The following is a 72089-nucleotide window of genomic DNA, read 5'->3' on the forward strand; positions in this document are numbered from 1 at the left end:
GCAGAAGATCAATAATTTCCGAACAACCTTTATGCGGGAGCACACAAAATATGAGAATGCCAAACGTTCGGGAGCTGGGGCAGATGAGGTGAAGAAACCAACATTATGTTATTACGACATCCTGTCCTTCGTCCTGATGAAAGAGGCGGAGACCCAGTCAGTTAGCTCACTGGAAGCGGCCGTGGAGGTGACTACTCCTATTGAAGTAGCGGAGACTGAGGATTCTGTAAGTTCAGGGACTATATAGTTTTTGAAAATATTGTAGAACCTGTTAAATATAGTTTTCCAATGCAATGTAGTGATGTTGGTGTTTTTTTTTTAATTATTTTACAAATTATCGTTTTTTTTTTTATTTTAATAATAATTTGACATTAATTCATATTTTCTTCCCTAGCTTCGTCCTACAGAGGAAGTGGATCCTGAGCCTACAACCAGTGAGCTAACGGAACTTGAGGCAAGCATTGTGGAAGCGCCAGCCACAACACCACAGCCACAGCCAGCGGCGAAGAGGCGGAGGTTGGCAGCCAAGGGGGCGCAAGCCTCAAGTTCCAGACCTGATCGGGCTGAAATATTTTTAACACGTGCTGAGGAGGTTCTTCAGACAAATTCGGATGACTTAACAGTTTTCAGTATCAACATGGGCAATGAGTTGAGGAACATGAAGCCCCGAACCCAATTTCTTTGCCGGTGCCTTATATATGGGCTTATTCAACGTGGTATGTTAGATGAGGTGGATGAAACCACGAGGATAAGCCCATACATACCCCAGCAAAGTATTCCCACGGAAATAAGTACCAGTCACCTCCTTACGCCGAATCCCCCAAATCCTCCTCCACAAATATCTCCCCGTTCTGCGTCGGGATCCCCTCCATCACCGTCAAACCTTCCTGGGCCATCCTCAATTGGCCTTCACTCTGCTGTTGGGAGTGCATTGGCCACTCTTGCCCATGACGATTTTGTTGATGCCTAATTTTTGTAGCCACGTTTTTTTATGGCATGGTTGTTAATTTTTTTTTCAGTCCGATTTCTCCTTCTCTTTCGTCTGGATGTTGGACACTTGCTCATAATACCATAATGTTGGACTCTCTTCACCTTATTGTTGCCCTTCCTTAGGAATGTTTGGCATTCCATATTTTGTGTTGACTTCCGCTGACATTGTTCGGAATATTTTTTGATCTTCTGCTTTACCCAGTTTGGGTTGCATTTGTTTTTTGGCCCATGCAATACTTCTGCAGCAGCTGATGAAGCCTTGTTGCCCCGATCTGAGTATTCTTTATTTTCAAGGCACTCATTGGCTTTGCACTACCCAGAATATCCTGTCCAGTATTCATGGGCGATATATTTTTTTTGTATATTAAAAATAAAAAAATATATTTTATTTAAACTTCAAAATTTGTCTGTCTTTATTTAAAAAGTTATTTGAATTAAATATTATTAAGCAAAACAATTTATGTCTTTAGTATTTGCAATGTATAACTATTGATTTAAATCATTGACTAGACAGTGTGCCCGTTTTAGACCCCCTTGCACGCGCAGCAGACCTACAAGTGGGTCGATGTTCCATCATCCTGGACGTTTGCAAATGCTGTGGGTGGTCACCCACAAGTTAACGAGCGGCCAGGAGTATGGTTTTAATAACCAAATTTCCCACCTAGTTTTCCTACCATTTGTAAATGATTAAAAACAATGTTTTGGGACATATTTTACAAAACACCCAAATTGTCCCTGGGGTGGTGGCTTGGTGGAAAAGGGCGGAAGATATTTTAATAATTGCGTATATTTGCAGTCGGGGGAAAATCCACACTTCTTTAAAATTTAATTTTGCAGTGAAATCACAGGTGCCACATAGCTGCTAGAATTTGTAGTTCCACAAGAGCATAATGACAGGCATGCTGGCACTTGTAGTTCAACTGTAAAAGATTGCAAAAAATAAGATCATTTCACCAACACATTACACAAGGGAAATGGATAGGGAGACGAGCACCAGGCTTCAGCGTAAGGCGGGGGTGCTGGTGAGGGGGGTAAACTTATTTGCGGGTTTCCCCACTCCCCCAAAATTCCTGGCTTACCCTAAGTGATTTAGGGTGTTAATGCTTTGGACCTAGAGGCCAGGAGTTTGGGTCTCTGAAGCTTTGGCGGTACTCATGTACAAGAACAAAGTAAGTAAAGAGACAACTTAAAAAAGACAACACAGGAAAACATAACAAAGAAGGGTTCCATTTATTTTTCCTTGTAAATAAAAATTGTCTGCCAGGTAATGTTTTAAAACATTTTATGCACGGTCTGTCTGCCAGGGAACGGCACCTTCACCATTAAAATAAGAGACGTATCGGTCCCTGATTTGCTTGGCCCCTCCTGTGACACCTTGGGGAAGCGAGGGAGGATTGACTGAGGACCAGTTTGCAAGAGCCGGTTCAGTGGAAACTCCTGTTGTCAAACTGGGTTGTCCTTGTGTTTTACGCAGCAAAAGGTTATGTAAGACACATGCTGACATAACCACCCAATTTATCTTATCCACACGCAGATTTATAGCCGTGTGGAAAACTCGAAAACGATTACTCAAAATGCCAAAGGCGTTCTCCACTGTTCTTCTTGCTCTGGATAGACAATAGTTGAAAATGCGCCTTACTGGTGTCAATGTTCTTTGGGCAAATGGCTTAAGGACATGCCTCATCACCCACAAATACAAATGATAACCCATGTGAACAATCATTAGCAGTAGGAAGTTGTAACATGTTCTTCTCCATCCTTTCATAAAATGTTGTGTTTTTAAATGATCCACCATCGGAGGCTCGACCATTCTTTCCTACATCAATGAACAAAAATTCATATTTGGCAGAAACTATTGCCATTAGGACGATACTGAAGTAGCCCTTGTAATTAAAGTACAAGGAGCCAGTATTGCTGGGTTGGGTAAACCGGATGTGCTTGCCATCAATGGCACCACCGCAATTTGGAAAATCCCATCTCCTTTCAAATTCCCCAGCAATGTTCTGCCAATCACCAACTGTAGCAGGGAACTGCAATTAAAAACATAAAATATGTTTCAGCAGATTGAATTAAATTGATGAACAAAAAATACCAGTATTTACAAGGGTCAATTTACTACCCATAGTTTTCAGAGACAGAGTGAAACAACAAAAAAAGGTGACAGGCAATTGGGGTGTTTGGGAAAAGACAATGTGAAAGTGTTGAAAAGGTATCCTTACATAACATCAAATTTGGAGGGGTATTCAATATGAAACGTTAACCTCGCCAGCGAGGTTTTCGAACCCGCACATCGGAGGTTTTGACAGTGAAAAAGTATCGCGGGTGCTCCTGCTTATCCCCATATTCAATTTGAAATAGTCAAAAACCTGACCCGCCAATACTTGCATCTTAGAAAAAAATTAAAAATTTTTAAGCAATTATTTGTAGGACCCCAGTAACGATGTCCAGACCTCGGGGATCACTATGGGTACCCCCATTTTTGCCTGCAGAAGAAAGTCTGGGTTTTTCAATAGCTTTGAAAGGTGTTTTTTCCTGCCGCGGCTATTATAAACACCGTCTTCATTCCTAAGTAAAAAATTGGGGTACCCATAGTGATCCCCCATGTGTACACATCATTAGGGGGGTCCCTAGAATATTTCCGGGAACTTTTTTATTTTGTTAACCTGTAAAAAAAATTCTTTAAAAAATGAAAAAAAAAAACATAAGGTCCCCCCCCAAAAGCCAAACCAGCCCCAGGCTTGCCAGCCAGTGGTGGTCTCTAAAAATACGGGGAACAAAATGTGTAGGGTTCCACCGTATTTTAGAATCCAACACCAGGCTGCAGGGACTAGAGCAGGTTTTAAATATAGGGGTCAAAAACGACGTGGGGTACCCCCTATATTTAAGACCAGCACCAGACCCAACCGACCGGGGTGCAATGCCACAGCCCGGAGACCCAATCACCGGGTCTCCAGGTCCAAAGCATTACACCCCAAGTCGGTCAGCGCAAGCCGGTGATCTCGGAGGAGTGGGGGACCCCCCCAAAAAAGGATCCCCCCTCTCCCGAGCACCACAGGCTTATGCTGAAGCCTGGGGCTCATCCCCATACCCCTGGAGCGGTGGGTATGGGGGTAATAGGGGGGCCAAATAATGTCAGACTATTGTACTTTACAGTGGAACTACAAGTGCCAGCAGACATGCGGAACCTGTAATTTCACTGTAAAATAAATATTTAAAAATGACAGGTTAACAAAAAACAAAAGTTACCGTAAATATTCTAGGGACCCCCCTAATGATGTGTACACATGGGGGATCACTATGAGTACCCCCATTTTTAACTACTGAAGTCAGGGTTTCTAATAGCCGCAGCAAGTGAATAAATGCCACTTTAAAGAAAGTGGTGCAGAAGAGCATTTAGATTTTTTTTAATGGAAAAATAACTATGCCCAGCAAATTTTTGGTACTTCAAAATGGGGTTCAGCATATGTTGCTAAAGAGACTTGAAAAAAACGTGAAAAACCCACTTGCGCAAGGAGCTGCAATGAAATAAACACCTGGGGCATACTTGGGGACCCCCCCAGAGTCTAGTTTGCTTGTTTTTAACTTTGTTCCCCAACATTTATTTTTTGGGCCCCAAAATCAAAGTGTTTTTTTTTGGGGTGTCCCGTTTATTTTTTTTATTTTTTTTACACACATCGTTTCAAGGGGTCATTCTGAAGGATGCAGGCTATTTTTTTAAAGCCTGCACCCCTAAACCCCAAATCTGCATTTTTTTAAACTGCTAAAGGAAGAAAAAGTTTCCACCCATTTTACATTGACTTTTCACTGGCCAAATAAAGTTTAATTAAATGTAATTCAATTATATTGAATACGGGGATAATGAAAAACGACATACATATAACGTCATCGCCCTTATTTTTGAGTCGAATCCGACCTTTTCCATACAAATTTGTTACCCCAGTCAGTTGGTTTTAAATTTAAATAAAAAACAATATGTCATTACATGCAAATAAAAATAATACATTTCAAATACCTTTAAGTACTGGGGCTGGAGGGCTTGGTATATGGCCTTGCACGTCTCCGGTATGATGACGCCCAACGCCTGAGGTGAAATGAGGGAACAAAATTTCAGGTCAGCGAAGGATCTTCCGGTAGCCAAATATCGTAACATAACCACCAGCCTCTCCTCAGCCGATATGGCCCTCCTCATATTCGTATCCTGTCTCTGAATATCAGGAGTTACAAGCTGCAGCAACTCCTGAAAGACGACGTCGTCCATCCGCAAGAAATTCCGGTAGTCATCCGGATTATTCTCACGGATTTCCATGAGCAAAGGCATATGGGACATGGTATCCCTCCGCAAAAGCCACTCCTTTGTCCAGCAAGAGCGAGGCCTCCTCCTCCTCACGCCCCTCTTCCTCTCAGACAAAATTGCGACTCCTGCGTAGGCCACCATCATTCGCTGACGAATGGGATCCATATCACTATAGCACAATAAACACACTTTGTAAAAGGCAAGCCAAAAACAAAGTGGAGCAAATTAGCAATGTAACGACGTTTAGCTGGTATAAACCGAACCAAACTAGCCACAGAGCAAGAAATGCAAAGCTTTAAAATGGCCCCCAGCTTTTTATTCCCTCATGCTAGTCACACCCAGCATTTCCCTGTCAATCATTAATTTGGACCAATCTTTCTCATTTGAATTTCCACCCTTTTTTTTCTGTCAGATTTGTCCAATATCGTTTAAATCGTCCATCGTTAATAAAAATCGTTCAAATCGTTGAGTAAATCGTTAAAAAAATCGTTCAAATCTTTGAAATCGTTTATAAAAAAAAATCGTTAAAATCGTTTGAACGATATCGTTCAAAAAAAAATCTGACCGTGTGTATGCTCCATTATACCTAGCCAGGCTGAGATTGTTTGATGGTGTTTGATGTTCTATACTCACAGATGGGTAGTGGTTGGCTAGTAGCTCCTAGCGTAAATGTTCTTTTTGTTGTTTCTGATGTTATTATATTACTCCCAGAAGAGGCATTGGATCTATTCCAGAATTTCCACTCACTTACTTTTCAACCTACGCACCCCGCCCACCCTCACCCTCCTCACTCACCTGCCCTCGAGTTCACTTACCTCCTGGTCGGCTCTGCCTCCAGCTTTTCTGTCTTCACATTGGGGCAGATGTATGAAGCTCTGGAAAGTGATAAAGTGCAGAGTGATAAACGACCAACCAATAAGCTCACAACTGTCATGTTACAGGCTGTGTTTGAAAAATGACAGGTGGGAGCGGATTGGTTGGTCATTTATCACTCTGCACTTTATCACTTTCCACAGCTTCATACATCTGCCCCATTGACTGATACTGGGAGGAGGCGTGGTTGCCTCCTCCCAGCATCAATCAGTGAGGACTGAGGAGATGGAGACGACCGGGAGAGGAAGTGTTCCTGCCCTGTGCAGCGCAACTACGGAGCAGGTAAATCTACTGTCAAGGAGAGGGGAGTGAGGAGGGTGCAGGGGGAGGGGTCGCGGACCTAGGGGGGCCCATAAAAATTTTGCTATGGGGCCCTCATAGGTCCAGTTACACTCCTGATGTTAATAGTTAAGTTTTTGTTATTTCTCAGCTTGACATATCGAGATGAAACAAAGTGTAGGTTATTTCTAAGAGTTTTCACTACAAATTGATGTATCCACATTAAGGTGTCTCAGATGTTTCAGATTTTACTCTTCCCTGAAACATTGGATGCACTTTTGTGTAGATACTTTTTTTTTCATTAGCCCAACATAAATAAGTAAAAAAATAACAAATAAAAAAATAAAATGGATAAAAAATAAAATAGATAAATAATATACAGTATGCCAACGCTAGGAACCCTGGTAGTCACAATCCCGATGCTGGCATCCCAACAGGGTTAGGATACTGAGACCTGTCGGTCAGTATCCCAACCCTGCCCCTCTCCATACCCTGACTCTATCCTTCCGTCCACGGTGCCTGAACCTAACCCCCCTTCCCCGCACCCTAAACCTAACCCTCCCCCTTAGTGCCTAACCCTAACCCCCCCTCCCTAGTGCCTAACCCTAACCCCTAATGCTAACCCTCCACCTAACCCCACTACTTACCTTGTGGTTTCGGCGGTCGGGATGCTGGTGCTGGTACTCTGACAGGTGTCCAGACTCCGGCGCCGGCAGTATGAGCTTCGGAATCCCCACAGTCGGGATTATGGCCACATCCATATATATATATATATATATATATATATATATATACTTTTGGATCTGCCGGCACTCCCCTGCTAAAACTCCAATACAACCACATCAGGTGCCTTCCTGCATGCAACACTATGCAACAAACATATAAAAATCTTTAGAGAAGGCGGCACTCAGATGACTTTTGAAATAAAACAATCACACAGCCCAGTGATATCAACGTTTCAGAACATATAATGTAGTTACTTCGTCAGGATATGATGTGCACCGGCCACTTTTCGTGTTTTGGTTTTGGATCTGGATCTTTCTTCGTGTTTTGGATCTGGATTGGTTTTGCCAAAACCACCCTTTCGTGTTTTGGGTTCTGGGTTTTGTGTTTTGGATCTGTATTTTTTTCAAAAAAAGAATAAAAATAGCTAAAATCACAGAATGTGTTGGTTTTTCTGCTCCTATGCTATTATTAACCTCAATAACCTTAATTTCCATTCATTTTCAGTCTATTCTGAACACCTCACACCTCACAATAGTGTTTTATGTCCAAAAGGCTATGCTAAGCAACACGAGTGGGCGGCACAAACACGTGGCCCATCTAGGAGTGGCACTGCAGTGGCAGACAGGATTGCAGTTTGAAAAACTAGGCCCCAAACAGTACATAATGCAAAGAAAAAAAAGAGGTGCAAGATGGAATTGTCCTTGGGCCCTCCCACCCACCCTTATGTTGTATAAACAGGACATGCACACTTTAACAAACCAATCATTTCAGCGCCAGGGTCTGCCACACGACTGTGGCTGAAATGATTGGTTCGTTTGGGCCCCCACAAAACAAGCTGGCAATTAATCTGTCCCTGCACAAACTGGCTCTACGGAGGCAAGATGTCGTCCTCATCCTCCTCATCCACCGATTCCTCACCCTCTTCAGTGTTGTGTACATCCTCATCCTCACAGACTATTAACTTGTCCCCGCTGGAATCCACCACCACAGGTCCCTCTGTACGTTCTGGAGGCTGGTCTCCCTGGAAGAGTTGGTAATTAATTTTTATGAACATCATCTTCTCCACATTTTGTGGAAGCAACCTCCTACGCCTTTCGCTGACAAGGTTCCTGGCTGCACTAAACACTCTTTCGGAGTACACACTAGAGGGGGGGCAACTCAGGTAAAATAGAGCCAGTTTCTACAGGGGCCTCCAAATTGCTTCTTTTTCCTGCCAGTACAGGTACGGACTGTCTGACATGCCTACTTGGATGCTGTCACCGATGTAATCCTCCACCATTCTGTCAATGGTGACAGTATCATATGCAGTGACAGTAGACATGTCAGAAATTGTTGCCAGGTCCTTCAGTCCAGACCAGATGTCCAAACTTGGTCCTGCCTGCCCTGCATCACCGCCAGCGGGTGGCTTGGGATACCTAGGTTTTTTCCTGGCAGCCCCAGTTGCTGGAGAAAATGAAGAAGGAGCTGTTGACGTGTCACGTTCCGCTTCAGCTGACAGTGTTTTCACCAGCAGGTCTTTGCACCTATGCAGGCTTGTGTCGGCCGGAAAGAGAGACACCACATAGGCTTTAAACCTAGGATCAAGCACGGTGGCCAAAATGTAGTGGTCTGATTTTAACAGATTGACCACCCTGGAATCATGGAAAAGCGAACGAAGGGCTTCATCCACATGTCCCACATGCCGAGCGGAATTGTTCCGTCTTAGCTCCTCCTTCACTTTCTCCAGCTGCTGCTGCAAAAGCCTGATGAGGGGAATGACCTGACTCAAGCTGGCAGTGTCCGAACTGACTTCACGTGTGGCAAGTTCGAAGGGCTGGAGAACCTTGCACAATGCGGAAATCATTCTCCACTGCGCTTGAGTCAGGTGCATAACTGCATTCCCCCTCCTTTGCCTATGTCATAGGTGGTTGTATAGGCTTGAATGGCCTTTTGCTGCTCCTCCATCCTCTGAAGCATATAGAGGGTTGAGTTCCACTGCATCACAACCTCTTGCTTCTTGTGATGGCGGGGCAGGTTCAAGAGTGCTTGCTGGCACTCCAGTCTTTGGCACGCAGTCGCTGAATGGCGAAAGTGGCCAGAAATTTTTCGGGCCACCCAAAGCGTCTCCTGCACGCCCCTGTCACTTTTCAGAAAATTCTGCACCACCAAGTTTATTGTGTCAGCAAAACATGGGACGTGCTGGAATTTGCCCAGATGTAATGCCTGCACAATATTGGTGGCGTTGTCAGATATCACAAATCCCCAGGAGAGTCTAAGTGGGGTAAGCCACTGGGCGATGATTTCCCTCAGTTTCTCTAAGAGGTTGTCGGCGGTGTGCCTCTTACTGAAACCAGTGATACACAGCGTAGCCTGCCTTGGAACAAGCTGGCATTTCTGAGATGCTGCTACTGGTGACGCTGCTGTTGTTGCTGCGTAAGGTGATTCATCTACCCAGTGGGCTGTCACAGTCATATAGTCCTTAGTCTGCCCTGTTCCACTTGTCCACATGTCCGTATTTAAGTGGACATTGGGTACAACCGCATTTTTCAGGAGACTGAGGACACTTTTTCTGACGTTTCTGTACAGTCTCGTTATCGCCTGCCTAGTGAAGTGGAATCTAGATGGGATTTGGAACCGGGGACACACTACCTCCATCAATTGTCTAAATCCCACTGCACTAATGGCGGATACCGGATGTACGTCTAACACCAACATAGCAGTCATGGCCTCAGTTATACGTTTTGCTTCAGGATGACTGCTGTCGTACTTCATCCTCCTCGCTAAGGACTGTTGGAGGGTCAATTGTTTAGTAAAAGTAGTGGTGTTCCTACTTCCTCTCTGGGATGATGAACAACTCCCAGCAGCAGCAACAGCAGCAGCGGCAGCAGTAGGCAAAGCAATGCAGGATCCTCCGGAGGAATCCCGGATAGGAGAGTCAGTCATGCCAGAGACATGGCCTGCAGGACTACTTCTGATCCTGACTGAGGAGGAATTTGACGAGGAGGGAGTTGACGGTGTGGTTTGCAGGCGCTTGGATACAACAGGACAACGGGATTTAGGTGTCCATGGACTGCTTACAGTCTTAGCCAAAGTTTCTGAACTTGACAGTAACGTTTTATGAACGCGCTGCAGGTGCCATATAAAGGAGGATGTTCACAGGTGGTTAACGTCCCTACCCCTACTTATTTCACCTTTACATATGGTACATATGGCAAGACAGTTGTTGTCCGGATTTGGATAGAAATATTTCCAGACCAAAGGGGTGGAATGTTTGGTCTTCTGCCCAGGCATGACCGTGATGGGTTTTTTCATCCCACGGACAACAACTGTCTCCCCCAGAGCCTGATTTAAACAAACCACATCACCATCAGAATCCTCCTCGCCAACTTCCTCCTCAGCGCCAGCTACACCAGTATCCTCATCCTGTTGTACTTCAACAGTGACATCTTCAATTTGCATATCAGCAAGTGGACTGTGGGTGCTCCTTTCAGCACTTGCAGGGGGCGTGCAAATGGTGGAAAGAGCCACCTCTTCCCGTCCAGTGCAGGGAAGGTCATGCTTCGCAACCGCCACCACACTTGGACTCTCCTTGGGGATTTGTGATATCTTCTTAGAACGCACAGTTCTTCGCTGTGCTTTTGCCAGCTTAACTCGTTTGATATTTTTAGCAGGAGGAGGGCTTCCATCGTCATGTGAAACTGAACCACTAGTCATGAACATAGGGAAAGACCTTAGCCGTTCCTTGCCACTCCGTGTCATAAATGGCATATTGGCAAGTTTACGTTTCTCTTCAGATGATTTAAATGTTTTTTTTAAGGTCATTTTCCTGAACTTTGTCATTTGGGATTGTATGTGCCCTCTACTATGACATTGGGCATCGACCTTGGCAGACGACGTTGATGGCATGTTATCATCTATGTCATGACTAGTGGCAGCAGTTTCAGCAGTAGGAGGAAGTGGTTCTTGATCTTTCCCTATTTTATTTTTATCGGAGAAAGTTTGGTCCTCCATTTATGTTATTTTGATTTGATATATACGTGCGGCTAAGGCGCACACAGACACAGAAAATATTTTTTTATTTTTGCTGGAGACTAGTGCACTTTGTGGGTTATACCACCCTTTAAGAAATGAGCCAGGCATTTCTTTACTTATGGGACACAGGCGCACACTTGGCGCTGCTCCTTTGTTGATGCACATGCAGCCACAGTGCACACAATTCACAAACACAGAAAATATTTTTTTATTTTGTTTTTGAGTGTACTTTGGGGGTTACAGCACCCTTTAATGGACAAGCACGCCTTCCCTTTACTAATGGGACACAGGCGCACGCTTGGCGCTGCTCCTTTGTTGATGCACGTGCAGCCACAGTGCAAACAATTCACAAACACAGAAAATATTTTTATTTTGTTTGGAGTGCACTTTGGGGGTTACAGCACCCTTTAACGGTCAAGCCAGCCGGCCCTTTACTTATGACACAGGCGCACGCTTGGCACTACTTTGTTGATGCACATGCGGCTACTGTGCACACAATACCCAAACACAGAAAAAAAAAAATTTTTTGTACTTGGGGGGAGTACCCCTGATGGACAGAGCACCCCCTGGACAACACTACAGCACCCCTTTAGGACTGGGACACTGCACAGGACTTTGGAGTTGACACAGCCCCTATGGACAACTGACTGCACAACACAGTCCAGCCAGCCCCTATGGACTTTGGAGGAGTGGACACAGCCCCTATGGACAACAGCAGCACAGCGCAGCACAGCACAACACTACACTGCACTACACTACACTACACAGCCCAGCCAGCCCTAACTCCCACCCTCCCTCTTCACTGTCCACAGCCGAGTGAGAAAATGGCGCCGACGCAGGTACCTTATATAGGATCCAAAACCCGTGAGACCCGGAAGGCGGGATGATGATGTTTTGCCTCGATTTCAGATCCGAGTCAGGCGGGAAAAGTCGAGCCTGACTCGGATCGGCCTCGGATCGGGGGGGCTCGGGGGGGTTCGGATTTCAGAAATCCGAACCCGCTCACCCCTAATATATATATATATATATATATATATATATATATATATATACTGTGTACATATGAATAAATATATATATATATGGTTGGTCAGTTTGACAAATTATTGCAATATTTTGCAACCAATATTCCCTGATTTTAAATATATTACAGTTTGGAATATAAGCAGGTGAGTGCTGAGTTTGAAGGATTTTTTTATGTAAATAGTGTGGTCACAAACCAAAGGCACCGCAGATACTTGAGTGCCGTAGATTGAAGCCAGTTGTTTATATATATTTATATACGCTATTACAATACTGACATTTTCTGTATTTTATTAACATCACTGAGACCCCAGGTGCCATTCGTACAGGGACGTGTAATAAGGGTAGGCAGAGGATGCATAGCCAGTTTTGACTATAAAAATGATTAGAATAATCCAAAAAAGATATTTATAACTTATAAATATCTTCTTTATATTAATCTGATTGATTTTATTTGCAAAACTCACCAAAATTGCAGCAGTCTATGGAAATACAGGGAGAGACAAGATATGAGGCAGTAAGAGCTCAGCCTCACCTGAATGCTCAAACCAGAGCCATAACTAGACTTTTCGGTGCCCTCTACCAGAGTGAGCATTGGCGCCCGTCCATTTTTTAAATTGGGACAAAAGATAGTGCACCTGAAAAGGGCCATGGCCTCAAGGGGAAGGGACAGGGAAGAGATAGGGGAGGCCAGGAGATGCTGGGGATAAAAGGAGAGGAAGCTACAAGTGAGAATGATAATAAACAGGAAAATTGACAGGCCAAACAGCACCCCCTGCCCTGCGGTGCCCTGTGCCATGGCACTGGTCACACCACCCTAGTTAAGGCCCTGGCTCAGACACTGCCTGAAGCTTGGGGCTGGGCCATGAAGCAGCGAATAAAACAGAGAAAAAGTGCTCAGGTTTTCCCGTCTGACTCAGATCCCAAAACAAGGCAAAACGTCATCTTCCCATTGTCGGATCTCGCATGTTTTTGGCTTGCATATAAAAGTCCCTTACAGAGTTCAGGTGCCATTTCATGAGTGAGATCTGATGGAGTAGGCAGTGTACGCAGGGCTCTCAGTGAAAGTTAGTTATCTAGCTAGCAGCAAATACTGTAGTGCACAGTCAGTGTCCCTTCAAGTCTGTTTAGGCAGGGGCACTGTCTGTGTTGAGGAGGGAGCATTTTATTGTGTGTGTGCGTGTGTGTGTGTGACACTGTAAATACAGCAGTGCATAGTCAGAGGTCCATTCAAGTCTGTAATAGGGCAGGTAGGGGCACTGTGTCTGAGTGGAGTGGAGTAAGGGAGCCTGGTTTGTTCAGGGCAGTGGCCACACTGTCTGTAAAAAAGAAAATGCTGTGTTTGTGCCATTGTGGTTGTCACTACTGGTCAGTGTCACTATCACTGACTTGTGTGTATTCAGCCAACACAGGAAGGATATGCTACCTTGTCTATTGGTCAGTGGGTGCAGGCAAGGGCCAGTGGTGTAATATTTGTGCAAAGCAACGTTGTTGTCTGTTGCACCCGCAAAAATATAAAAAAAAATTTTTTATTAGAAAGTACTGTGTATGTGTGTGTGTTCAGTCAACACAGGAAGGCTGTGAAACCTTGTCTAATGCTCAGTGGGTCCAGTCAAGGTCCACTGTCATAATATTTGTGCAGTGCGTCGATATGGATCACGACGATCAATCGATAGAACAGCTGGAGCAGCAACAAAGTATTAGCTTTCCAGCTGCTGCCACCAATCATGACGATACTAGTCCTTCAATGTCATCTTGTAAAACCGATGCCCTAGGGCAAAAAAGGTTTAAGTCAGGACATCTAAAATCAAACAACCAATATTTTACAGTGGTAAAGAAAAAAAAACACCACTAATAAAGGGAAAGTTGGCTGCGAAAAAACATAAACTTGCCAACATGCCATTCACCACATGAAGTGGCAAGGAAAGACTAAGGTCTTGGCCTTTTTTATGAGTGGTGCTTCTGCAACTGTCAGTGAGGCATCTTACATCTCTCATGATGACGATGCAAGCCCTTCTCTGAGAGTATAGAAGAGGTGTAAAAAAATGAAACTGGAAAACCAGTGCAAAGGAAAAGTCAAACCACTAACCCAGTAGAACTGTGTGTTCAGAAACATCAAAAATCCCTGAGGAGAGTCATGTGTCTGAGTGTGCTATGTGTAAGCCTGACCTTACTGAACTCGCAGAGAAGCCTCCTTCCACCATATCTGCACCCCTCTGCCAATGTGGGGATGAGCAGCACAAGTCAATAATTGCAGACCGAGACATTGAGGGTAGAAGTGCAACAGGATGAGAAGGATATTTGTGTAGCTGAGGCAGGTGCTAATGAGGATGTTGATGATGATGAGGATGTTCTTTGTGTAAGTGAGGCAGCAGTGGAAGCAGTTCTTGAATATGATAAGATGGCCATTGTCATGCCTTGGCAGGAGACGAAAAAATCCACCTCTTATGTATGTAATTAGTTTTACCCAAAGCCGGACAACAATTATCTTGCCATTTGTAAAATTTGTAAAGCCACAGGAAGAAAAGGTAGGGACTTAAACCATCTAGGAACCTCCTTACATGATTTGCAGCACGTGCATGAAAAGGTTTTGGCAAAATCAGAAACTTATGCTAAAAAAGTAACAACAAATAGTCCAGCTAACTTTGCTTCTCTCTACTAGTTCCAAGCATCTGCAATCTCCACCACCAACACCTTCATAATCAATATCCTCAATCATAATTGGAACTACAGTAGTCCTGCATCCAATTTGATAAGGATAAGTGAATTCTCCCCTATCCAGGATTCCTCAGAAGAATCCTTGAGCACTAGGCCTGCTGCTGCTGCTAGGGGTGGATCCCCCAGAAGGGAACCAAGAAGACTTCTAGTAGTAATTAAAAAAAACCTGACTGTTAAATAATCCTTTGATAGAGCTGTCACCCAGTTGCACAGCGGACCACGGATGCAGTGATTGCTATGCTAGTATTAGATGGTAAAATAATAGAAATTGAGGATGATAGTATGAAGGAAGTGCAACAGGAGGATGAGGGGTTATATTTGTGTACTAATGCTAATGAGGATGTTAATGATGAGGATGTTGTTTGTGTAAGTCAGCCACCAGTGGCAGCACTTTTTGCACATGATAAAAAGAAAGTCATTGTCATACCTGGGTATATGATCAGAAAAGCCACCTCTTGGTTGTGGTAGTATTTTAACCTGAATCCTGACAACATTTGTGAAGGCATCTGTATCATTTGTGAAGCCAAAGTTAGTAGAGATAGGGATGTTAACCAACTAGACATCTTCTCCCTGTTACATCATTTGCAGAGAGTTCATTCAATGTATTTAACAAAATTATAATAATTTGTAAAAAAATAACAAGCAGTCCAGTATCAGCTACCAGAAGTTTGAACCAGCACATGCAATCTCCACCACCATCACCCTCATCATCAACTTTCTCCTTAATGACTGGAGGTAGTACTTCCAAAAAATTGTTTTGTGGATGCTCAAACAAACCAAGGACTTCAGCCACAAAGTGTCAGTCCTTTTCACTGAAGTGCTTGGTTTGTTAAACTGTGCATGTCCTTTTTAATATGTCACATATTCCAAGGACAATTCCATCTTGCATCTCTTTTGTTTGCATTATGCGCTGTTTGGGGCATTGCTGTCTGATACTTTTATAGTTTATTTTTATAGCCATCCTGTCTGTCACTGCTGTGTCCTATATTGTTTTAAACTGCTGTACGTTTGTGCTGCTGCTCTATCACATAGTTTATCCAGCCAGCTCACTGTAGCCTTTGGCCTATGTTGGTGAAAAGTAGTGAAAACAATATTGTGAGCTGTGGGGGATGTGATCAGTATCCCGACCACAGGGATTCTGACACTCAGAATACCGGCGCTGGAATCCCGAGACCTGTCAGAATCCTGGCGCTGCCATCTGGTCTGCCGGTATCCCAAAGCCAAGTAGCGGCATTAGCGGAGGGTTAGGGTTAGGTACTAAGGAGGGAGGGTTAGGTTTGGGATGTGGGGAGGGGAAGGTTAGGTTTAGACACTAGGGGTGGGTTAGGGTCAGGCATCAGGGATGGAGAGTTAGGGTAGGGAGAAAGGGAGGGTTAGAATACTTACTGACAAGTGTCAGTATTCTATCCCTGACGGGATGCCGGCGTCTGGATCTTAGCGCCGGTATCCCGTAACCATCCCAAGTTTTGAGATGGTCAAAATTGACTGGAAGTAACTGGAAATGAATGTGATTAAGGTTAATAATACAACACAAAAGCAGGCCCACATTATGTGATTGTAGCTGTTTTTATACATTTTTTGTAACAAAATACAGATCCAAAACCAAAACCCATGAGGGTGCTTTTGCAAAACCAGAACCAAACTACGAAAGACAATCCAGTTCCAACACCAAAACACAGGGGTCTACACATATCTCTAATATATATGTATATACAGTACAGTATATCACTCACCAGATCCAGCAGGGAAGAGGCAGGGACAGCAGTTGTGTCAGTCTCTGGCTACTGAGAAAAATCACCAGGAGGTGATTGAAACGGCCATCTGGGACAAAGTGCAATTACACTGTAACATGTTGTTTTGATACAATAAAACAGTTCTATTTTTTTTTCAACCAACGTGAGTACTATCCCTGCCTCTTCCCTGCTGCATTTACTGAGTGTATAGCATGATTTTTCACCATATTCTTTTATTCACGATCAACATTTCGAGATGTCTTCTCCCTTTGTCATTCATGCCACATTACCTAAATTAACTAAATGAAAAGAAAACTATCAGCGGAAAATATATAAATTGAGAATATACTATTTTCGTAATTTTGAGGAAGAGCACATTAACATATTCATACATAGTCATACTAACACATTTACATTCCTGACACTGTTATAGATTATAGTTTAGCAGAAACAATAAAACTTATTTCTCTCAAAATATTATTTTCCAAGCTCATAAGTGTTTCAGTCATCATGGTGGCTCTCTGTATATTTTTAAAAGTCTTAGTTTTTTAAAATATATTTACATTTTTGCATTAGGAAAATAATTCTTAACTTGCATTTCCAACAATATATTATACATCCAAAGCTCTCTAGTTATCTTTTATATTAATTTGTGCCTGGTCCTCTCTGCCACCTCTCCTATTTTTTTTTTATTTTTTGGGTCTCTTTACAAATGTCATACATGTCATTCAGCTTTCTCCAGCTCACCACTTTTTTAACATATGCAGTTCTGTGAATCCCTCCATATCTCCTACAATACTTATTTTAGCTCTGGTTTTCTTTGCTCCTCTTCCTTTTCCCTTCTCTCTTTTTTTAGTCTTCGCAGCACTGTGGTAGGTGGAGGGCATGTTTGTGGCACACTGAATGTTTTCTTTAAAAAAAAACAGCCAATATTTTAAGCTGTACATTTGTTGTACTCCAAATATAATGAGGTGTTGTAGTTTGTTGGATTAATACATGTCTGATGTTACCCATTGGCAGTGTGTTGCCAGGATTCTGCTCTTGTTCTGACATGCTAACTCAGTAACACTGTTGTTTCTTTCCTTCTCCACACCACAGCAGAGAGGCAAGGATTCTCCCCCCAAACAAAGACAATGCCAGACAAATTGGATAAAAAAGAATTTTGGATTAATTACTAGTACAGATTGAGTCTCCCATATCCAAAATGTTTGGGACCAGGGGTAATTTGGATATTGGAATATTCCATATTTTGGAATATTTGCATAAAAGAATGAAATATCTTGGAATGGGCCACAAATCCAATCACAGAAAGCATTTATGTGTTATATACACCTTATACACACAGCCTGCAGGTCATTTTATACAATATTTTTAATAATTTTGTATCTAAAACAAAGTTTGTGCACAAACATGAAATTAATTTATGTTTCATATACACCTTATATTCACAGCCTGAAGGTAATTTTATACAATATTTTTACATATTTTGTGCCTTAAGCAAAGTTTGTGTACATTGAACCATCAAAAAGCAAAGGTTTAACTATCTCAGTCATGCTAAAAATATTCTGTATTTTGGAATATTCGGTAATTCGGAATATTTGGATATGGGAGACTCAACCTGTAACTCCAAAAGAATGTTTCAATGAGCCATTGGCAAGAATTTCTCAAATAACATATAATACAATATGACATTCCCATTTGTGATAACTTTACACCAATTATAACTAATATGAATAAACGGGCTTCTTCATATAAAAATAGACTTCGCTAATAATCTTACAGATCTACTTGATGTCTTACAAAAGTAATCCTACAGACCTATTTAATGCTTTTATACAGACTGTTAATTTAAAGAATAAAGTAAGACATTCACATAGATTCATATTACAGTCTGAATACTGCAGAGCATAATAAATGCTTTCATTAAAGAGATGGAATTATGTTCAACTAAATGGCCAATATCCAGGATACAAACCAATGCACACAGCTATTAAACTGGTTTTAACAGTTGAAACCAGATCGCATTTGAATCTTTGTGTGCACATTGGGGTCTTTAATTTAATGAATACACAAAATGGAGTATTTATTGGCGTAAGATTGCAGTGCTGTTATATGCACACTAGGAGCAATGTCTCTTTCAGAAACTGGACTTGTGTAAAAATTGGTTTTCTCTCACCAATTTGCTGTTTTCTGAGGACACAGGCTTTCAGCTGCTCTCTTCTTTGCAGGTTGCACACATGTTCCCATCCTCTTTGCATTCAGATGTATTATGGAATTGCAGTTTTCTGCTCTGTGGGGTGACCTCGCAACTGTGGGGTATCACACAGACACTGCAACAATTCCCAACACAAATATAAATTTCTGATCATGGAGCAGTCCTCAAAAACAGGACTGTTCTCTCAAATGCAGGATGGTTGCGAGGTAAGTGTGCCCAGAGGAGATAGCTTCTCATATTTATACAAATTCTACAAGATAGTAAATAAAAAATTATAAATAGCAGTATGTTGTATTATTCAGATATAAGAGCATACAGACTGTGTATAGCAAAAATTATCTACTTACACATCAATAATTAATTGTTTTACAGTCCACAATCTTTCTAGCAACAAGCATAGGAGAGGGCATTATGTTAATTTTTCCTTCATCTCTATGCTGATATATTGACAAATGTATTCTGCATATGTAATGTACGTTTAGATTCACTCACTTTGGATTCATTTGCAGATTGTTACTGAAGCATGCATTTAAGAAATATGCATATTATAATGAAAAGCCTTAAGCAGAAAGGGTTTGAACACAATGGTACAGTTTTCTGTATAAAATAAGGAATCTTAAATTAACGAACAGCAAACACAGATCAACAGCCCAGATGTATCTAATTTATTTTGATATATTGGGTTGATACCAAATTCCTGCTGTGATCAAGTTCATGCCTGTCACTGCTAATAATGGTATGGTACAGTCACAATTGAAGCAGTGGCTTTATGCCATGACAAGCGAGGGAACGACGTGTGTGGTTCATTGAAAGGATTACAGGCTACATTGTTTTTCTACCCAGAAGCATTTCCAAAGAAACAACATAGAAAGGGAATTTATTTAAAAGCACAAACTGTGCTACATTTGTATGATTGCTTCCTAAACTGTATTTACAGTATGAAACGTACGTCGTTGTTGTTATTGCTTTTGTTGTGGGTTGTGATTTATTTAGTTTTTTTTGTTATTACTGCAGCACAATCAGTCACAACTGCCAAACTGATCTCATTCAGTATAAAGTAAAATATAAGGCTCCCTGGCAATCATTTAGGAAATGAATACTGTGGATTATTAACCCATCAAGTAGTCAAGTTTCTTAAACATTTAGTTAAGTTGTCTGTATTGTCATATTGTAATTTCAATTAAGTGACTTACTTTACATATGAGACACTTATTGTGTATGGAATTATAACAGTTATACCAAATGGCATGTTTCAACAGTTTTTAACATTTCCAGTAAAGTGAAAATAAAAAAACAAAAAGCGTTATAATATAAGCTCCTTCTAAGGCAATAGAAATGTGACATATTTTCTGTTTAGTATTTGGCCTATTAAAATTCCATGCAGTTTATTTGACCTGATTCTCCAGTGGGTGTTATGTGAGATAATGTATTTTAATGTAATGTATTTTATGCAAATTACTAGACTAAGTGCAAACCTCGCTACTTAGGATACAACAGCGCAGTTGTTCGTGGTTTATTAAGGTGCCTATTTATAATTTTTTGCAAAATGTCCCTGTAAACTATCATTTCTTTTTGTTGCACATTCCAAACAAATAATATTTAATTGAAATGTATCAAAAAATTATTGACTTGACAATGGCTGATTGGAACCTATTATGGCAAAGTGGTTGGCAGTAAAAAGATATATATCACTATAACTTTACTGCCTTTTATGATGCACTCATGTGAACTATCATTTTGTGAAAACCGACCCAAACTGTCCTCCAGCAGCAAACTGTAGTGATACATTGAGCAACTGTCCATAATTTCCAGGGACTGAATGGGTATGTCGTACCGACATTCAGAATGTCAACAAGCACAAGGGGGACAGCAGTAAGTCAAACCTGACATGCTGACATGGTAGTGATGCAATGTAAAGCATTTTAAGCATGTCAGCTTTAGAAGTTATAAATTGTAGAAAAAGGAGGGGGATTTAACCCCCTATTGTACCTCAGCACACTGAATAATACCTGCAACAATATATGAAGACTATATGGTCATAGAAATTCAGAGATATTAGTTGCATGCATTTGCAAATACATGGGAGGCTGCTGATCCACGTCACGGCTTCTCTGTTACCAGCAGTCCCTAACACTAACGGGTTCACGTCCGGGGCGCAGTGCACCCCAAAAAACGTCCAGCCCAGGACCCCCCCAGGGCATCACACGAAAATGGAAAAAGAGTGACAGTGCAGTGTAAAGTATAGCTGTGTGTGAGTAATCATTAAGTGTGGAATGAGAGGTTAAAATATATGTGAAAAAATACATGAATAATAAACAAACATAAAAGGTGATGTGAAAAGCAACTATGTGTATTAAGTGGTGATGCCCTGAGGAGGCCCAGCCAGACCAGTCCCGGGGGTCCTATGCCCAAACGCTCACCCCAAATGTAAAATATACCAATTATAAGGCCTCATGATAAAGGCACATATATAATTTTGTCAAATGTAAGGCCTCATGATAAAGGCACATACATAAATGCATCCAAATTGAGAGCCAGCTTACCTGGGAGTCACCCCTGGGAACTCCAACTAGCACTACTAGAACCAGCATGCCCTACTAATGCTGGCTCCTTCATGCAACTCATAACAAACAAACAAAAATGGCAGCTGTTCAATCAATTTAGCAGTACTAATCAGGTGCATGAAAGGGAGGGGTCATACTAAGTAGAAAAAGGAGGGGGATTTAACCCCCTATTGTACCTCAGCACACTGAATAATACCTGCAACAATATATGAAGACTATATGGTCATAGAAATTCAGAGATATTAGTTGCATGCATTTGCAAATACATGGGAGGCTGCTGGGCCACGTCACGGCTTCTCTGTTACCAGCAGTCCCTAACACTAAGGGGTTCACGTCCGGGGCGCAGTGCCCCCCCCAGGGGGGGTCCTGGGCTGGATGTTTTTTGGGGTGCACTGCGCCCCGGACGTGAACCCCTTAGTGTTAGGGACTGCTGGTAACAGAGAAGCCGTGACGTGGCCCAGCAGCCTCCCATGTATTTGCAAATGCATGCAACTAATATCTCTGAATTTCTATGACCATATAGTCTTCATATATTGTTGCAGGTATTATTCAGTGTGCTGAGGTACAATAGGGGGTTAAATCCCCCTCCTTTTTCTACTTAGTATGACCCCTCCCTTTCATGCACCTGATTAGTACTGCTAGATTGATTGAGCAGCTGCCATTTTTGTTTGAAGTTATAAATTGACAATTTTTTTATTTGATACCTCTTTAATGGACTTTTTACCAACTATTTGTATTATCTATTTTAAATGCAAATTGTTGTAATTATATTTGGTAAACATGTAGTGCTCCAAGGATCACTGAGACATTGATACACAAATACCTGCAAACTACATTTCAAAATGTTTCCAACTACAGTACTGTATGTAGATATGAAGATCTAGTCAAACTGTCACATGAAGTTTATACAGTGTATCCAACTTGTAGTTTTTTATATTTTTGATCCAGAGTGGATATTTTTATTCATCAAAAGCCTTAGATGCAGGTTTATATAAATGCTACTTTTTTTTTAATGAGTAAAAGGGGTATATTTACTACAGTGCAGGTTTTTAGAAGTGGAGATGTTGCCCATAGCAACCAATAAGATTCTACTTAATATTTATCTAGCACAATCTAGAAGATAATAGCTAGAATCTAATTTGTTGCTATGGGCAACATTTCCACTTCTAAAAATCCACACTTTAGTTAATACAGTTAACAGTGTCTCTTAAATCTTTCTGTTACTCAAAGGACCTGATTAAAAAGTAGACCACAAAAAACTAGAGATGTGCAGGTTCAGATTGGTTCAAGTTTTCCTGACAAATTTAGAATTTTTTTTTTGACCCGACAAATTTTGGGTCTCAGAAAGAGGCAAAACGTCATCTTTCATGGATAAAAAACATGATATTTGATGGACTTTTCTCCATGAAAGATGATGTTTGTCCATGAAAGACGACGATTTGCCTACAGAAATTTAGCTGGAAAAATCCAAATTTGGTGGGAAATTCTGAACTGATCCGAGCCTGCATATCTCTATAAAAAACTATGGCCAAAATGAATCTAATCACCTCTGTTGTATAACAAATATAAATTATTTTAATTTTACTTTTTTTCATTATGTACTGTAGTTCTCAATTTCAGAGTAAACACCAGTCATATTTTAAACACATTTGTGTTTGCTGATCATATATTACACTGGGAAACAGTCAATCTGTTGCCAGGGATTTAAGAGTCAATTTTGATTAATTTTGTGCTCCTGATCATAAATATGCCAAGCTTATTTTTCAATTGGCTCTAGTTTTTGAGATATGCATATGTCTTTAATATTTCTGAAAAAGTAAATTACACAATGTTAAAAATAGTTAAAAATATATATTTTTTATTCTGATTAAATTTGATTTGTAAAATGTTATAAAAGACAGGATAATTACATACATAAGTATTAGGATGCTATGAGAACCGTTTTTGTAGGATTTTCTTTTGTATTCTTGTTGTGGGCAGTCCCTCTGCAGGCTCCAACAGTAATCGGCCATGTGACGATCCCACATTCCTTGATAACTTTCTTCCATTACCTGAATATCCTGGTGGAACTGTTCACCCTGTTCTTCGCTTAAATCTCCTAGATTGGACAGCAAGTGATCTAAATGGCTGTACAAAAAACTTACTTTAATACTCATGTTGGCACCTTCTTTCTCAACACATTTCAGCATGTTGTGGACTAATTCATGATAGTTGTGTGCCTTGTGATTGCCTAAAAAATTTTGAATGACAGACACATAACTCAGTCATGCTTCAGATTTGGTTTCAGTCATAGATGTGGTAAAATTTGGATACTTCACCAGTTTCTGTATCTGTGGGCCGTCAAAAATTCCTGCCTTTAATTTTTCAATACTAAGAGATGGAAATGTTCAACAAATATACGTGAAACAATCGCCTGACTTGTTCAATGCTTTTACAATTTGTGTCATTAAATCCAGTTTGATATGGAGAGGCGGCAGCATGATTTTTTTCCTGTCAATTATGGGTTCATGAATGATGTTGGCTTCTCATACAGTTATAATTTCTCTTGGAGGCCATGAGGTTTGCTACCAGTGCTTTTGTTTTGCATGACTATCCCATAAGCATATGTGACAAGGAAACTTAGAATATTCACTTTTCTTGCTCAAGAAGAAAGTTTACAATTTTTAAATCAACACAAACAGACCACTGATGCTGAGAATAAGCAATTTTTTCTAAGACGAACTTGATATTTTCATACTGTTCTTTAATCTTAGTTGAATGACCGATAGGAATCGACGCAAATGTATTCCCATTGTGCAGTAATACGCATTTTAAGATCCTTTTAGAGCTATCTAAAAAGAGCTGCCAGTCTTCAGCTCGATATTCTGGTAAGCCTATCATCTGGAGAAGTTCCGGAATATTGTTGCAATACAGAAGACTGTTATCTTGGCTAAAGAATGGCAGTATGGCTTGCTCTCTATTTTGGTATGACATTATAGTAACATCCGGCTTTTCTTGGTCTGGATGCTAAAAGCTCAGCTCCTTTTTTCGATAAATTCAAGTCACAAATTAAATCGTTTAGTTCCTTTTGAGAAAATTTGTTTGGAGTAGTGGAACTTTCTTCAAACTCACTTTCATCTGTTACATACATGTGCAAATATATGATTAAGTGCCGGGCCAATGTCAAGGCTCCTCTCTACCGGCGTCCCTAACATTAAGGGGTTCACATCTGAGGCATAGGGCACCCATCCCCAGGGCATCACACGAAAAAGGGAAAAAAGGTGATAGTGAAGTGTAAAGTATAGATGTGTAAAGACAATCAATAAGTGTTAAAATAAATGAGAAAGAATTAAAATTACATAAATAATGCACACACAAATAGAAAGGTGATAAAAAAGTATCTATGTGAATTAAGTGGTGATGCCCTGAAAAAGGCCCAGCCAAAGCAACTCCAGGGGCCCCACGCCCAAACGCTCACCCCAAAATAATTACTGCTACCTAATAGTAGCACCCACTCTGGGTCATATAATTCCAAATTAATGTACTGCATAATAACAGCACATGTATAAGCCGAGAGCTGACTCACCTAGGAGCTACCCCAGAAACCTACAAATGGCACTGTGTGGACCAGCACATCCTCCCAATGCTGGCTACCTTCATGCCTCTCAGAACTGCAAAAAAAGTGTGACGGTCACTCACATCAGCTTAATGATATTGCACAGGTGCTTGTAAAGGGCGGGGTTTACACTGAACCACAGAAAAGAAAAGGAATATTCCCTCCAGCACACTGCAGCAATATCAGCAAAAATACTTGAATCCTACATGATAATAGAAATTCAGAGGTATTAGTTGCATAGATTTGCAAATATATGATTAAGCCGCCAGGCCAACATCAAGGCTCCTCTATATCGGCATCCCTAACATTAAGGTGTTCACGTCCAAGGCATAGGGCACCCCAAAAGAATCCAGCCAAGGACCATCCCCAGGGCATCACACGAAAAAGGGAAAAAAGGTGATAGTGAAGTGTAAAGTATAATGTGTAAAGATAATCAATAAGTGTTAATATATAATGAGAAAGAATTAAAATTACATAAATAATGAACAAACAAATAGAAAGGTGATAAAAAAGTATCTATGTGAATTAAGTGGTGATGCCATGAAAAAGACCCAGCCAGAGCCATAGTAAAACATAGTAAGACATAGTAAAATGTTAGAAAATTTACACAGTTTAATAACACAATAATTACAATATATTCAGTGTAAACAATGGGAAGTATAACATATTCATATATACTGACAATAAATATTATTTACATGCAAATAAAATATATGTACCAGGCAGCTGTCTAAAAAATGAAAAAGAAAAAAGAAAAGAAATAAAAATGCGACAATAGAGGTTGAAAAAGTGTTAATTTGTTGCAGCCCCGTAGTAAAAAATTATGATCTTTATGTCTCTGTGCTGGTGTCCTCTGGTTATTCTTAGGAGTGATATTAGGTCCCAGCTGTGTTCACAATCTCGTGGAGACCTCCAACGGTCCATAGAGATCACGGGGGTGCGGCTAAGGAAGTGAGCGGCTGCACACTCCGTACTACTCTCACCTCCCTAATGAAGGGCCAGAGTTCTGGGCTACACCACAAGTGTGGGTGTTGGCTGGTATTTTGGATAGCCGTTGTTTGATGCAGGAAATAAGGAATGGAGTCCAATCGGCTGTTCTCCACTGTAGAGAAGCAAATCAGCCCCACTTGTCAACGCGTTTTGTCTCTGTAACTGGAGACTTTTTCAAGGTATATAAAGTATACTTTCAAAATGACTTAATCTCCATCATTTTTATTAGGCTAAAACCAAGTGCTGTGTATTTCTATTTTTCTTTGTATATTGTGCATTTTTAAGTTTGACACTTAACTTCATACACATGCTGCTAGTTTGCTGATTGCCTTTGCATAGGAATATTGAACAATAACGCCGGGATTTGAGTAGTTCTCTACCTTTGTTGTAGTAAATTTATATTACAGTATATTTTCAAAAGAAATACATAATTATCCTGATGGTACAATGAAAAGTTAATGTGGGTACAAAAGTTGTTCTTGGATTAATCAGCACAGAGAAAAAAATGTGAAATTCAAAATGGACTGAAATTGCCCAAATACAAGCAGAACCACCCTTTGCACCAAACATCAAGTAACCACTACATGTTGTTCACAGGGATAAAGCTGGCGTGGTTGAATGATACTTGAAAAATGCTAAATTGTGGAAATCATCCATCCAAATTTTTATATCAGTCCTGGCAGACATCTGATTAATCCTGATAAGAAGTTGATTGGGATGAGCAGATACTTTGAGTCCACTTTGGGCAGCTTAAAGCACAGATCACCTATGATTATTAAAAGTTTATGATTAACTTTTAAAATAATCATGATCCATAATGGCTGTTTACAGTATACATATGCTATAGAACATGCAGGCTGGTTATTAAAACAAACATTTTTTCTCATCTTTTTTTCCATATTGTCACTTACAGTACCTGCTATATACTCATTTACATAGGGCTATATAATGTTCACAGCAATGTTCAACTTTGTACTTTCCAGTTGCAGCAGCAGATGTTAAAAATGTCATTTTGTAGTAGTAACAAGACTTGTTTTTGTCACTTTTTCTTTATAAGTAATTTTGCCAACAACTCCTGCTTTTAGTAGTGCCAATGTTTTCCCTTTGTAACTATCAACACTTGCAATGCAATTAATTTAGGCTTTATCCATGCCTGTGCTTTGCTTTCAGGAATCAAATGCTATAAGAGTATTTGAAATCTGAAAAGCCGAATATAAATGTTGGCTGTAATACATTGTCCACCCAGTGGTAATATAAATGAATGTTTATAGCTTGAACTGTGTTTTACAGCCAAATGTGACACAACTTCTTAGATCATCAGTGTGTTAAACCAGAAACAGAACAGCCGCCACTGTTTTTGTGTCACTTTTTCTATAGATGTACATTCATTCAATATTAGTAGCAAAACATGGAAAACGTAACCCAGTTCTCAACTTTATTTAGTTCACTTTTAGTACACATGGAGATAAACAACTAGCACAAAATTGTAACTTTTATTCCTAGACTCAAGGAATGAAGATGTAGACTCTTTTCTTCTTTTGTTCTAAGCGATGTCTAAATTAGGTTACCCCCATTGCAATCCAAAGTTGTTTGTCTTGTACATTTTATATTTAAGTATCTAGATGTAGAAGTCCATTTGTGGCACTTCTTTTCCACTTGTGTGACTGCCTTTTATATCACCATGTTTGCTTTTGCAGCTCTATGCTGTGCTTTGTGAGTCAAGATGGCAGCTTTTGCTAAGGTGACATAAATTCCAATAGGTGCAAGTTGTTCCATCTGTAAAATGAAATTTGTTAGTTTACATGTGATAATCAGGATATAATGAGGAGGTAAAAACATTGAAAATGTCATCCATTAATATAATTTGATCATCCTCAAATGAGACCTGTGGATTTAAGCTAGTTTTTGTAAATATAAAAGCCATTGAGGGCAGGAGGTGGCTTGATTGTATAGCATCTGCCCTTTGATTAATGGATATCTTCTGTGTTAATAGGCCTCAGATGTTGCGATACAGTAAAGTAGCACATTAAACTTGTCGTCCAGGGATCAGTCTATGAGGTCAATCCAATTAGGTGCAAGTTGGCTTGTGCGAGCTGTTTTCAGGGCAAACTTGCACTTCGATTTGCATTTGCAATCCAATTCCAAACTCACAGTCTTTTGTCATAGGAACCTCACATTTTTTGTGCACCCTGAGATACCCTAACATTTTTTGCCGGTCGCAAGGCTATCAGTGCTCGCGAACCAGCAGCCAATCAGCAAAGGCTGACGGTCCGTAAGCTCCAATTGGTTCGCGAGTGGTGCCACATTTCAAAGACTGACAGTTCCCCAGCATGCGGCAGCCCCATCCTGCGCCACCCCGAGCTCACCCACAGCACGGCCCTTGCAGGTATGAGAAGGGAGATGGGGCCTTACTGTAGCTTAATGTACAAGAGGCCTTACTGTGGCATAATGTGTAAGGAGCCTTACTGTGGCATAATGTGTAAAGGGGCATTACTGTGGCATGAAGTAAAAGGGGCCTTACTGTGGCATAATGTGTAAGGGACATTACTATGGCATAATATATATGGAGCATTACTGTGCATAATGTATATGGGGCATTACTGTGGCATAAATGTATAAGGGGCATTACTGTGGCATAATGTATAAGGGGCATTATGGTAGCTTAATAAGGACCATTACTGTGGCTTAATGTATAAGGGGCACTACTGTGGCATAATGTGTTGTAAGGGGCATTACTGTGGCAGAATGTGTTGTAAGGGGCATTACTGTGTTGCATAATGTGTTGTAAGTGACATTACTGTGGCATAATGTGTTATAAGGGACATTAATGTGTTGCATAATGTGTTGTAAGGGGCATTACTGTTGCAGAATGTGTTGTAAGGGGCACTACTGTGGCATAATGTGTTGTAAGGGACATTACGGTGGCATAATGTGTTATAAGGGGCATTACTGTGTCACAAAACCACACATCCTTTCGTCCTCTATGTTGTAATTTTTTTTGGGGGGGCACCAAATTATGGACTTGCCCCGGGTGACAAAAATCCTTGTTTCGGCCCTGCCCTCAGTAAGAACAGGTGTCAATGTGCAGCCAGGCATTTTAGGAATACTCTGCCTGTGTATATCCACTTCTACAGAAACCTAGTGGAAAATACTGATTGGTGGCATTTGTCAGCTGTCTTCCCTATAGGGCATATATACACTTATAGCACATCTCAACATTAAATATGTTGCTATATAGCATTTTTTTTCTGGTTTAGTGTTTTGCTGCACATTACATTTCAAAATATGTTACAAACAAAGATAACCTCACAGGCACTAAGAATATTAGATAGACCAACAGTTGTATGGAGCTGTGTTAAGCCTCATATTTTATCCACCAGAGATGTACAAATTGAACTAAAACTAAAGGTGCCTATCCACTAGCAGACATGAAAACGACTGCACGATTACGACATTGTAATCGTGCAGTCGTTTGTCAGTTTGTGATGAGCCTGCACTGAACGAGCAGTTGTTCAGTGCAGGCTCATCAATCATCTGCAAACATGCTCAACCTGACGTTATCGTCAGACTGACCAGCATGTTTGCACGATGATAGACGTCTAAACGACCAGCAGAGCACCCACATCGCTGGTCGTTTTAGACATTTTTGCAAACGATTTATGAACGATTGAACAATTGCACGATCATTATCGTTCAATCATTCAACTTAATCTTCTAGTGGATGGGCACTTAACAGATAACAGCGCTACAGTGGTACATTGACAAAATATAAATTACTCTTTCTGTGGACTTCAGAAATAACATATATGACAAATTTTAATAAAACATTCACACTTCAGACAATAATAAATGCAATCGTTAAAATTATTTCTATAAGCAGCAAATATGAGGAACACTCTGTAGGATATTTACACATATGTGGTATGGTACCTCTTTAATAGAAGTGGTCATGGTTATTTAGATGTACTGTATGTGAAGAGGCAATATTAAGAATGATCATAAATAATATCTAGTAATAAAAATGGGAGAAAAGTTACCAGTCCTTGTGCCAGTACCTGTAAGGAAAGGAGTTCCTTCACAGATAATCGGCTCCTATATTCCTTGGCTGTAGACAGTGGCATCCTTCCCCGAGGTGTCACCCAGTGTGGGGAGGGCTGCCAAAAAGAGGTGTGGCCACATGGACAGAGGCATGGCCATGCAAACAGGGGGCGTGGCATCACAGCCCCAACCCCCCTGCCATTACTTGGGGGGAGAACGGGGGGAGGTGCAGGAGGTACCTGCATGGAGTGCTGGCCAGCTCCCTCAGTGTCAGGAGCTGAGTACTGCACTTAGTGCTACAGTGCAGCACCCGGCTCCTGTCAGTGAGGGGGAGTCTGCACCTTGGTGTCACCCCTCTGTGGGTGACTCCCTTGTGCGGACCGCACCCCCCAAACCCCCTTTGTGACGTCACTGGCTGTACAATATTGATATAAGTGCCAATTAGCTGGTGCTGGTATCTTCTTATAGTCTTTTAAAACACTAGGAGCAGAGGTGTTACTAAGTGGGTGCGGGGTGACACCAACCGAGAGTATGATACCAAAATAGCAGAGTAACTTCACCCCCTTGGATAGTGTCACCCATCAGTGCTGTGCAACGGTGATAGATATTTCTAAGTTTTCCATATTTTGGAAACTTTGGAAATGGGAGACTTAACCTGTAGTACTATAATTGTATAATATGCAAAGAACAAACTATGTCAGGCTCCTGCTTTTGAACGCCTTTTTATTGTAGACCATTCTACTTTTAAGAGATTATGAAACTATGGGCCTGATTCAGACCCACTCGCAAGTGGCTGTCCGCTCGCAAGTGGGTCGATGTTGTGCACTGAGCATGCGCACGACGGCGGGAGCTCCGTCGTGCGCATGCGCCAGACGCGACGAGCGAAGGACTTTCCTTCGCTCGTTGTGTCTGATCAAAGGGGGCGTGCTGTCGATGTTGATTGACAGCATGCCCCCTTTGGTGGGCGTGCCTCCCTGACGGGGCGTTCCCAAGGGAACGCCTACCGTCAGAAGCCGGCCCACTGACATCACTTGTGATGTCAGTGGGAGTGATTTCGGCTCTGATAGAGCCAAAATCACTCCGGGCCTTGCGGTTGAAAAACTCAACCGCAGGCTCCGGCTCGCAGTGGCGATGGTCGCAATGGTCAAGACCATCGCGGCCATCAAACTGCACGCTCGTATAGGCTGTGGGTGGTGACCCACAGCTATACGAGCGTCCAGGAGGACGCTCCAGAATTATGGAGGGCGGCCCTCATTCAGAGCGTGCGCTCTGCTCAGAGCGTACGGCTCTGAATGAGGGCCTATGATATGAAATGTTGTCTTCATTAAAGATTACTATTTTTCAACACCATCAATGGCAACTGCAGCTAGTAACAAACATGCACCCATGCGAAAGTCATTGTCTCTCACAAATACCTTCTCAATTCTTGTTCTATAGGAAAACTTTAAGAAGCTGTCACCACTAACAGTGAGACTTTGTATGAAGTGCTAAAGAGAACCTGTCATAATATTAAGCACAATAACCTGGTCTAAATAAATAGTGTATTTATTTGCTTTGACATTTATATGAATTTCGGGGTTCAATTGTGTATAGCAATTGGACATGTTTGTCTTTTTTCTCCTGCCATGCATACAGTATTTAAAGATATTAAATATAAACAGACATGTATGCATTGATCATAAACCTAAAGACATCACAAGTAACAAAAACATTTCCAACCAGGATTGTCTTGTAGCTTTGTGCAAGATACTCTGAATTTAAACACAGCATGTATTCTGGGACAGATATATTCACTAAACACCCCAGCAACAATATATTCCATGTTTGTAACTAGCAATCAGTGACATAAATACTACAGTAAATCATTCTGTATTCTTACTACTTTCTCATTTCACAGTGTGAATGCCATTGTTTCATCTTACTTTCTGATATAGTGCAGTCCATTTACTCAGATTGTAAATTAAAGAAATAATGTTACAGTCACCAAGCAGCAGACATCACTTGGGTTGTAACTGAATTGAAATGAGTTTTGTCACCAAATGTAACCTCTGGACAACGTTTGGGTAAATGTGGACTTAAGAACGCTTGCAATATTTTTTTAGTTATATATTCATCTGTATCAGTTTTATATACATAAAAGTTTTTAGGGACTTAACCATTGACGCCTCAAGACATACTATGTACTTTTATTTTACCTCATCTGTGGGAGTTCCCAGATGGGGATCCATATTGCATGTTCGATGCTCGTCATCATGGCTCCGCTCTACATTGCACAATACTGTGATTGTGGCATAATGCAGTGGGCCCATAGTCATGATGAGATGAAACGAGAGGTTTCCCTGCTCTCCCTGGAGTCTGGGAAAATTCCCCATAATGTTTGAAGAATCCAGACAATCTAAGATGGTCAGAAAGTATATCCTGAGCCCACTCTCATTACTCCCATCTATTAAAAAAAATATTTTATAGCTTTATATATATACAATTTACCCTTGACTCATTTACGCTTACATAAGTTGATTTCTCACATTATCTTAAGTATAGGGTTGACATACTGTATATATTTTTAGCAACGACAAAAGTCAACTCAAAGCCTCTGTGTCAGTAGGTATTTTTCATCCAGTAGAGGCATGCAATACTTATCTCTAGTATGGGCCATCATATGGAGTAGCAAGTTACTTTCAGCATCTTAGCTGACCATTTTGATCATGACAGTTTGCTATTATTGCAAGAAGCTGAGATGTAGCGTTATTCAAAGCTCTCCAATCACTGCACTTTTCTTACTATGGCGGTGCCCTGGGGCGGCTTAGCTGGGCTAGTTTGGGGGTGTCCTGCACTCTGGATTTGAACCCTAGTATGTTAGAGACCTACCCTAAAGAGGTTACCTCCAATATTGGCGTCCATTGATACGATTTACACATGCCCCTGTCCCTATTTATGCTCTGTATTTTTCTACTTCTCAGGGGGTAAAAGGATGTCCTAACCTACAAGATTTTGTTAGGTTATTAATTTAACTTAACTCTTGCTTGATAACGTTGTGTATTTCTCCTGCTTTTCAGTGTGCCAAAACCAGTTGCTCTGTATTCTGACTTCACTCATGATTTAAAATTTCCTGTATTGTTGCCTAATTCCAAAACTTTTGTACCTGACATTAGACCATTTTAGTCCACCCACTAGTGTACCGAACCCTGGACTGTGTCTTAAACTGGCCATGCACTGAAAGATTTTTCCAGCCAACACCAACAATGTACTAAATGATTCTCATTCAGTGCATGTACATGAACAATAATTGTCCAATGTTGAATAATGTCAAAAAGCAAAAAACTGTTGGGTTCATTGGTTTTAATTTTCAAACAAGTTTGATGTATCAGGCCATTGTTCTGCCAATTTCATTCAGTGTACTGTACATCGTGAAGATAAATCGTCCAATGTATGGAGGTACTAAAAATGCATTTGAATCACCCAGACTGTCACATTGTTGGTTGGATCATCTGAATTTACAGTGTATGTTCAGCTTTAGACCATATTAACCCTTCTGTGCCCATCTGCTGTAATCCCCTATGTGTCTTCACAGACAAAGTATTAAATTCTTAGATCTGCAGTGCATCGCTCATTGTTCTCTCCTCTCACTGCAAGTGTAACTTCAGTCTTGAAAACTGACTTTTAGTACTTAACTCTCCTCTGAAGATCCACCTACTGTACTGCCAGCTCTGTACCTTGCAGAGTAATAGTATTTGTTTTGTACTGCTCGCAGCTACTGGAGTCTGCTTAATAATCTAACAAGATACTGTATTTACTAATGTGACAGTCTGCTAATCCTAGGCCAAGTGACTAGTCACGGGTCTAGCTGATGACCTATCCTTTCCCCAGCTCTAAATTGTGTGCCATTGGCAGGGCCGGGTTAACAATGGGGCGGGTGGAGCTACAGCTCCAGAGTCACCCATGGAAATAGGCCCACAGCATCCTGTGCATACATTCACCTCCTGGCCGCCTGGACTAAAGCATCGCCAATTCACACACATACAACCCATCCCCCCAAGCCATTTGAAGCCCCGCCTATCTCCGGCGCTGCCCAAAACTCCACCCCCAAACCGGCTGAGGCTCCTCTCCGTGCATTCTTTAGCTCCGTCCGCAAACCACCCAAAGCTCTGCCCCCAAATCGGCATCTCCATGCATTCTGTAGCTGGAGCCTGCACTGGGGCAGAGGGGTAGATGTATAAAGCAGTGAAAAGAGTGGAGAAGTGTGCTAGTGGAAAAGTTGCCCACGGCAACCAATCAGCTTTGAGTTTGCATTTATCAAATAGATTCTATCAAATAATATGTAGGAGCGGATTGGTTGCCATGGGTAACCTCTCTACTGGCATGCTTCTCCACTCTTTTCACTGCGTCATACATCTACACCAAAATCCAGTGAGTGCCTTTTATGTATGTCATTTTTTAAATTAAAATAATGCCAATTTAAGCCTTATTATTGCCTAAAGTTATGCTGGGTACACTATATGCAATATGTCGTTCAGAAAATAACATATCGCATAGAGCATATGCGAATGTGTACAAATGATATGTCTGTGAACAACATTGTTCACAGACATATCAGGCTATCAGGTCGGTCCTGCAGCACAGCCAAAGGTATATAAACTTGTGTGTACAGGTGACCATCTGACCACCCGTACACTGGCCGCAGGAACCACTGACACAGGCTTAACAACTGGGCGGGCAAATTTAAATGCCCACCCAGTTCTAGTTGTGATGTCTTTACAGACATCAAGTGGCCTAATGGTAAGTGAGTATCACTTACCAAATCGGCCTCTTAGTCGGAGGGACTGCCGGACGGCCACTGGGTTGCTTAAGTGTGGACTCATCTTAAGGCATCATATTTGATGTAGATGTGGCCTAGAATTTGTAAAAAGATAGCTTCGGCCCTTGCATGGTGGTCATGTACACCTTAGTGGCGTGACGTGGTGTGTAACTGTTTATGGCGGTCACTTAGATGCTTGGTGTATTATATGTAGGGCACTAATGTTCTCTTTATTATATGATAGTCACTGCAATGCTCTCTGTATTATATTTAGGTCACCGAGATGTCTTCTGTATTATATGACGGTGACTGCATTATAGGGTGGTCACTCAAATGTATGGTGGTCACTGCGATGCTCTCTGCATAATCTGGTGGTCAAGTTGTATTTCTGTGTATTATTATACGATGGTCACTGTGATGCTCTCTTTATTACTGTATATGGTGGTCACTGCAATTCTTGTCACACGCCCTGCAGCCCTTCATAGATTTAATCTCCAGGCCCATGTGGACATTAATCTGGCACTGGCCTTTGGTTAAATATGACCGGTTCAATCTGCTTTCCCCAGTTAACATGCCAAGTGTTGTAAAGGTATGCAATAAGCAGTTAAAGTGGAATGGATTTCAGTATTAAGCTAGAGAGAGGGTTGTATACAGGGCCCTTTGCAAATATATAAACTGCTGGGAATGACCTTTAAAAGGAAGAGATATTAGCTGGGTTTAATGACAGCATAACTACTAATATCTACTACTTTCTGAGTGGATAGTGACATGAGCCTCCTGTTATTTTGCAGGTACCAATAACTACCCATGACATGAACATACAGTAGCATGAAAAAGTTTTTGTCCCCTTCCTGACTTCTCTTTTTGCATATTTGTCAAACTTAATCGATTCAGATCTTCAAACAAAATTGAATACAGGACAAAGACAGCCTGAGTAAACACAAAATACATTTTTTAAATTAGTTTATTATTTACTGAATGGAAAAAAGAAATTAAACACCTATATCACCCATGTGAAAAATGAATTGCCCCCTAAGCACAATAACTGGTCATGCCACCTTTAGCAGCAACAACTGCAACCGACACTTCCAATAACTAGAGATCAGTCTTTCATATCACTGTTGAGGAATTTTGGCCCAGTCTTCTTTGCAGCACTAATTGAGCCACACTGGATTATTTTCAAACATGAACTGCCCATTTAAGATCCTGCCAAAGCACCTCAATTGGATTCAAGTCAGGACTTTGACTAGGCTATTTGAAAACCTTAATTTTCCTTCTTTCGCATTCAGAGTTGGACTTGCTTTTGTACTTCAGATCGTTGTATTGCTGCATATAATTGCATTTCAGCTTCAATCACTGACTGATTACTGGACATTCTCCCTCAGAATTTTCTGGTAGATAGATGATTCTGTCAGTTATGGCAAGTCGCACAGGTCCTGAAGTAGCAAAGCATCCCCACCAGGGCCGTAGCTAGGGTAGTGTGGCCGGTGCCATCGCACAGGGCACCGCAGGGCAGGGGGTGCTGTTTGGGCCTGTCAAATTTCTGTTTATTATCATTCTTGCTTGTAGCTTCCTCTTATTTCATCCCCAGCATCTCCTGGCCTCTCCTATATCTTCCCTGGCCCTTCCCCATGAAGCCATGGCCTTTTTTTGGGTGCATCATGTCCCTTTGAATAATGAGGGGGGCGCCAATGCTCTTTCTGGCACAGGGCACCAAAAAGTCTAGTTACGGCTCTGATCCCCACACCCTCACACTACCACCACCATGTTTGACTGTGGGTATGATGTTCTTATTGTGGAATGCAGTGTTAGCTTTACACTATATGTAAATAGGACCTATTTCTTCTAAAAGGTTACATTTTGCCTGTAGCCTACAGTTCCTTAGCTGTTTATCTGGGTCATTATTATGCTTTTGGAAGAATTTTGGTAGGCCAGCCACTCCTGGGAAGCTTCAAAATTGTTATAGGTTTTTTTGAGATAATAACTATTAATTTGGTTTTCTGGAGTCGAAGATCCTTACAAATGGCTTTGTAACCCTTTCCAGACTGATATATCTCAATAAATTTCTTTCTCATCTGCTCTGGAATATTTTCTCATCATAGTATACTGCTACCCTCCAACATGACTCGTTCCATTAGGTACAAATCACTCTGCTCCCGTACTTCCCATCTAATGTATGATTGCTGTCACCTGTACTGAACTAGGTAATTGATGAGACAGGTGTTTCAGCACAGGTGGCTGCAATCAAATTAAGAAGGAAGTCCAGAAGCAGAGAATTTTGTACCTAATGGAACGGGTCATGTTGGTGGGTCTGGTATACTGTGTTGCTTTTGAGACATTTTAGCCAACTGCACATTCCTGGAAAGGTTCTATTTAAGCAATGTTTAGATTCAACAGGACTGGCAGTAATCAAGCCTGATTGTGGCTAGTTTAATTGACACCAATAATCAATTCCATTTGATTAATTGGTTGAATGAGTAATGGGCCCTATCCATGTGCGACGGATTTCCGCGATCCCACGATGCTACAACCTGGCATCGCGGGATCGCAGAAATCCAACATGTTGGATTTTGCCGATTTGACGATCGCGATCAAAAAATTATTGCGATTGTCAAATCGCCGACCATTAACATGGCAAATGTCTGCGATCCGGTGACGGATCGCAGAACATCGATGGTGGGAGGTCGGCGTTTCCAACTACCAGTCGCTGATGTATGGCCACCTTCACTAAGGGGACAATTACTGTTTCACACAGGGCAAGTTGGTGTTGGATATGTTTTGTTTGAATATCTGAAACAATTAAGTGTGACAAATATGCATACATCAGCAAGGGGGTAAAAACTTTCTCACGCCACTGTATATCCGAGCCTCCTGCAAAACTTTTTTTAAAAAATATAACATGTTTTACCACCTTCAAATCAGCTACTCAAGCTAAGGCAAGCGCATCGCTAGTTACTGACTGGGCAGATGCATGTAAAGGTCCCATGTGCACTCACCCAAAGACAGCATACCTCACAACTATCCTGATTTGGTGGAACTGTCCTGCTTTTCAGGCACTGTCCTGTTGTTCCATCTGTATGCTGCAGTGTCCCACAGGGGGAAAGGTTGGGAGGGAGCAGGGCCAGCTTAAGGGCAGCTCAAGTAGAGCAGCAACACAGGTGCATCACCCCATAGGGGGCACTGAAGAAATAAGAGACACCAGAGAAAGAAAGAGGGGGGAAAAAGCCACAACAGCTAGTGAAAAATAATAATAAAGCTGCCAAGTATTTGTGAGCTACATGCAAAGGCAGTAGCAACCCTAGCATTGCTACATTGTTTTTCCAACTGCATATTTGCACCATTTAATTGGACTTACTTTTAAGTTTAATGTTGACCATACAGCAGCAATCAGTTGAGGCAATTCTGCGTTTTGCAGATGATTGTGTAAAAAATATCAGCAATGTATGGGGTTCACCAATTGCCGATTCCGACCAAAGACTGATTGGAACATGATGGATTTTGCCGACCAATTGAGGCTGTAGTTTGCTAGTGCATGGTATCGATCAGTCATTTTGCAGACTGTTACTAGTAAAATGATAAGTCTTTCACGATTGTCAGATCTGTGAAAATGATCTGCAAATCGCTGGCAAATATCGACAATGTATGGGCGCATATTGGAAAATTGGAGAATCGTCAAATCAGGGGAAAAACATAGAATCGGTGAATCTTTTTTTTTGCGATTGTATGTATGAGCCCCATAAGGTCCATAGTGTCCATCCGGAATACAAAACGACTGTTAAAATCTAATACAACCTCAAATAATAAAACATATTTACTATCTAGAAATAGAAAGTAAATGATAACGTACTACCACTGTTAATTTAATGTTTACAAAATCTGCTTACATAGCATTGTGGAGAAAACACAGCCATACAATCAGTAACCTAGATTAAGTTTCTCAGTCAAAAAAATATCCTAGCTCAGGGGGGTGGATGATAAAAAGATGTTGAAGGAAATCACTTATAGCTAAATTGAAAATTGATGGATTACCTCCATATGTTAAAAATAAAGTATGATCTGGTATATTCTCAGGAAATGCCAAAACCTATCAATTATTACTGGTTTCTATCTTACTGCGCAAAAAGCACATGTATCAATAACATAAATGGCCAATGAAAAATATTTAATGGAAACATAGATAGCAAGTTTGCAACTGATTGCAACATGATTAAAAAAGTAATCCATTTTTTTTAAAACAGATTGCAGTTATGCCCATCCAACATGATACATTTGTATTTGTAGTTTAATATCGGCATCTCATTGGGATCTAAATTTAATTAAAAATAGTAAACTAAATAAAATTAGCTATTCTTTTTAAAGGGGTATAGTATACAGAAATGAAAATACAAATAGCCTCCGCCATGGAATGCTGTATGCTTATATACATTTGCCACTCAGGGTATATTCAGGGCCGTAACTAGGGGTGTGTGACATGTGCTGTCACAACGTCGCTGCTCCACTGCCCTTGTTACTGGCTAGCTGGGTGCCTGGAATGGCATCCTGTAGCCAGTATAGCTGCTGCAGTGCTGCCAAGAGTGTCCTTTGGTGGCTCCAGACATGCATCCTGCATCCTGGGGAGGCTCCGGGCAGTGCTGCACTTCCCACTACTGGTGGCCCTGCAGCTCTCTGCACAACATCATGACATCACGTGCTCAGGTGGCGGGGCTTGCACAGGGCGCTCGGCTAACTTGTCATGGCACTGAGTATATTATATCTTAAACAATAAACTAAGTTTTGGTCTATATATCCTAAGTAAAACCTGGTCCCAAAAGATTACATACTTGGGGTCCTCTGCTCGAGTGATGCGACAGAACCCACTCCACTTACTCCAGAATGCTCTCTCTGATAGTTTGTTAAGTGTACAACTCATAGGTGTTTTTATAATGTTTGCAAGGTGTGCGGTGCACACGGACCCCACACCGCCCACTCTGCACCCATAGTTAATAATATATTTACCTCTCCGCAGATTCCAATGTGCTGCTCCACATCGCGGGACCGGCCACCCCCCTATACAGTGCCCCCAGTAGCGCCCCCCCCATGCTGTGCCAGTGCCAGTTCCCGTGCCCCCTTACACACACACACACAAAAAAACACAACTTACCTGATTCCCCGCTCCTGCCGCGACCGCCGCTGTCTGCTCCTCCCGGCCCGCTCTTCTGCACCATGGGAGAGACGTCATGATGTCTCTCCCATCACCCGCTGCGGGGGGAGCCGGAAGACGGAGCTCATGAGTGAGCGCTAGCCGGCTCCCTCCGTGGACGCAGCAGCCAATAAGAGTCTGTCTAACTTTCATTGGCTGCTATAACAGACACACAGCCGTCGCTGGCGGCTGTGTGTTTGTTACTGTGTAGTACTGACCGCTCTCACTGTGCTTTGCACTACACTTGCCGGGCCCGGGCGACACTAGCGGTGGATGCTGCAGCAGCTATGGGCCCTGCACCACAGTGGGCCCCAGTGCAAGCCACTGACTGCACCGCTGCTAGTTCCACCACTGTACAGAGGCTATAAACTAACTCAGAAGACTTATCATTTTACTGCAAAAAAGTTTTCTTGATAGTAATGTTTAAAATAATTTTATTTTATTTTTTTAACTATAATTTTGTTTCATTTTAGTATTTATTTTGAGCTTTCGGTCATTGGCTGTAAGTCATCTCTGATTCCATGTCATCAATGAAAGACAAGTATCAGTGAAATTATTATTAAATTCTTAATTATATTAAGTTTGTTTAAATAGGCAAAGAAACATATATACTCACTGAACACTAGCTGGAATACCTGGCGTTGCCTGGGTTGAAGACTCCACCCTGAAGTACACTTGCAGCCTTCGTTTTATTTACATTGTGCTCGCCTATAACCTGGATAACTATTCAAATTAGGAGTAAATGGCAGTGCAGGCAGGTGTATTCTCATACCGTTTGGAATGGGGTATATCAGGAGCAGACTGACTTACAGAACAGAACTCAGTATTGCTTCCAAAATCACTTGCGTTTCAGAAATCACTACAGAACAGAGGGGGTGATACAGCTGCGGACACATATGCTATCGCAGTTGCTAACATGCAGCAGCGTCACTTACTATGGTGAGACCCGGTGCAGTTTGCACTGAAGGGCTCCGCGAAGCCATGCCCCCTTATGTGTGCAAATCTGGGGGCGTGACCGCATGTCACGCTCCCCGTTTTTGGCACAGCCACACACAGTGGGCTTGCCTTACCCAGCGCTCTGGCAGCCAACAGCCTCTCCCCTGCCTCTCTCTGCTCGGTGAAACCATCCGGCGGGGTGACACAGAAATAGCATAGCAGCTCAGCTATTTTGGTATCTACCCCTCGGATGGTGTCAACCAGTGTGGCCCGCACCCCCCTAGTGACGCCAGTGCTAACATGTTATGCAGCAGAAGGGATGGATCCAGTGGGGGGTGAATAGGGTGATCGCTCCCACAAACACACTGCTCCCTCCAGGTATTGCTGTAGGAACTATGGGCTCTGCATTATTCTATCCCCCAGCAGAGTGAGACACCCCCAATGGTGAGAGACGGGGGGAGAAAGGCTCTCCTGGCCAATCACAGCCGGCCTCCTCCTCCTTTCTCCCTTCCTACCTCGGCTTTGTCCCACCTCCTGCAAAGCTCCTAAGCCAAAGGAAGGTGGTCAGAGACAGAAGATATAGCTGTTGCATTAGCTGCCTTATACACATACACACACACTGGCCGCTTGATCCGGGTGGATCTGGGGCACAATGTGCAACCTGTGTTGGCAGCTGGGTAATGTGGAGACACATCGTGGGTTTTCCAGCTGGGGCGAGTGTGCTGCTCCAGCATTGTGGTAAAGAAATGGCCATGACTGTGCTGTTGCTACAGATCCATCGCCATGTCTGACTCATCCAGGCTGGGGAGGAGGGAGGCTGGGGAAGGGAAGCACTTACAGCAACCTGGATCCATTAGCAGGGTGGTATTATGAAAATGTAGTGTGCAGGGTGGTATTACTAGAATGTAGTTTGCAGGTTGGCATCATTAGAATGTAGTTTGCAGGATTGCATTATTAAAATGTAGTTTGCAGGGTGGCATTATTAAATGCAGAGCATCTGCTAGTGGTGCTGTGTGTATTGCAGTGCAGAGACATTGCAGCCTGCATGCCCCCTTGTGTGAGGAGGATGTCTGGTTTTGTGATTAGACCTCTGGCTCATAGTCTCATGGAAATGAAGTAATGCTGTACCTTGGGAATCTGCCACTATGTCATTACAGGGAAGGATACACACCCAGTGGCCATGCTCGTAGCAACCTGGATATACTACACTGGGAAGAGTGTAGCCGGGAGCTGTGGGGAGAGGAAGACTGGAAAGTGACTGCTGGGCACAGGCGCATCTTCCTTTGCACACAGCAGCTGCATGAAGACTGCAGGGCGGCCACATCCCTGTCCCCCTCCCACTGGCTAAGCTGGCAGTCAGCAGTGCTATCACCAGGGGTTGCCCAGGGCTTTACTCAGTCAACCTACAACAGGATTACTTGTTTTTTTACATTTAATTAATCTCTATTTTAAGTTTTAGTTTTTAACATGTGTTAGGGGGATATATGGTGGGGAGCCAGTCCTTTACATTGCCGGGGCGCCAGTGTCAAATGCAGGATTTCTAAAGGGGGGTTTCCAAATGCCAGATTTAGAGTGAGTGTGGCCAGTCCATGAAGAGGGCATAATTACTAGCACTTATCCTAGCTTTAATATGTCATACAAAGTGTATTGTGTGTCATAATTCCAGCAAATACAGGACCAGTGATCACAGTAAGCCATTAAATGTGGCAGTAGGGCCATCCTGCCTGAGCTGAGTGTTTTATTTCAGATGTGGGCAGAGGCGGATTTAGACCTCTTGGGGCCCTAAGCAAGATACCAATTTGGGGGCCCCCTTCCTCAAACAATCCATAACACTATTTTCATTCCTGATATATTCCCTTACATTATTTTTTTTTTTTCCTCCTTATATTCAACTTTTTATAACTTTAAACATCACTAACGTCACAAACTTTAAATAGGAACATAAAATCACAGTGCAAATAAAATACAAAATATTTTATTAAAACTTTGAACATCTTATATCAGGGAAATGCAAACAATGTATGTAATACAAAACAATGTTCAGTAGGTGAACCTTTAATGCCTACTAGAAAAGTTAGGTCAAACAATATTGTAAACATAAAACAGTGCAAACAATGTAAAAAATAATTGAGTCAAAATCAATATCTTTTCACAAACATAGTATCCCTTTAGCTTTAGAACTATTGCTACAGTGTTATTTTGTGTGCTTTTTTTTTTACAAAAGCATCCACTAGGTCATTGAAGTCCAATTGTTTAACAAGACCTGATTCTACAGCCAGCAAAGATAGTGCTGATAGACGATCTTGACCCATGGTAGTTCTTCTTTCATTTTTAATTCGTTTTAGACAGGAAAATGACCTCTCTCCACTTGCATTAGCAATAGGCATACATAAAAAATGCGTAGCATACTTTCTGTATTGGGGAATGTATCCAGGAGATCATGGTCAATTATATACTGCCTCATTGTCACTGGGTTATCCTCCTGAGGTAACATCAAAGAAAATTGGATAAATTCTTCAGTAAAACTCTCATCAAGATCATCTGGATAATTTTTTTGCAGATTATCTGCCAAACTGTGCAGCTCATTTATGGGTATTCCAGTTGATGGTTTAAGAATTGCAAATCGCCTACTGATGTTTTCAAAGGACTTGTTTCATTTCTTCAGCTCAACAAGAAGACGATCTATTATGATATTGATGGTATTAAAAATTAATTTTTCTCTTGCTGAAAAATGCGGTTCATCGCTGGTCTCTTCCTCGTCATGGAAACGTTTCCGTACTTTTGAGCGCTTTCCTTCACCTGGATAAAGATGGTTGGATGTCATTTGTTGAGCTTCAATTTCAAATTTGTCAAAAGAATCTCTAATTATTTGGACATAATCCTCTAGTGAACTGTAGAGATTCACAACTTCATCGATGCAAATATTTATTTTTTGCAAAGTCTTACTTGTTGCATCCAATCTCTCAAGAATTTATCCCCATACAACAAGCAAGATAGCTGTTTCAAAAGCATTAAGTTGCTCTTCCAGAGCTTTTGCTTCCCCTCGAGCATTTGAAGGTTGTTGCTCTGAGTCCTTCAATTCATTAAGGGCATCACCAACATACTTATAGCCTCTTCTTAATGCTTTTGTAGCATCAGCACGAGCTGACCATCTTGTGCTTGACAATCTTTTAAGGGAAAGGTGTCCAGGTGCTTTGCTGAGGTGTTTAGTGAGTATTTCCCATCGATGAGTTGATGAAGAAAAAAAAGTGTAAAGGCACTCTAAAAAATTAAAGAACGATACAGCTGTTACACAAGAATCAGCAGCACATGCTCCCACTAGATTGAGTGAGTGAGCAGAACAAGGTTCATACAGTGCTAAAGGATTGATTGCACCAATTCTTGCTTGTAAGCCACTGTATTTGCCAGACATATTGCTGGCATTGTCATAGCTTTGTCCTCGACAGTTGCAAATGTCAATACTTTATTCAGAAAGCACTGATAGTAAAGTGTTTTCAAGGTGCTCTCCAGTATGAGATTGTATTGGCACAAATCTTAAAAATCGCTCTACTGGTCCATCTTTGTTCACATATCTCACAACTATTGCTAGTTGATCAACATGACTGAGATCTGGAGTGAAGTCCACAATAACAGAATAATATTTGGCCTTTTTGAGTTCATTGACTATTGTATCTAAAACTTTAGCTCCCATAAGCCCAATAAATTCTTCCACTGTGGTTGAGGACATATAATTACTAACTCCACTTCCTGCTCCTCCATATTGCTTGATATGATTTTCAAGAAATGGATCAAATTGAGCGATAAGTTCCAGACATCCAAGGAAACATCCATTCTGTGGAGAACCAAATAGCTCATCATGGCCCCGAAAGGGTAAACCGCGTTCCCCTAGGAACTTGATAACGGCAATAACTCTCTTTAAAACTTCTCTCCAGTAGTTCTGTTCTTTATCCATTTGTAAAGCAAGGGCATGGTCTATCCGGCAACTATGTTTGGCTCGTGTTAATTTCATTACACAGCTGCGATGATCACTTGACGTTTCATGTTCCTTAAACCTTGTTCCAGCATTTTTCCAATCGTTAAATCCAACTGCTGCCAGGGCATGTGATGTACTGCTGTACAGTTTACAAGGGATGCAAAATACAGTGCCTTTTGATTTAGAGTATATGAGCCAATCGCGGTGAACACTTTGTCAATTAATTTTTTTTCTCCAAAAGAGATCTGGAGTCAGAAATCGTGTCCCATCAGAATAGATTCTCCTGGATGCTGAAAAATCTGACAAAGTATTTTTTAATGGATTGCGGGAAAAATATTCTTTCATGGATTCTGTAATGTTATTACCCTGTCCCCAGTCGGCAGGATCATCAGAATAACATACAATGATGTCATCTTCTATAGATTTTCTGGATGAATCTTGTGATTTTGACAAGGCGGTAGACGATTTCTGAATGTTCTCGGTCTGAAGATCTGCAATTTCTTCAACAAAAGCAGTCTGTTGTTCATTTGTTGATTCTATCTCATGGGATGTTCCAGACTGCAGGCTTTTGGTATTTGAGGTTTCTTCTGAGATGGCATGGCAAGCATCCTGCTGTATGCCTGTATCCATGTCTGCAGTGAAACTGCTGTGAGAAGTTCCTGGTGCATCAAAGTCAGGTTCAGGATCCTCAGAAGACACTGTAAGAATCTTCGAAGTTATGAAAGACTGCATCAGTTTTTGTTGTTTTAGTGCTTCCTTTTCCATCTCTTTCTTCTTCTTTCGTTTAGCAGACCCAGATGCGTGCTTATACATCCTGGTTGATAGAGAATCTCAAAGCAATCTCTCTTATTACAGTATGTTGTAGTTTTCCTACACAATAAGAACAGACAATAGTAATTCTATTATCAAGAGAATACCACACACTATATTTTCCTGCTGAAAATGGCATCAAAACATAACAGAAAAGTCATATACGACAGTGCTCAACAAAGTTTTGTAAAATCTAGGAGCCAGCTTAAATGTTTAGGAGCCAGACCATTGTCCATCACCAAAATATATGAACACTGGTATGGACCCACCACACCTGCCCTATTGCCCTTCAACCTCCTAACATACCATAGGGCCCACATTCATATTATGCCACACTGTTGGGCCCAAATTCATATTATGCCACATTGTAGGGCCCCAATTTCATGTTATGCCACACCGTAGGGCCTCAGATCCATATTATGCCACACCATAGTGCCTCAAATCCATATTATGCCACACCGTAGGGCCCCAAATCCATATTATGCCACACTGTGAGGCCCAAGTTCATATTATGCCACACATTATGGGGAGAATGTATAGTATTCCACACATTAGGGCCCAAATTCATATCAAGTCATACATTGGGCACCATATTCATTTTATGCCACACAGTAGGAACCAAATTCATATGCCACATAGCATCCCCAAAATTCATAGTATACAAAACATTAGTGTCTAAATTCATATTAAGTCACACATTATGCACCAAATTCATATTATGCCACACAGTAGGAACCAAATTCATATTATGCCACAGACTACAGCTTCCCATCCCAAAAAGAAACTGGAGAAGTGAGCAGTACCCCAACCAAGTCAAAAACACTAGAGGAGGGTGTGTAGAAAATGAAGCAGCTGGGTGCAGACAACACAGTGAAGGCAGGCAGCTAGACCTATCTTATTATCTTATTAGATGACCAGACTGAGGATCCAGCATGCACTGTGTAAAGCTTGCAACATCTGTTTCAGCAGACAAACGTTATTACCGTGTTCCATGTTATGACATGATGTACCTCCTTTGCGGGACCCGATCAACAAGCTGCTTCTGCTCCAGGATCGACAGTGTCCAGCTCCCCCAGGCATCAGACTCTTCTTCCATTGTGCCGACAGTGTTGCAGCGGCAGGGAGTGAAAGACAGGACTCCAGTTAGGGTATCCACTTGGTGGCATCTTTCGCAAGGAGAACAGAGGAGGCGGAGCGGGCACGCACTCCTCCATCCTCGAGTGACAGGCATGCACCATCCCGCCCCCTCCAAGCTGTAACCACCCCGTAGGAGAGTTTTCTTTTTTTTTCAAATAGCTTTATTAGTAATTTATCTGGCCGGCTGTTGTAAAACCTAGTTGCCAGGATTAAAATCATGGTCTCATGGGGACCTGGTGACCGGGATTTGTCATGCCATGATATACCGTATGTGTACAATGTATATATTAATATAATGCGGGTCTTTGGGGAGGGGTTCCGTAGATATATACTTAGGGTATATATAGGGTTCGCAAAATACACGCTATAGCACTTTTTTACGTGTTATATACGCAGTTGGGGCCCAATTTTAAAAACTAAGTGGGTCCTGTAGGACGCGCTGGCGCTGTGTGGCTTTGCTAGCGCCACAGCAGCCAATTGCCGCTGCCGGCGTCTATTCAACTATGCGTGGTGTCTCCTCACCCAATCAGCAGGCAGCTTCCTTCCTTCCAGACACCAGCCGGCCCACCACGCTACGTCCCAAGACCACCAGCCCCTGCCCACTGCCCGGGAGCAGAAGCAGTACCTCCCCCCTTTCCCCAGCCAGACCCCGTGCAATGTCTGCATGCTGCTACTCATCGTTGGAACAGGTGAGAGCTGGGAGTGAAGTGCAGCACCTGGGAGCAGAAGCTGTGCCCCTTTCCCCCTCGGTGGGAGGACGTCCACAGCGGCAGGATGGCTCCAGCAGCAGGACAGGACCCAGTGGCAGGATGGCTCCAGCAGCAGGACGTTCTCAGCACACGGATGGCAGCAGGATGTCCCCGGCACCTCAAAAGGCCCCAGCGAGAGGATGGCTCCGGCAGCAGGACATCAACGACACCTCGACAGGCCTCCGGCGGGAGGACGCCCCTGGCACCCGGCGACAGGGCAGGCCCCATCGGGAGGTAGGCCCCAGCAGCAGGACAGGCCCCGATGGGAGAACAGACTCTACACCAGGAAGGGAGGTAGGCCCCAGTAACATACACGACAGGTGCTGGGGCTGGTGGGGGTGCCAGAGAATAACTACCTGCAACTGCTGGTGATGCAGTGCTGATGCTCAGTAAAGAGTGCTGGGAGGGGGTGTAAAGCCAGGGCGGATGGCACCAAATTAATTTTAGAGTTTATGCCACCTGGTGCCTTTACTAAATGTACAACAGTGTAGCAATAACATCTAATATATAACAGCAGTAATTGCTAATAATATGGGTGGGGGAGGGTAGCTGCTACTTCTACTACTTTGAACTTCTCTATAATCTACCCTTACCTCCTTCCTAGCCCCAGCACTGCCTGCCCCTAAAATCCTCCTTGCCCCCCCAGTACTGCCCCAGCTGTTATTTACCAAAGCCCCTTCCTACACCCAGTACTGCCTGAACAAAACCCACTTCTTGCCCCCAGTACTACCCCAGCTATCATCTCCCCTTGCTCCCTCCCTACCCCCAGCACTGCCTGCCCCTAACCTCTCCATGCCCCTAGTACTGCCCCAGTTGCTATTCACCCTTGCCCCCTCTACCCCAGCTTTGCATTGCCTTTACCCCCAAGCTCTATCCCAACTGCTGCCTGCCCTTACCCCCCCATAATATGTAATGGGACCCAGAAACAGTTGAGTAGGACCCAATTTTTTAAAGCGAGGGTCCCTGGGACAATCACTATATATATATATATATATATATATATATATATATATATATATATGTATGCAGCCTCTCAAAATTCCACCAGGATCTTATAAAAGGGGACCAGCACACCGAAAAGTACCAAAAGGGTAATCCATTTAAGCATTAGTAGAAGCCATCCTGCTATGTTTAACAGACTGTATACAGTTACAGGTCTTATCATGGACAAATGGTCAACAGTACACGTTTGTTAAGGGTTAGCTATATTAATGTGTGCAGGATATCGGCCTTAAATAACCAAAAAATTATTCACCAATCCCATTCAACTGGGCCTGCCAGTCCCTCCGGTCTCCACTCATCAGCATCCATCCTGTGGAACCCAAACTTCCATGACCCAACATGGGGAATGAAAACCAGTTCCTCTGTACCGTAAGTGACGTTGCGGGACACAGCCAGAACCTGGCTGATGGAACGCACACATGAGAAACAGGGAATGTATGTTTCCCTCGTCCCAGATGTGACGTCATGGGAAATAGCAAAAGTGTAAACATATAATAAAGCTAAAAGACACCCCGAATATAGTGTAAACATAAAACAAAAATACACAAAGCAGCGCCAGCACACATGTGCTGCATACGGGCACAATATCCAATGTTGTTTAACCTAGTAAACTACACAAACAATCAATGCAATTTTAATCACAGTTAAACCACATGGATAATCTTTAAAGATATGCATATGAACTAGGGGTGAGCTGGTTCAGATTTCTGAAATCCGAACCCCCCCGAGCCCCCCCGATCCGAGTCTGATCCGAGTCAGGCTCGACTTTTCCCGCCTGACTCGGATCTGAAATCGAGGCAAAACGTCATCATCCCGCCTTCCGAGTCTCGCGGGTTTTGGATCCTATATAAGGTACCCGCGTCGGCGCCATTTTCTCACTCGGCTGTGGACAGTGAAGAGGGAGGGTGGGAGTTAGGGCTGTGTAGTGTAGTGTAGTGTAGTGCTGCTGTTGTCCACTACTTCAAAGTCCATAGGGGCTGGCTGTGTTGTGCTGTGCTGCTGTTGTTAATAGGGGCTGTGTCCACTACTTCAAAGTCCATAGGGGCTGGCTGGACTGTGTTGTGCAGTCAGTTCTCCATAGGGGCTGTGTCCACTCCAAAGTCCTGTGCAGTGTCCCAGTCCTAAAGGAGTGCTGTAGTGTTGTCCAGGGGGTGCTCTGTCCATCAGGGGTGCTCCCCCCAAGTGCTAAAAAAATAATATATTTTCTGTGTTTGTGAATTGTGTGCGCAGTAGCCGCACGTGCATCAACAAAGTAGTGCCAAGCGTGCGCCTGTGTCATAAGTAAAGGGCCGGCTGGCTTGACCGTTAAAGGGTGCTGTAACCCCCGAAAGTACACTCCAGTCCAAACCAAAAAAAAATTATTTTCTGTGTTTGTGAATTGTGTGCGCAGTAGCCGCACGTGCATCAACAAAGTAGTGCCAAGCGTGCGCCTGTGTCATAAGTAAAGGGCCGGCTGGCTTGACCGTTAAGGGTGCTGTAACCCCCGAAAGTACACTCCAGTCCAAACCAAAAAAAAAATTATTTTCTGTGTTTGTGAATTGTGTGCGCAGTAGCCGCACGTGCATCAACAAAGTAGTGCCAAGCGTGCGCCTGTGTCATAAGTAAAGGGCCGGCTGGCTTGACTGTTAAGGGTGCTGTAACCCCCGAAAGTACACTCCGGTCCAAACCAAAAAAAAAATTATTTTCTGTGTTTGTGAATTGTGTGCGCAGTAGCCGCACGTGCATCAACAAATCAACAAAGTAGTGCCAAGCGAGCGCCTGTGTCATAAGTAAAGGGCTGGCTGGCTTGACCGTTAAGGATGCTGTAACCCCCGAAAGTACACTCCAGTCCAAACCAAAAAAAAAATTATTTTCTGTGTTTGTGAATTGTGTGCGCAGTAGCCGCACGTGCATCAACAAAGTAGTGCCAAGCGTGCGCCTGTGTCATAAGTAAAGGGCCGGCTGGCTTGACCGTTAAGGTTGCTGTATCCCCCGAAAGTACACTCCAGTCCAAACCAAAAAAAAAATTATTTTCTGTGTTTGTGAATTGTGTGCGCAGTAGCCGCACGTGCATCAACAAATCAACAAAGTAGTGCCAAGCGAGCGCCTGTGTCATAAGTAAAGGGCTGGCTGGCTTGACCGTTAAGGATGCTGTAACCCCCGAAAGTACACTCCAGTCCAAACCAAAAAAAAAATTATTTTCTGTGTTTGTGAATTGTGTGCACTGTGGCTGCACGTGCATCAACAAAGGAGCAGCGCCAAGCGTGCGCCTGTGTCCCATAAGTAAAGAGCCGGCTGGCTCATTTCTTAAAGGGTGGTGTAACCCACAAAGTGCACTACTCTCCAGCAAAAATAAAAAAATATTTTCTGTGTTTGTGTGCGCTTTAGCCGCTCGTATATATATCAATATAACATAAATGGAGGACCAAACTTTCTCCGATAAAAATAAAATAGGGAAAGATCAAGAACCACTTCCTCCTAGTGCTGTTGCTGCTGCTGGGAGTTGTTCATCATCCCAGAGAGGAAGTAGGAACATCACTACTTTTACTAAACAATTGACCCTCCAACAGTCCCTAGCGATGAGGATGAAGTACGACAGCAGTCATCCTGAGGCAAAACGTATAACTGAGGCCTTGACTGCTATGTTGGTGTTAGACGTGCGTCCGGTATCCGACATTAGTGCAGTGGGATTTAGACAATTGATGGAGGTAGTGTGTCCTCGGTTCCAAATCCCGACTAGATTCCACCTGCATCCTCAAAGCAGCAGCGACAAGCGTGCGTCTGTCTGTTAAAGGGTGGTGACACCCTCAAAGTGTGCTACACAAACAATTAAAATATTGTTCTTTTTTTTTCTGTCTTTGTGAATTGTGTGGGCTGTAGCCGCACCTGCATCCTTAAAGCAGCAGCGACAAGCGTGCGTCTGTCTGTTAAAGGGTGGTGACACCCTCAAAGTGTGCTACACAAACAATTAAAATATTGTTCTTTTTTCTGTCTTTGTGAATTGTGTGGGCTGTAGCCGCACCTGCATCCTTAAAGCAGCAGCGACAAGCGTGCGTCTGTCTGTTAAAGGGTGGTGACACCCTCAAAGTGTGCTACACAAACAATTAAAATATTGTTCTTTTATTTTTGGTCTTTGTGAAATGTGTGGGCTGTAGCCGCACCTGCATCCTTAAAGCAGCAGCGACAAGCATGTGTCTGTCTGTTAAAGGGTGGTGACACCCTCAAAGTGTTCTACACAAACAATTAAAATATTGTTCTTTTTTTTTCGGTCTTTGTGAAATGTGTGGGCTGTACCCGCACCTGCATCCTTAAAGCAGCAGCGACAAGCGTGTGTCTGTCTGTTAAAGGGTGGTGTAACTCTCAAAGTGTTCCAAAAAATAAAAAACTATTTTTTTAATGTGTTTGTGACTTGTGTGCGATGTAGCCACACTTGCATCCTCAAAGCAGCAGCGACAAGCGTGCGTCTGTCTGTTAAAGGGTGGTGACACCCTCAAAGTGTGCTACACAAACAATTAAAATATTGTTCTTTTTTTTTTGGTCTTTGTGAAATGTGTGGGCTGTAGCCGCACCTGCATCCTTAAAGCAGCAGCGACAAGCGTGCGTCTGTCTGTTAAAGGGTGGTGACACCCTCAAAGTGTGCTACACAAACAATAAAAATATTCTTCTTCTTTTTTCTGTCTATGTGAATTGTGTGGGCTGTAGCCGCACCTGCATCCTTAAAGCAGCAGCGACAAGAGTGCGTCTGTCTGTTAAAGGGTGGTGACACCTCAAAGTGTTCTACACAAACAATTAAAATATTGTTCTTTTTTTTTCGGTCTTTGTGAAATGTGTGGGCTGTAGCCGCACCTGCATCCTTAAAGCAGCAGCGACAAGCGTGCGTCTGTCTGTTAAAGGGTGGTGACACCTCAAAGTGTTCTACACAAACAATTAAAATATTCTTCTTCTTTTTTCTGTCTTTGTGAATTGTGTGGGCTGTAGCCGCACTTGCATCCTCAAAGCAGCAGCGACAAGCGTGCGTCTGTCTGTTAAAGGGTGGTGTAACCCTCAAAGTGTGCTCCACAAACAATAAAAATATTCTTCTTCTTTTTTCTGTCTTTGTGAATTGTGTGGGCTGTAGCCGCACCTGCATCCTTAAAGCAGCAGCGACAAGCGTGCGTCTGTCTGTTAAAGGGTGGTGACACCCTCAAAGTGTTCTACACAAACAATTAAAATATTGTTCTTTTTTTTTCGGTCTTTGTGAAATGTGTGGGATGTAGCCGCACCTGCATCCTTAAAGCAGCAGCGACAAGCGTGCGTCTGTCTGTTAAAGGGTGGTGTAACTCTCAAAGTGTTCCAAAAAATAAAAAACTATTTTTTTAATGTGTTTGTGACTTGTGTGCGATGTAGCCACACTTGCATCCTCAAAGCAGCAGCGACAAGCGTGCGTCTGTCTGTTAAAGGGTGGTGACACCCTCAAAGTGTGCTACACAAACAATTAAAATATTGTTCTTTTTTTTTTGGTCTTTGTGAAATGTGTGGGCTGTAGCCGCACCTGCATCCTTAAAGCAGCAGCGACAAGCGTGCGTCTGTCTGTTAAAGGGTGGTGACACCCTCAAAGTGTGCTACACAAACAATAAAAATATTCTTCTTTTTTCTGTCTATGTGAATTGTGTGGGCTGTAGCCGCACCTGCATCCTTAAAGCAGCAGCGACAAGCATGCGTCTGTCTGTTAAAGGGTGGTGACACCCTCAAAGTGTGCTACACAAACAATAAAAATATTCTTCTTCTTTTTTCTGTCTATGTGAATTGTGTGGGCTGTAGCCGCACCTTCATCCTTAAAGCAGCAGCGACAAGCGTGCGTCTGTCTGTTAAAGGGTGGTGACACCTCAAAGTGTTCTACACAAACAATTAAAATATTCTTCTTCTTTTTTCTGTCTTTGTGAAATGTGTGGGCTGTAGCCGCACTTGCATCCTCAAAGCAGCAGCGACAAGCGTGCGTCTGTCTGTTAAAGGGTGGTGTAACCCTCAAAGTGTGCTCCACAAACAATAAAAATATTCTTTTTTTTTTTCTGTCTTTGTGAATTGTGTGGGCTGTAGCCGCACTTGAATCCTCAAAGCAGCAGCGACAAGCGTGCGTCTGTCTGTTAAAGGATTACATCGGTGACAGCATCCAAGTAGGCATGTCAGACAGTCCGTACCTGTACTGGCAGGAAAAAGAAGCAATTTGGAGGTCCCTGTACAAACTGGCTCTATTTTACCTGAGTTGCCCCCCCTCCAGTGTGTACTCCGAAAGAGTGTTTAGTGCAGCCGGGAACCTTGTCAGCGAAAGGCGTAGGAGGTTGCTTCCACAAAATGTGGAGAAGATGATGTTCATAAAATGAATTATCAACTCTTCCAGGGAGACCAGCCTACAGAACGTACAGAGGGACCTGTGGTTCCAGCAGGGACGAATTAATACTCTGTGAGGATGAGGATGTACACACTGAAGAGGGTGAGGAATCGGTGGATGAGGAGGATGAGGATGACATCTTGCCTCCGTAGAGCCAGTTTGTGCAGGGACAGATAAATTGCCAGCTTGTTTTGTGGGGGCCCAAACGAACCAATCATTTCAGCCACAGTTGTGTGGCAGACCCTGGCGCTGAAATGATTGGTTTGTTAAAGTGTGCATGTCCTGTTTATACAACATAAGGGTGGGTGGGAGGGCCCAAGGACAATTCCATCTTGCACCTCTTTTTTTTCTTTGCATTATGTACAGTTTGGGGCCTAGTTTTTCAATGCCATCCTGTCTGCCACTGCAGTTTCACGCCTAGATGGGTCACGTGTTTGTGCCGCCCACTTGTGTCGCTTAGCATAGTCATCCAGCTACCTCGGTGCAACCTTTTGGACATAAAAACACTATTGTGAGGTGTGAGGTATTCAGAATAGACTGGAAATGAGTGGAAATTAAGGTTATTGAGGTTAATAATAGCATAGGAGCAGAAAAACCTACAAATTCTGTGATTTTAGCTGTTTTTATGCTTTTTTCAAAAAAATACAGATCCAAAACACAAAACCCAGAACCCAAAACACGCAAGGGTGGTTTTGGCAAAACCAATCCAGATCCAAAACACGAAGAAAGATCCAGATCCAAAACCAAAACACAAAACACGAAAAGTGGCCGGTGCACACCCCTAATATGAACTATAATAATTACAAATACAAATATATATTGCTACTTGTAAAACGTACAATAGTATGCAAATACCAAAATAAAGCTCATAAATTACAGACACAGAATCGGCATAGTGATTAAGGTGAAATGGGTCTATAGAAAAAATAATTTAATAGAAAGATGGCACTAGGTCCAGCGGCTCAAGCAACTTATCACATAAAAATCATAAATATGAATTAAATTAGTTCCTCATTTGGGCCGTACAGTGAGATAGGGGTGTAGTTACTAAAGTGAGAGTTTTTAGAAGTGGAGATGTTGTCGATAGCAACCAATCAGATTCTACTTAACATTTATTTAGCAGCTAGCTAGAATCTGATTGGTTGCTATGGGCAACTTCTCCACTTCTAAAAACCCACACCTTAGAATATACCCCATAGTGTACAAAGGGTCTGATTCAGAGCCGGACGCTATTTGCGCTCGCTCGTTCAGAAAAAGGGGCTGGCTATTTAAATTGACCGTTCGCTCTTTGCGGTCTGTTGACGCCTCTATATCTGAACGAGCGAACAAAACATGCGGTCGTTATTTTTAAAAAAACGTCCCCTGGCCGCTCGCATCATACATCATCTCCGCTATTTATTAGATTAATCGAGTACATCGAAAGGCGTATGAACTGCTCGCTATTCTTGTGGTTGCATTTTCCTACCGCAATCATGCGAGCAGCTCTGGCTAAAAGACACCCAACTGACGTGGTCGATGACGCTGCTTTGTTAATTATGCACACCCTTAAAACGCCCGTTTTGACCTTTTGGCACGCCTGCGTTTGATCTCCACTCCCCGTTTTTAACCACCTTCCCCTGTTACCACCCACAAACGACTCACTCTGTCACTCAAATTAGCAGGCATTCGCTATTTTGCGAGCACACGAATTTCGACCGCACTGACTGGTTCGCACATGCGTATTACAACCCATACGCATGCGCAGATGCGCGAACATCGCTCGGAACGAACGAGCGGCCGCTTACGAGCGGCTCTGAATGAGGTCCAAAATACACTAGCACTCACATTGCAAAAGTAGCCTATGTCTGTTTCCTCCACTGCAATGTATGGGAACAAGATCAGTTGGCATGAAGTTAAAGTCTAACATTGTATGGGTACAAATAGCAAAATTCTGTATTTATTTATAAAATGACATGGTATAATGGCAGAAAACTTAGTAACATGATGGGACACATTAGATCACATGACCATACATTATTTCCTAATGACCGCCCAGTTCCCAGCGTAACCCCACACTTTCAACTATCACATGACCATTTGTAAACAAACCTAACTGTAAATAACAGCATCACTCAGAGGGGGCGGTTCAAATGTTTTGCCAGTTTTTTTTCTTTTAAGACACCCGATGGAGCAATTCATTTGTTGCTCTGTCAGGGCACCATAGCTGGCGGCGCCGGCATTTCTGCTCGCACCCTCAGGAGGGTGTGAGCAGAAACGTGTGAGAAACCCCCTGGTTAGGGCGTGCTAACCGCAATTAGCGCGTACTAACCAGAACTTTAGATGGGTTTAGCCGTTTTACACGGCCAAAGCCGGGGCGAAGAGGGCGATAATTAATGAGCGCCCAGAACAATTGAATTGCAACACTGGGCGCTCATTAACTATCATGCCTTAAAAATAATTGAATCGCCCCCAGAGAGACTACTCACTGACAGCAGCACATCACAACCTCACTGAAAAGTGTCAACTATTTTATTCACTTACACTGTTTATACAGTTAAATGTTTATTCGTTAAAAATAATTCAAATTAAACAGCCTATTCTGAACTGTTTTTTTCTCCTACTTATTTTGTCACAGCATTTTATAAGATGGATATACCACTCTTGGTGTGCGGTTGCATTGATATATGAATGACTTGGTTGCTCGCAAAGACAGCTGATTTTCGCATCAGCTGTCTCCGCACCAGAGCAATGATGAATTGCTGCTGCACTCGCGGCGAGTTAGAATGTTAATTATCGGGGTCCGTTCAGACCCTGATAATTAACATCATAAATAGACCCCTCAGTCTCTATACATGTAAGCTTGTGCTTTGTATTCACTGCCCACATCATCTCCAAACTAGGAGATGGGAGTGAGGCATTAGCTTTGTGGGATACACCTGTCATTGAGTAAATAGAACAGTTGCTAAACTAGCTAGTCTTGTGACAGAAGCCCCTTAAGACCACTTAAGAAAGAGGCAGGTTCTTAAATAAAAATGTGACATTTATTTATATTTTTTTGGACCTTTAAATAATCATGCAATAACCTCACTTCCCCGATTGTGAATGCACTGGCAGGCACCTCACCTCCTCTAGCCCCTCTCCCCCCAGGACCAGTGCTAGGTGTCTCAGCACACAGCTCCGGTCCATGCTCCCCCCTCTGCCCCTTCCCTCACTGCACCCTCCCCCTGAGCTTAAAATAATAACGGCAACAGGTGGGTGGAGGACGTAGATCTTCTACAGCCAGACCCCGATGACCCTGTGCGGCCACAAGCACGGATCGTGCCTGGAGCCAGCCCTGCCCCCCTCTTGCTGCAAACAGTAAAGCGGCCCATACACGGTACGATAGGCACCATGCGACGCGATGGGGGATCCGACGTCCGACATATCTGGCAGTCTCCCCACAACCGACCACCCGATATGCCGGCTTGCCACTCCTTCTCCTGCATAGCGCTGCATGGGATCGCACATCGCATCTCCTGATTGACTGAACCTGCAGTGAGATCAGGGGGTGCGATGTATGACCCCACGGGTGCACGCTCGGTCCGACATCAGGGCCATACATGGTGCAATACAGCAGCCAAATCCTACCAATCAGTCGGATCAACTGCTTTAACGCACTGTGTATGAGCCACTTAATGACACTGTCAGGCACTTCACCTCCCCTAGACCACCCCCCCTCCATTCTGCAAATAGTAATGGCACTGTCAGTCAGGCTCCTCACCTCCCCAGCCACCCCACCACCACCCCCTTGCTGCAAACAGTAATGGCACTGTCAGGAACCTCACCTCTCTTTCTCCTCCATCCCCCCTCCCCCTATCTGCAAACAGTAATGCACCTGTCAGGCACCTCACCTTCCCAGCCCCCCCCCACTCATTGCTGAAAATAGTAATGGCTCTGTCTGTCAGGCTCTTCACCTCCCTAGCCCCCCTACCCTGCTGAAAACAGTAATAGCAGTCATGCATCTCAGCTCCCCTAGCCCCCTCCCTTGCTGAAAACAGTAGAGGCACAGGCAGACACCTTACCTCCCTTAAGCAGATGCAGAGCTTGTACACCCCCCCCGTGACCCCCCCCTCGTGACTCCCCCCTGCGCCCCCCCCCCTCGAGACCCCCCCCTTGCGACTCCCCCCCTTATCGCACTTGTGATGGAAGGTGGATGTTGGTGGTGGTGTCTGAGCTGAGCTTTATTGCACAGTATCCTAGAGGCAAGGCATGAGTGTGACAGGCAGTAAACTTACCTTTATTCAGCAGCGCACCAGTCTTCTTCCTGTGATCTCGGCTCCTCACTCCCTCTCTCTGTGCATGTCACGTGCACACAGTGACACAGTGCAGGAGAGGAGAGGAGGAGACAGAGTAAAGCGCGCTATCCAATGCGCGCTGAGGCAGCCTGTCTGCTGCTGGAGCCTGGCAGCAAGCAAAATGTCCCCTGCGGCTGCCTTGCTCCATTATACACCCCCAGCGTCGACGGCCGCGGCCGGGACCCCTGGGACCCGCCGGGCCCTAAGCGGGTGCCTGGACTGCCTAGCGGTACATCCGCCTCTGGATGTGGGCACTATTCCAGAGCATTGGAGCAAGCCCGGGAGTCTGGGGTAGCAGCAGAAGAACCTAGCACTGCCCTGGACATATATGTACATATTGGTCTCCTTATGTACTGGATAGTGTATTATTATACTGTTTTAATAATTAACCCTATTGATGGTCTATAGCAGGGGTCCCCAATCATGGTCCTCAAGGCACACTAACAGTCCAGGTTTTAAGGCTAACCATAGCTGTGCACAGTTAACTTAATTAGTACCTCAGTTATTTGGATTTAACCATCTGTGCTTAAGCATGGATATCACTAAAACCAGGACTGTTAGTGTGCCTTGAGGACTGAGGTTGGGAATCACTGGTCTATACAATGCACCCCTAACAGTGCATGTTTTCCAGATCTCCTAGTTGGTGCAGAGGTGTAGTTATTACTGGCTGACACATGTTAAAAGATCCACAGGTGGTGCTAATTATTTCATTTGTGATACTGAACAAAAACATGCAGCACTAGTAAAATTCTATTATTACTATTTCTATTGAGGTCATGATGTGTGCTGGGGAGAGGGGTTTCCAGGCAACCGGAAACCGTCCCTCCTGTGTTTGCCTTTGCATGCTTGGACCCCTAGATACACCCCTGCACTACTATTTTGCAGGTTTTATACATAGCTATTTAGGAAACTTTCCCCTAATCAGAGGTACATTGAGCAACAAGTTGAACTGAGTTTAAGCACAGTATTTAGGACCTCATTCAGAGTCGGTCATTGCGGCCGCACGGTCGTAAGGTAAAAGGGGCCGGATATGCAAATGAAGCGCTCACAAGTTGCGTCGTTAAGATGGGATCGTTAGCTGGATGAGCCAGGGGAGGATGCGGCCGTAAGACTAAAAATACGCCCCTTTTTCGTTCGCATTACAGGTCATCTCCGGGCATATAAGGATTAATCGAGACCATCGGGAACCATCGGAGCTGGTCGTAGAGCTTAAGGTTGACCATACCCTCTCTTAAGCACTACGATCAAGTCAGTGTAAAAACCTCCCATGTCACATGTGCCATGACACTACTTAGTTAATTATGCACTCCCATAAAACGCCGTTTGCATAGTCAGGCACGCCTGCGTTCGGATCTCCACTCCCCCGTTCACAAGCACCTGCACCTGTTACCACCCACAAACGCCTCATCCTGTCACTCAAACTAACGACCAGGCCAAGTTGAAGGAGAGAGAAATTTCTGATCGTAATAGCTAGTTTGCGCACGCGCATTGCGAATTTTACTCATGTGCAGTTTAGCGAACATCGGTGGCGTACGACCGTGCGGCCGCAATGACCGACTCTGAATGAGGTCCTTAGTCTTTTTTAGAAATCGTACACATGTAGCTTAGTTAGTACTGAATTCTAGTCCAACAACAAAAAGGTAGATGATCAGGAGTTATTAACACCAATAGTTAAAAAAAACAGCAAAAAGGAACAAACAGTATTGAAGTCCTGAATTCTTCACAACCGGCAAACAAAGAAACGACTTTTTTAGAAGTTAGGTAGTGAAGATATCACACTTATCTAGATGTTAGGAAATATGTTATGCTTACATCAACATCATTTGTCTAGAAGGTAGATTAATATGGTGCCCTGGTACAGAGTGAGGAAAATAACATGCAGCAGGATAATAGAACATCACTTTATTATAATAAACAAAAAATAATTTTATAACACGCACCCATGAAATATCATAGATCACAGTCTGTCAGATGATAGTAGGTGCCATTGTCAAAGTGGGAGAACCGTGCATAATGTGCTGGGAGGAAATAAAATGTCAGGATAATGAAATGTTCTTCCCTGATTTCTATTTTTAATGAGATATACACAGGTTAATGAAAAAAGATTTAGCATATATTGATAACAAGCCATTTACAGACCCAAACAAAATTAGAACTATAGAGTGTACTCACCCCCACCCCAGAAATACTGCAGCTTGTAAGCAAGACTAAACTAATGAGTTCTGAAGTAAACATAAAGCAAAGGTAAGACAGAGCTGTTTGACCTACAGTACAGATAGCATATATTATTTTCCAAATTATTTATGTTAGATGACTATTGTATAGTCATCATAAAACAGCAGATAACATTTTTAGTTTCAACACAATAAATAGTAAACATAATGTATTCATTATTATATTTATTTATACAGCACTATAAAGAGAATATGTAATTATTCATATCAGCCCCTACCCCATTTGACCATGTGGTCTAAATTCCCTATCACAGATACATGCACTCTTGGGTCCATTTTTGTCAGTACCTTATTAATCTAACACTATGGGCCGCATTCAATTGCAGGCGAAAAGCCGTTCTCGGCGAAAAGTGTTCACCGATGACGTAATTTCGCTTGTCGGAAACTTTCCGCCCAATTCAATTGCAATTACTTTTCGCCTAAGCGGAAAGTCAATGCATTCAGATAGGCGAAAAAGATTTGCCTGTGAATGGAGGCGGTAAAAAGTGCAGATTTAGGGTTTTGGGGTGCAAAGTTGCAGGAACCCCCGAGCAGTGCTAGGACAGTCCCCCAAAGGTAAACTGCGTCAAAAAAAGTTATAAAAAACCTTTACAAAAACCCCAGAAAGTACTTTCATTTTGGGGGTGAAAAAGTGCAAAGTTAGGGGACAAACTTAAAAACTTGTGAAATAGACTCCAGGGGGGTCCCCAAGTATGCCCCAGGTGGTTTTTACTTTGCAGGTGTTTGCGGCAGTTGGATTTTCCATGATTTTTAAAACTTCACTTTAGCAACTTTTAAATATGCTAGCCCCCATTTTCAGGTACCCCAAATTTGCTGGGTCAAGTTATTTTGATGTCAAAATATTGCTAAATGCTATTCTTCACCCCATATGCAATACGCTAATTAGCACCTATTGAGCCCATTTAAGTACCCCAAATACCTTCTGCAGGGTTATTCGAGGATATCCATACTGATCCCGCATGTCAGTGCATCTTTTGGGGGGTGTCAGGCTGATTTCCCCTAAAGTGACAGCCCTTTTCCCCTGTTTGAGTTTCGCCGGTTCCCGTATTCGCGTCCCTTGGAATTGAATAGGGAGAAAAGCTGCCGCGTGCGCGATACTTTTCCAGACCCAAAACCAGTGATGTTGGCGGAAAGTGCTCCAGGGGAAAAGTCCAGGACTTTTCGCCGGCAATTGAATATGCCCCTATGCATTTGGAAAACAGAGCGCCTGGAGGAAACCCGAGCAACTATATGGTAAACATACAAGCTCTACACAGATAGGAACCTGATGGAATCAAACTCATGAGCCCAATGCTGTAAAGACGCCATACTTACCACTTGTTGTCACTGTGTAGTATAATGTAATAGTGACATTGCTACACATACAGTACAGTATATGTGTAATGGCTATAAATAAATTCCCTGTGCGGTTAGTTTGGTTCCCAGGAATTCTTATGACCAGATGGGAAAATAAAATAACAGAACTGTAAAAACAATCAATGAGTTCAAATGTTTAGAGATTTTTTGATGAGGACATGATTGATTCTAGCATTGTCAGTGTAGTACAGGGGATTCTACGGGGATAGGAGGGACCTGGCAATTATATGGAAAACCCCTTAGTATCACAGACCACAGACAAGAAAAAAACATATAAATTAGATGTGCGCAGAACCCTGTGTTATGGTTCTAAATTATCGTTGCGTTTTGGTTTCGGTTTTGGCAAATCCATCCTCAAGTGTTTTGGTTTTGGATCTGGATTTCTTTAAAAATAAAGACAGCTAACCTCATGTAATTTGGACATGTTTTTGTTCCTACAGTATTATTAACATTAATTTCCAGTTATTTCCAGTCGCCTTTGAGCAGTTCACAGCTCACAATATTGTTTCCACCAATATTGGTCACAGGCTGCAGCAAGTTGGCTAGCTAAAACAAGTGACAGAGCAGTGGCACAAATACAAGGCAGTTTAACAGAATATATCACATCAGTGAACATTGTGGCACAGCAGTGGCAGATAGGATGGCCGTTTAATACACTATACGTCCCTATAGAATGATTTCATTAATCAAGAACTAATAGTGTCAAATTAATTAGCCTAGTAGAAAGATGATAAATTAATAACTTAAAAATAGAAGAAATAATAAACACATCCAAATCAGTAACCAGCCCCAGACCTCTGATCCTGGTCTGGTATGGTGTTGGGATTCCAGCCCAGGGCTGACCAGTTTGTGGCTGGTTAACAATATGGCAGGGGGACCCCATGCTGTGTGTCTACCTGCAATACCGTTACCCCTCCTATTTTCCAATACCAGACCAGGCTCAGAGGTGCAGGGTTGGTTATGGATTCGGGGGGGGGACCCCACACTTTTTGAAAATAAATGAACCATTTCTTCTTTTTTTACCACATAACAAAGCTTGCACAGATCATACTGATCTGTACAGAGATTTCAGCCCGCCCACAAAGGCGGAGCTGTTTCAGGGAGAAATAGGAAAGAAGTTAAAGGAATCCAAAACATGGGAGATACAACATTTCTGGAACAATTACATTTGGCCTCGTTTTGAGGACTGAATTTGCTGGGAAGAACCAATGCATGCCTCGGTTCAACTCAGTAACCTAAAATTCGGTTTTGTCAAATTTCTCTGAATCTGAACTGCTCATTTCTACAATAAATACAAATGTGCACACACAAAAAATATGATACCATTCCTTTCAAAAGACCTTCTGCTATGTACAAAAGTATGGCATCCATTGTTGTGTGAACATTATAGCAACTTTTATTTGGTAAATGTATGAAAAATATGTTTTTTTCTGCTATTGCACCACCCTTTGTTAACTACAGAATATTCCAGTCTTTGGTTATAATGATAGGTAACCTTTAATTTGATGCAGTAGTAGGTCTAATTTATTACATTTTGTGTCTCGTTGGTCTACCCATATAATTCCTACACATTTTGTGCCTTTTATGCAAGACATCGCAAACTAGAGATATTGTACAAATATAAATTTGCCTTAGAAATTTCAAGTAGTAGATAACCCAACTGTGCTGTCCTTATGAACTAATCTGAGACCTACACTTAAAAAGTGCTCCCATCCTCTAAGGGGTGTGGATTGAAAGATGTACAGTAAAAAGGTAGACAATGTCTAGATCAATGGTCTCCAACCTGTAGCTCGCGAGCTGCCAGTAGATCGCGGTCTTAATTTTGGTAGCTCACCTAGCTGCAGTACTGTGGAGTCAACTAGGAGGAAGTGACCTATGATGTGTGCTCCCCCATGGCATCAACGCCATGGGTGGAGCCACAGTGAAGCACTTCAGGTGATTTCCACAGCCACTACAGCAATCACCTAACTTGCTTCCCTGTGGTTCCACCCACGGCATCTACACTATGGGGGAGCGAGTGACTCCCGCCCAGCTCTGTCAGAAAATCACAAAGCAGCTCTGCCTATATCTTTTGCTCCTCTACTGCACATACCTCCTTGGAGCCAGTAATAAACAGTAAAATGTGTCTGTGCGTACATTTTATTTACAATACTACAATATCACTGTAATAATTAAATTAATTGTTATTTTCTATGAAACATTTTTTTAATTTTCATTAAATTACCTTCAATTGTTCGGTTATTAGCCACACATTTCTTTTCTACAATTTTAGTAGCTCTTCAGCTGGTTTCATTTTTCTATTGTAGCTCACATCTCAATTAACTTTGAAGACCACTGGTCTAGATAGACACCAGATGTTAGACAGTCAATAGGTCGACAGGGACAAAAGGTGGACACACTAACGGTCGAATTGTAAGATGGTCGATATGTACAAATGGTCAACATGGTCAATAGGTCAACACAAAAATGGTCGACACATAATTTTTTTTCTAAACCAAATATTTGCCCTAACCCTCCCCTTGGTGCCTAACCCTAACCCTCCATCCTGGTGCCTAACCCTAACCGTCAAGGTAGGTGTTAGTCCCTAACCCTCCCATCTAGTGCCTAACCCTAACCCTCCGGAAAGTACCTAACCCTCCCTCCTGGTGCCTAACCCTAACCATCGGGGTAAGTGCCTAACCCTAACCCTAAAAAAAAATAAAATCATGTGTTGACCATTTTTTGTTGACCTTTTGACCCTGTCCACCATTTGTACCTGTTGACCTTCTAACATGTCGACCCTTAGTGTGTTAACCTTTTGTCCCTGTCAACCTATTGTTTGTCTAACATCTGGTGTCTATCTAGACATTGTCGGCCTTTTTACTGTAGATCTATAGACCGGATCTCCCTCTAAGTAATTAATATGTAAAGATGTTGTAAGAGCAATTAGTGCAGGAGTATAAGTGTTAATGCAGAAGCTTATCAAACCGTGGGTTATATAACATGTAAATGTATTTCTTTTCAAGAGCTTTTTTATATGATAGTGACAGAAGTACAATTAAATGAAAACATAAATAAAATTAAACACAATGTCACTTTTTCATATTATCTTATATTGCCTAGTTTGATAAACTAGTACATTTAAAGGTGCATATCCACTAGGCGATTAAAATAAGCGATTGAACGATAATGACATCATTATCGTTCAATCGCTCATTAATCGTTCATAAATAGTGCACTAAAATGTAAAAAATGACAAGTGATGCGCGCTTCCGCTGGTTGTTTTTGACATTTATCATCGCCTGAACATGCTGTAGTTATCGGCAGGATGCGCATTTTTGGGGATGAGAGAGGGTGCCTGCACTGAATGACATATCATTCAGTGTGGGCACATTATCCACCGCACAAGATGAAGAACGATTGCATGATTACAATGTTGTAATCGTACATTCGTTCCACTCTCGTCTAGTGGATACGCACCTTTAAACTTACTGTATCTCCAGGGTCAATTACTCTAATAATTTTCATGAGTAGTTTTTGGAAAGTTAGTTTGTTATCTGTAACCACAATGTGCTTCTAGGTGCAGTTTAGCTAAAAAAAAAAGGAATACACATGTTTACGGTTCACGTTCTTTAAATTTCAGTGGAAAAAATTGGCTAGTTTGGGATCATTTATTTTCCAAATAAGGTGTTGAAAAAGAAACCAAAGGTATTTTTGAAAATACATGGTCTTCCAACCAAATAAATCTACAGTATAATGGCTTAAAAATTACATTTAAATGCATTTTCACTGTTTTCACTTTTTAACTATCCTGTTCATTTGCTGAGAAAACCTGCAATATTGGTCTTCAATTTAGATGTTACTTGTCTCCCCGATATTATACCATTTGGATTCATTTCTATCTTCCTCCTCCTTCATATCAAACAGGAACTTGAAAGCAGAAACAGAAACTTTAGTCTGGAGTGTTGGTCAGCCATCTGTTTGAATGAGAAAAGGAGAAACATTGACTTTGTTTCCTTTGCTGACCTTGTAGATTATGATAAGAAAGACTAATCCGCCTGAGTTGACACAGTCAATTATTTCTGAATATCATTCCAGGAAGCAAAAGAACTCCTTTTTCAACTATTTTTCAGATACATGGTTAAGCTATTTCTTGTCTAAACTTTCTATCTATATATACAATACGCATTTGAGAAAGACATCCACATATTACACTTATAAAATAAAGACTTTTAGGTCAGGCAAATCTTAATTTGCCAATGCCTGTCCCAACTGTTGTTATTTCTGTGTCTATTTTCTACCTTAAATGGTTTATAAACCATAAAATATGTCTAACAAATTGTTTTGCACACGTCCTTCTGCAGGTTTTAATAAAAAATTTGTTGATCTTTATACTACTTTCTATGGTTTTCACGAAGTCTTTTGTGGCATCTAAGCAGAAATGTTTATGTTTCGAGCTAAGATATAACACAAATCATTAGAGATGAGTGGGTCCGGTTCTCAGAGAACCGGACCCACCCGAACTTCGCAATCTGTGTTGGGATCCGCATCCGGCTTGGGTTTTCCCACCTAACTCAGATCCCAAAACAAGGCAAAACGTCAACCTCCCGCTGTCAGATTCTCACGGGTTTTGGATACTATAAAGGTACCCTGTCATCAGCACAATTTCACTCCGGCTGTGGAGAATGAAGTGAGCAGACGTGCTGTGTCTATCCAGGGTTGCTGAGTCTGTCCAGGGGTGCTGTGTCTGTCCAGGGGTGCTGTGCCTGTCCAGTGCAGGGGCTGTTGTGTCCATCAGGGGTTGCTGTGTCCATCCAGGGGCAGTGTCTGCTGTGTCCTTCCACGGGCTGCTGTGTCCATCCATGGGCAGTGGGTGCTGTGTCCATCCAGGGTCTGTTGTGTCCATCCAAGACAGGGGCTGCTGTGTCTATCCAGGGAAGGTGGCTGCTGTGTCCATCCAGGGGCTGCTGTGTCCATCCAGGGGCTGCTGTGTCCATCCAGGGGTTGCTGTGTCCATCCAAGGGTAGTGGCTGCTGTGTCAATCCTGGGGCTGCTGTGTCCATCCATGGCAGGGGCTGCTGTGTCCATCCAGGGGCAGGGGCTGCTGTGTCCATTCAGGAGTGCTCATTCCGTCCAAGGGTGCCCAGTGTAAAATAAAATAAAAGCTAATAAAAGCTAGTTAATATAATTTTTTTGTGCTGTAACCCAGTGTACTATTATTATTATTTTTTTTTTTTACTGTCTCGCTGCCAGACAGACTGCAGTGTAATATTCATACACATATTGTGACACTGTAAGGGATAGTGCAGTGTATTCATAAAAATTATTGAGAGACTGTAAGTGGAAATGCAGTGTAATATTCAACACATATTGTGACACTGTAAGGAATAGCACAGTGTATTCTTAAAAATCATTGAGAGACTGTAAGTGGAAATGCAGTGTAATATTCAACATGTATTTTGACACTTTAAGTGGTAGCGTAGTCTATTCATAAAAAATATTTTTACCCTGTACGTGGAAAGGCAGTGTAATATTCAACATGTACTGTGAGTCACTGTAAGCGGTAGCGCAGTGCATTCATTAAAAATATTGTGACACTGTAAGTGGTAGTGCGGTGTATTCATAAAAAATATTGTGATACTGTAAGTGGTAGCACAGTATTTTACTCTTAAAACCCTTGTGACATGGTAAGTGGTAGCACAGTGTGTTATTCTTTTTTCCTATTCAAAAAAACAAAATATTGTGACACTGTAAGTGGTAGCGTTGTATGTTGTTCTTTTCTTATTCATAAGAAATATTGTGACACTGCAGGTCATTGATACAGCAGTGTAATATTTAAAATTGGTACAAATTGACATGTGTGCTGTACCCCACTTCATTCGTGTTTGTTGATATGGAGAATGATCAGTTGAGAGGAGAGAAGGAACCACATATTAGTGCTGGAGCTGCTGCCAGTGCCACCAGTCATGATGATACTAGTCTGTCTACATCATCTACTAAAGCTGATGCCCAAGGACATACAGTGCTTAAGTCAGGGCATCTAAAATCAAAGAACCAATCTTTTACAGTGGTAAAGAAAAAAACATCAAAGGGAAAGTTAGCTGCAGAAAGACATAAAATTGGCAATATGCCTTTCACCATATGAAGTGGCAAGGTAAGGCTAAGGCCTTGGCCTTTATTTATGACTGGTGGTTCTGACTCTTATGATAATATAAGCCCTTATCCATATAGACATTACAAAAAAAGAAAATGGTTAAGGCACAGGAACCAACTGTGTGCTCCAAAATGTCACAAATCCATGAGAAGAGTCTAAGTGTGTCGGCGGGTGCCATGTGTGAGCCTGACCTTTACAATACTGTACTCGAAGAAAAGAATCCTTCCACCACTTGTGCATCCTCTGCAAATGTGGGGATGAGCAGCACAAATCAACATGCATTTATAGAAATTGAGGATGCTCCTGTGGAAGTGAACCAGGATGAGGAGGATATTTGTGTAGTTGACACTAATAAGGATGTTGATCAGGGGCTGGCTGGCAAACTTAAGACTGGGGGGCAAGCCCACAACACTGGCCCATGAGCATCACCCATACAAAGGTGGTTTAACATATTGAAAATTACAGTATTTTGGAAATTAAAAAAAATCCACTACCACCAAAATGTATCAATAAAATATTACTTGAGTGTATGTTTCCATTTTATTTAAAAATAGAAAAAAAAAGAAAGAAACTTCTCTCTTATACCATTAAGAACTCCAACTTCTCATAAAATGCCAACAACATGCCTCTTTGATCTTTCACTTGCTAAAAAAATTCCCACCTTAAGCCACCAATTCTCAGTGGGTTTCAGGGGAAAATTGAAAGTGGCACTAACATCCAGTGTAAAGCACGCCGTGCCGTTTTAAATATTCCCCTGAAACCCGCCAAGAATTGGCAGCTTATAAAAACCACAACTTTGTAAGTATAGTCCTGCTCGCTAGGATGCGATCGCTCGTAGCTGGCTGTTTGTGGGTGGTAACAGGGGCAGGCCACTAGAAACGGGGGAGTGGAGGTATGAACGCAGGCATGCCTGTGTGCTTCAACGCCATTTCATAGGCGTGCATAATTAACAGGCAGCGTGTGTACACGTCGCCTGGTTGTATTTCACACTGAAGTGATCGCAGTGCTTGCTGCCAATTATAGTCAACCTCAAGTGCTGTGAGCACATCCAATGGTGCTCGATGTACCAATGTTTTCATGCTCTTCCAGGAGTTGACGTGCGCAAGTGGGCATCTTATGAATGGCTGGTGGGCGTCTGCATACACAAAGTGATCGCTCGCCAAGACATAGTGGGCGTGCTAATGCCATGCCGTGCGATTGCCTGCCTAGATGGTCGTGCACTGGATTTGCATACGCTGGGAGCGAGCGACCGCATCTAGCGAGCGGCTCTGAATCAGGCCCTTAGTTGTCAGTCTGTACCTCTCACTGTTTGAGTTTTCATATTGTAATTTCTATTTAATTATATTTCATTATGTCTATGTATTATTGTAACTTTCCCTGTATTGCACTAAAGACTTTTGGTGGCAGTGTATTAATAAAAGATAATAATAATATTTATCACTGGGGACAGTTGGCCATTGGTAAGTATCAATATGTGTTGCTGCAAATCACACAGTGATACATAATAATGTATCAAACCAATGCTATTTACCATGCCAGGGCTGCTCTACGAGCCCAGCTGTAGTTTCCCTGCATCTTATGTTCACAGGTTGATACTTAAAAATGTTTCCTAATATTTATCAAAGGACAAAGATCACTTTATATACTACCGAAACAATGAAAATGACATATCTTTAACAGTGGTGGCTTCTACCTTTTTAGTCAGGGAGGCTGGCCAGTCTACAGTTCACGTTGGAGCTGTTGGACGCAATGGAGCCCATAGAAGCCAGGTAATGCTGGTGTAATAGAGGCTGAAGTGGCTTCCCACTGGAACAGTCTGGACTGGCAGTCTCAGGGAGAATAAACACCTCCCTCTGGGATTATCTTGAATGCGATTAGAAAAAAAAAATGCCTTCCAATTTGAAGACTGCCAATGCACAGACTGGAGGACTAGGGGTTTAATGAAGGTAGTGAATTTTACCATTGAGCTGCATCCATGCAATCCTGCAGCCCTGAGATAAAAGCAACCACTGATTGCAGCCCATAACATAACACTAAAGGCATTTTATAGGGGAAAAATAAAACTGATTCAAAGTGACTTAACAAAGAATAAAATACAGATTATTTGTAGATGATATAATTTTTCAAGCACTCTTTTGGTGCATTCATTCAGCTGAATTAGTCACTGAGTCACTGACATTTTGATCATGCACACCTGCCATAATACGGCTTCTAGGGCTGCATAGTCTGCAGTCCTTAGAAGTACCTTATAGCTGGCAATTCAGCACAGAATAGCTTCCTGCCAGAAGCTGTTGCTGCTAATCACACTCTGGATTGGCAGTCCCAGGGGGGAGGAGGTTACCCCCCCCTTAGACTGCCAGCTCTGTGTAAGATTAGTAGTAGTAACAGCTACCAATAGGAAGCCACTATATGGCAAACTCCTCCTCGCAGGGCCGGTCTACACAGGGAGACCATCCCCTGCGCTGTGCTGTGCCTGCCCTGCACCGAGGACTCATCGATTGTGCTCAGGGGACCAGAACGGCGGAGGGAGACATGGGACCAGAGCAGGGGGGGCTACGACTGGCACCAGAGCTCACTTTCATACTTGCTGACTTTTCATAATGCTGCAAGTGGTAGGTGCAGGTGGCTTGGCATGCTGAATCGTGATCCTAATATCCACTGCTTAATACTGTGAGTAAGCATGGTTCGGTGTATTATATATCTTCTTAGTTTTACTTTTCAAGTCTTCCCAGCATTAAAGGGGTTACATCTAGTTCTTAGCGTTTACTTCCAATAAAAGTCTCTGATGTCTGAGCAGGTACAGTACTCCTATATAAGAATTAGCAGGGGAGGAAGTGCTTCTTTCAAAACATCAAAGCATCTTAGGTTATAAATTAAATAGAATTGCATCTGGCTACATGCTTCATTAACTTTTCATTGGTTACTGTGCCTTTACGCTGGCCGTGCTGTCTAGTACACTTTATTAAAATTAGCCATGCGTTACAGTAATATACTCCCTGCTATGGTTCATGTATTGTCTCTGAGCCATTAGAGGTCTGGCTTTAAATCGTAAAAAAAAAAAAAATCCTCTAGTTATCAATGTTTGTCTGCACCACTCATTGACGTGAGAGCGTTGTTGCATGACTTTCAGAGCTAATATGTCTGCTACTTGCTATTCTAGTTTAATATGTTAGGTTTGTATAAACATTTGGTATATTGCATCAACTCAAATAAAACATGCTCTCTTGATTCAAGTTCACATCTGCTGGCAGTCATACACCTTATACTCTGTAGCCCACATACAAAAAAAATCTAGTTGTAACTTGACCAGGCTTCATTTTTCTTATTATTCAATCCCTATTAATGGACACATTATCCAGCTGGCAATTACTCTGCCATAATCATCACCTTAATATCTTTCTTCTCCAACTTTGCGCAGTTCTTAAAGGGTTTGCAAATCATGTCTTCATGTAAAAGATTTAGGGATTAATGCAATTCTAAACACCTGTGTAGCCAGAGATAGAGTCAATCTTATTTCCTGTGTACAGTAGATCAAGAGTATATATAAGCCAGAGTGCACCAAATCTTTTATGTGCTAACAGCACATCTCAATCATATAATACAGGAAAATCTCTAAAACATAAGTGTGATCTCAATCACAGTGTTCCCACCTATTTGTGGCTCATACTACTCACTCTTACTTATACCCCTTTTACACCAGAGCTAAAACCTGGGTTATTGCAGGTTAACCTGGGTAGCTCCTTGGTGTAAAAGGGAATCCAAGCCAGGTAACTTCCAGGGTTTAACATGGGAATGAAACCTTGAAGTGTAAACGGCACGAACCGTGTCACGATGACCTGGAGTGCACCGCATGCCAGACGATTGGCCAGCTTCAGTGGCCCTTGGAGATGATGTCATCTTCAAGCATCCACTTCCATGCCGGAAGAACCGGGTCACTGCAGACCTGGCTTCGGTGTGAACGGCGCTGACTCGAGAATATCCTGGGTCGGTGCCGGCTAAATTCCGGATCTGATCCAGTTTGGAACCCTGTTCCCTCCGGGTCAGACTCGGAATTTAGGTATAAAAGTGGTATCAGT

Source organism: Taudactylus pleione, unplaced genomic scaffold (assembly GCF_031769625.1).
Source record: "Taudactylus pleione unplaced genomic scaffold, aTauple2 ptg000129l, whole genome shotgun sequence".
Classification (NCBI taxonomy): domain Eukaryota; kingdom Metazoa; phylum Chordata; class Amphibia; order Anura; family Myobatrachidae; genus Taudactylus; species Taudactylus pleione.